The following is a 72,089-nucleotide window of genomic DNA, read 5'->3' as shown; positions in this document are numbered from 1 at the left end:
AGGTGTTCAGCGCAACGAACCAGGCAATCGGACTATAATGCTTTATCACTCTCACTTAGCCATAGAATTCTACAATTTTAAATTTTGGCGAAGCCCCTAGTATTCAGACGGCCGAATTTGGGGCGCTATACGCGCCTAAGCCGGACAAGGCCGACTCCTCGCCCGAAGCGGAAAAAGTCTTTAAGGACTTGAGACCTCTCAAATAACAATGTCAGTGGGAACGACACCTATGGGATCACAAGAATCCCTACTACGGTTGCGGGGCGCGGGGTCATGAGAAGAGCGGATCAAGCAGATAGCACACGGTTCGTTTATCCAGGTTCGGGCCGCGAGGATGCGTAAAACCCTACTCCTGCTTTGGTGGATTGTATATCTGTGTTCTTGAGCTAGCTATGAGGCGTGCGGAGCTCCAAAAAGCCGAATCCTCCTCCTGGTCGCCTCGGGCCTCCTTTTATAGGAAAGGGGTTGCCACAGTGGCACACAGGAGGTGGAAAGGGTACAGTGATGTGAGGTTATCCCTCGCATTACATGACAAGGCGCATTTAATGCGTCTTGCCCAGGTGTCCTTGCTTTATCGGGGATGAGGGAGAGCCCTATCTCGTCCGTCGCTGCTCCCTCTCGTGTCGACACGCGCCCTGGCCAGCGGTGCCCGCGGTGCCATGTAGGCAGGCAGGCAGCTGAGGTGGCACAGCGGTGGGTCTCCACGAAGGTCCGCATGCCGCCACGCAGGTGCCTGCCCAGCTGGTTGGGTCGGCAGCTGCATGCGAACGGCGGTGGAGGTTTGACTGGCGTGGGCCTGATGGTGGCCATACGGGTGTTCTTGGCAAGGGCCTTGCCGGGGCCCCGGCAAGGGTCTTGCCGTGGCACCTGCTGTTATCCCCGGCAAGGCTCTTGCCAGGGGCCTAGTGTTCCTCCTTGGCCGGGATCCCGCCAAGGATCATCATCTTCTAAAGGGTGTATCTGATCTTGAATGTCTTCACAAAGATCTGGATGCCACCACGGGGATGTCTCCCGAATCCTTGCCCCATGGGGGCAGTGGACTCAAGGGTGACTCACTCCGTAGGTGTGGGGCGAGCTGCCACGGCAAGGGTCTTGCCAGGTTTGCTAAAACCGCCTCCCGGCAAGGATATTGCCGGGGGGGTCCGCTTCGTCGCCTTTGCTCTTTGTGGTCCTGGTCTTGGCGTCGTTCTGCTTCTCCTGAGCTTTGGCCTTACCTTGGCTCACCTCCCTTTCCTTGCTCAGTGTGGTGGTGCCCGTGGCTCAGACTGCCCGTGCACAGTTATAGGGGTACAACAAGTGTACCCCTCTCTTTGTACACCGACAGGAGCCCCCGGGCCTGGGCCACACGTAAGCGCAATCGCGTCGTTGGGCTAGGCCCAAAAACGGTGCGCGGGCAGGCGGGGCGGTTTTTACCGTGGTAAGTCTCTTCGCGCGCTGCGCTTCCCATGCTTCTCGTGCGTGGCGCGGCGTGGGAAGGCGTGTGTGACGTGGGCGGCATGCGTGGGGCTGAGCTCTGCATGCATGCGTCACGTCATAGTAAAGGGGGCGGTTCGCGCCTTCCCCATAAACGGAGGGAGGCGTGGAGGCGCGGCCCATTTACTAAACGGGGCCGAGGCGTGGTCTTCAAGGCGTCCACTCCCCACGATCACGGGGTGGGGAGAGATCGCCTCACCCGTCGCCTCGGTCCTGCACGCCCGCCACGTGGATCTCATGCGCTTGGGGTGGCGAACGGTGGAGGTGGGAAACCGGGCCGTCGCGGGCTGGGGCGGCGGGTCGGTCCTAGTTCCCTACGCCTTCCGCGTCTTGATTGGCTGAGCGGGGCGGCCGAGCCCCCACCCCGTTCCTTTATAACGAGCAGGAGGGGGATGGGTCCCGCATTCTTTTCATCTCCTCCTTCCTTCAGCTTGTGCTCCCCCCTTCCATCTTCCATGCAGAGAGGGAATCCTGGTCCTTCAACGGTGGCGGTGAGGGTCGCCGCTCGACAGCGCGTCCCTCCTTCTCCTGCACCCGCGGTGGCAGAGCCAGCCGCAAGGGGAAGGGGGAGGGGGCGAGGCCGTGGGCGAGGCCGAGGCGCTCGGGGAAGAGGAGGACGGGGCGGCGCGCCGGCCTCGCCTCCGCCAGTAGTTCCTCCCCCATGGAGGGCCACGTTGGGGATGACCCTTGCGAGTTCTTCGTCAGGCTGCGCCGGCCGCCTCGCCGTCGCCTTCGCCTCCCGACTCCATTCGCACGGGATATGGAGCTGGATTCGCCGGAGTCGCTGCAGCTGCACATGAGGGGCTGTGGGATCAGCGGCATGCGGGTCCGCGTTGACTTCCCCGCCCCTCACGTGATGTATCTTTGTCGGGGATGGAAGACGTTTGCTCATATCCACCGCTTGACGGAGGGGCTCACTCTCCATTTCAAGCTGATGGAGGGTGGCCTTCTCTCCGTCAAGGTCTTCGGGTGTTTTGGGACCCGTGCAAGGTGCTGCGTGGAGAGCTCTTCTGATAGTGAAGACTCCTCCTCGAGCGGGAGTGACGAGGAGGACAGCGGCAGCGACGACGAGTGTATTAGGCGGCAGGATGACGGGTCCGATTAGGTGTCGGGCGCCGCTGCGTGCGGCACTGGCGACCCTATCATCTGTGTCGCCGGCTCCCTGAACTTCTCGGGGTCGTCTCCTTGGGCGGCTGGTGTTGGGAGGCTGCGGAACAGGAAGAGGGTGGGCGGCAAGGCCATCAAATTGGAGTACGCGGGCACCGACGCCTTCGACGCGTGCTGACGTCCTGCCGCCTCGTCTTCGAGCTCTGCTTCCGGCGCTGCCATCACCATCCAGCCTTCGGACGGCCACCGAGATGTTCTCTTGTTGTCTTCTGCCACCCGTAGCTCGCCTAGGCGCCCCTTTTGCCCTTTTCGCCTCCTTGACCTGCCTCCTGAGGAGAGGGACAAGAAAGGGATTACGGGCACCTTATCTCTTTTTAGTTTGTAAGCCTTCGGGCCTTAGCTGAATTTAAAACTTGTAATCCCATCATTCATGTTTTTCATTCCCTATGGACTGTACCTGAGTGGAATGTTTTTTAATGAAAAAGGGATGCTTGCCGGGTCATTTGTTTGCGGGTGGAACCCACGACAAGGAGTAAATCCTTGATATCTTCAAGATAAACATTTCCTTTCCCGGCAACAGGCCTTGCCGTCTCCCCACTTCGCTCGACCTTCCTCACGCCTTTGGCGGAGGCAGGGATGAGGCGGGTTCTGGCTCCTTGTTTCATCCTTTCGCTGCCGCGACTACGACCAAACTTGACCCTAGGAACGAGCCCTAGGGCCTAGAGTTATGGGAGCACGGTAGCTTAGGGGAAAACGAGGTTTCACATACCTCAATCCATAATGGAATGCATGATAAGGGATGAAGAACTTATCTGAAGATGCAGCCCCCGGCAACCCTGGTTCGCCGTGGGTGAATCTTTGCTCTTGCAGCCCCCGGCAATGCTGGCTTGCCGGGGGCTAGATGCTGGTCTGTTCATCTTCTTTTCCTCCCCAAGTGGTTCGGCACGGATATCCGTGTGTCCTGTGAACCAAAGAAGACAAAAGAAAGACAAAGAGACGCACACTCGACCTCTAAGCTAGGGGTTAGTCGCCGCTAAGCACTATCAACCCTAACCAAGGACGAGACTTGACCTAGCATGCATGCTATAACTTAGGGCGCCAGCGCTTCATTCATTTATGCTCAGGGTCTGCCCCTGGCTTTGTACAAAGGGTTACATGAATCATCAACAATGCCTGTACAAAAGGTGGCTTGCCGGGGGGCCCGGCAAGCCGCGCCTCATGGGTAAAACTTGCGAAGATGCTCAATGTTCCAGGAGTTACTCACCAGAACGGCATCTTCGGTCTCCAGGCGGACTGCGCCGGGCCTGGTGACTCGTATTACCCGATAAGGGCCTTCCCACTTTGGCGTCAACTTGTTGGAATTCTTGGCCGATTGAACGCGCCGAAGGACAAGGTTGCCTCCCTCAAGGCTTCGGGCATGAACCTTGCGGCTATGGTAGCGGCGCAAGGCTTGCTGGTAGCGTGCTGCTCTCATAGCCGCCCAAAGACGATCTTCCTCAAGGAGCATTGCGTCATCTTGCCGCAATTGCTCTTGCTGAAGCTCACCATAAGCGAGCACTCGAGGTGACCCATATATGAGTTCAATGGGGAGAACTGCTTCTGCCCCGTATACTAGGGCAAAGGGTGTCTGGCCGGTGGCTCGATTTGGCGTCGTCCTGATCGACCAAAGAACCGTCGGCAACTCATCAATCCAGCGCCTCCCACTCTTGTGCAACCTATCAAAGGTCTTGGTCCTTAAGCCTCGCAGTACTTCAGCGTTTGCCCTCTCAGCTTGACCATTGCTTCGTGGGTGAGCAACGGAAGCGAAACAGACTTTGCTGCTGAGGTCTTGGATATATTGCATGAAGGTGCGGCTTGTGAATTGTGTTCCATTGTCGGTGATGACCCTGTTGGGTACACCAAAACGGCACACTAGTCCCTTGAAGAACTTGACGGCTGACTGAGCTGTGACCTTCCTCACCGCCTCCACCTCCGGCCACTTTGTGAACTTGTCGATTGCAACATACAAGTACTCAAAGCCCCCGACAGCGCGGGGGAAAGGGCCCAGTATGTCGAGCCCCCAGACCGAAGGGCCAGGAGAGAGGAATGGTTTGAAGGGCTTGAGCTGGCTGATGAAGCTTCTTTGAATGGAACTGACACGCTTCACACCTGGTGACTAGTGTTGTCGCATCCTGGAGGGCGGTGAGGCAGAAGAAGCCTTGCCGAAATGCCTTGCCGGCAAGGGCCCTTGACCCAATGTGGGATCCACATATGCCTCTGTGAATCTCCGCCAACAGCTCCAGTCCTTCCTCCCGAGGGATACACTTCAATTTCACACCGTCCGGCCTCTTTCTGTACAGGACGTCATCGACGAACTGGTACATGGTAGAGCGACGGGTTACTTTTTCCGCTTCTTCCTGCCCTTCAGGAAGTTCCCCTGTTTGGAGGAATCGGACGGTATGCTGTGCCCACGCTGGAGCCTGGGGCTCGACGGCGAGGACTAAAGGCATTTCCTCCGCTATAGGAGCAGCTGTCTCGACGGCAAGAGCTTGACGCTCCACCGGAGCTAGCCGTCCCGTGGCGGGCTCAGTGTCCCCGGCAACATCCTTGCCGGCGGCTCCGGGGAGCTCGGCGGGAAAGTACTTTCCGGGTCCTGATTTCGTCCTCTTGTTCTGCTCTGTTGATGGATCAACGGATGGCTAAGTTAGCTGGAGCACAAAGGTACCTGGTTCCACAGGTAGCTTGAGGGCAGCGCGTTTTGACAGGTAATCGGCGATATCGTTCTCCGCTCGGGGAACGTATTCAGCCTGTATACCGTCAAAACGCTCTTCCAGCTTTCTCACTTCATCGACGTAGGCCTTCATCAACGGGCTCTGGTAGTCCTTGTTGACTTGCTTGACGACGAGCTGCGAGTCGCCCCTGACGATGAGCTTCTTGATTCCGAGGTCTGCCGCAATCCTAAGACCGGCAAGCAGCCCTTCGTACTCTGCCGTATTGTTTGTTGACACCTCCCTGGGGAAGTGCATCTGGATCACGTACTTGAGGTGCTCTCCGGTGGGCGCGACAAGCAGTACGCCAGCCCCGGCGCCGTGTAAGGAGAAAGCTCCATCAAAGTACATGATCCAACTGCAACTTGCCTCCTTGCCGGGGAGAGCAGTCTCTTGGGCTTCTTTGTCAGGTGTTGCAGTCCATTCTGCAATGAACTCCGCCAGGACTTGGCTCTGAATCGTCGAAGTACTTTCAAACTTGAGGCCAAAGCTGGACAGCTCCAGTGCCCATTCCACAATTCTTCTCGTTGCATCTGGATTGTGCAATATCCGTTGCAGAGGGAGGTGAGTGACGACAGTGATCTCGTGTGCCTGGAAGTAGTGACGCAGCTTCCTCGAGGCCATAAGAAGGCCGAAGAGCAGTTTCTGCACGCCGGAGTACCTTGATCTAGCTCCCTGCAGGAGGGAACTAACAAAGTAGACCGGGTGCTGCATCATTTTGTTCTTCGGCGGCACTTCAACTGGCTGTGTCGTCTCTGCATTGGTGGTGTCGGGCTCTGTCGCTGCCATTACCTCGTCGTCAACCTCTCTCTGCGCCACTAGTGCGGCGCTGACCACCTGGTTCGTTGCCTCCAGGTATAGCAGCAACGGCTCCTGTGGCCTAGGCGCAACTAGTATTGGCGCGGAGGAGAGGTACTTCTTCAAATCTTGCAATGCTGCTTCGGCTTCTGGCGTCCACTCCATCGTGCCCGCCTTTTTGAGGATCTTGAAAAAGGGAAGGGTGCGCTCGGCAGACTTGGAAATGAATCTGCCCATGGCGGCGACGCAACCAGCAAGCCGACGCACATCCTTGATTCGCTTGGGTGCTTCAATCTGCTCTATAGCTTTGATCTTGTCCGGATTGGCCTCTATCCCACGCTGTGACACAAAGAACCTGAGAAGCTTGCCGGACGGGACACCAAAGACGCACTTCTCAGGGTTCAGCTTGAGATTGATCTTGCGCAGGTTCACAAACGTTTCTTGCAAATCCGGTATGAGGGTTTCCCTGTCCTTGGTTTTGACCACTATGTCATCCATATAAGCTTCCATATTTCTATGGAGATGGGGTTCAAAACCAATCTGGACCGCCCTTGCAAATGTCGAACCAGCACTCTTCAGCCCGAAAGGCATCCGCATGAAACAATACGTACCACATGGGGTGATGAATGATGTTTTCTTTTCGTCTTCTCTTGTCATGAAGATCTGGTGGTAGGCGGAGTAGGCATCGAGGAATGATAACAAATCACACCCAGCTGTGGAGTCAACAATCTGGTCGATGCGCGGCAACGGGAAGGGGTCCTTAGGACAAGCCTTATTGATATCTGTGTAATCAATACACAGCCTCCACTTCCCATTGGCCTTGTGCACTACGACCGGATTGGCCAACCACGTTGGATGGAGCACTCCTCTTACCAAACCCGCTGCTTCCAGTTTCCGGATCTCCTCTATGATGAACTCTTGTCGTTCCAAAGCTTGCTTTCTGACCTTCTTCTTGACGGGCCGCGCATGAGGATAGACAGCAAGGTGGTGCTCAATCACCTCCCTGGGAACACCGGGGATGTTGGAAGCTTGCCATGCAAACACATCGACATTCGCCCGCAGGAAGGTGATGAGCACGTCTTCCTATTTGTCGTCAAGGGTGGAGCTTATGGTGAAAGCCCCTCCCGTGCCGTCCTCATTGACAGAAACCTTCTTGGTTCCCGGCGGTATGGCCCTGGGCTTCTTGTTTCCGCCGGTGGAGCTCTCTGGCACGTCCTCGATGGGAGCGCTACACTCCGGAGAGGTGCGCTTGCCGGAGTGGGTGTCCGAGGTCTCACCGGTCTTCTTCTTCTTCCCTCCCGGGGTCCCAGCGGCAGGAGCAAGTGCCCTAGTGGCGGCGGCTGCTGCAACTGCTTGCTGGTATAGTTGGTTAGCGCAAATCAGTGCATCTTTCTTATCGGAGGGGATGGTGATGATCGTCACAGGTCCTGGCATCTTCAGGGTGTTGTAGGCATAGTGTGACGCCGCCATGAACTTAGCCAGTGCTGGGCGGCCAAGGATCCCGTTGTAGGGCAAGGGGATCTTGGCAACATCAAACACGATCCTCTCCGTCCTGTAGTTTAGATCGCTTCCAAAAGTTGCGGGCAGCGTGACCTTTCCCTTAGGTTGGCTTCTTCCCGGGTTGACCCCCTGAAACGTGCCCGTCTCTTCGAGGTCTCCATCAGGAATCTGCAGTTTCTCGATCACGGCAGGTGAGATCAAGTTCAGACCGGGCCCGCCATCGACTAGCATCTTTGTCACCTTGAGGTTGCGTATTGTTGGTGAAACCAACAATGGCAAGCACCCGACCGCAGTAGTGCGATCAGGGTGATCCTCGGTGTCAAAAATGATAGGTGTGCTGGACCACTTCAGCGGCCTTTGGGCATCAAACGACGGCTCTGCTGTTGTAATCTCTCGCGCCCACTGTTTAAGCTGGCGGTGAGAAGTATGCAGCGAGGCGCCGCCGTCGATGCACATGGCCTCTGTAGCTTTCTGAAACTCTTGGTCGCCGGATTCGTCGTCCTCTTCGTGATCGTCGTCTTCTGGCTTTTTGTCACGTCCCCGGGCGGGCCTCTCCTGTTGTTTATCCTTGCCGCGACGGCCCGCCTGGTCGTCACGCTTCTTGCCAGACCCCTTAGCACCGTCTTGGCCCTTCTCCTTGTCCCGCCTCTCATATTCAGCCCTCTGCTTCTCAGCGAGGAGCTCAACCTGTCGGCAGTCTTGGAGAGCATGGCCTTTGGTGCGATGGATCTTGCAGTATTGCTTGTCGGAGTTTCCTGGCTTCTCGGCAACCGCCAAGGCCCGGCAGGCGACACATCTGGCAATTTCCTTGCCGGGGTCATCTGCCTTGGTTTTCTTGGTGGAGCCGGTGTCATCATATCCCTCGACGGCAAGCACGGCTTTACCTTTGCGCTTCCTGTTGCGGCGCCAGCCCTTCTTCGCCGGGGCGGCAGTATCTTCATCTGAGGAGTCGGTTTCCATGCCGGCGTCTTCGCCGGGGTACTTCCTTCCCTCTTCAGCCCGGGCACATCTGTCAGCAAGAACATAGAGTTCTGCTACATCTTTCACCTTGTTCATTGCCAGCTCTTCGCGCATCTTGCGGTTACGCACGTTCTGATGGAACGCGTTGATGATGGCGGTAGGGTGAACATCAGGGATATTGTACTGTATCCGGCTGAACCTTTGTATATACTTGCGGAGACTCTCGCCTCCCTTCTGGGGAATGACGTGCAGGTCGCTCGCTTGGCCATGGGCTTGGTGGCCTCCAGTAAAGGCGCCCACAAACTCATGGCACAAATCCGGCTAGGAGGAAATAGAGTCTACCGGTAAGTGCATCAACCATGACATGGCATTGGGTTTAAGGGCCAACGGAAAGTAATTCGCAAGCACCTTATCGTCGCGGGCTCCGGCAGCTTCCATCGCAATGGTGTAGATGCTGAGGAACTCGAACGGGTGGGTCTTGCCGCTGTACTTTTCGCCCACGTCAGGTTTGAAGGTGCGGTGAGTGGGCCACTGGAACTGCCGCAGGTCACGGGTAAAAGTCGGACAGCCTACCTCGTAAGGTAGGCCTCCAGGGCTCTCCGGTGCTGGGTGGTTCACAGCAGGCCCTGCTCGCCTGTCTGACAGGTGGCGCGCTCCGCGCCGGCGCTCGATAGTGGTTCGAGCGTCTTCATGTTCTCGTTCCCGAAGGACTTGGCGCTGGTCACAGTGGGTCCGCGGGTCGGACGACGCTATGGAGATTTTGTCGCCCGCAACGTCGCGGCGGGCTGGCGTCCGCGGTACCAGGCGAGGAGGAGGCGAGTGCACCATGGTCGCGGCGCCGCCGGCTTTCCTGCCACTGGTGCGTGGGACTCCGTCGGAGCATCGACCCGGGGGCTCCACTGGACTCGGTTCGTCTTTGTTGGCCACCGCAACAAGGCTTCGGATAGTGGCTCTCCATTCGTCGAGTTTCCCCGTAGTGGGAGGAAAATCGAGGAGCAACTGCGCGTGCGCCAGGGCTTCTGCTGGCGTTGGTGGCAGCGAAACCTGCACGGATCGCGACGTGCTTTGACTTCTGACCATGTCAGAAGGAGCTCTATCACGACCCCGCGGTCGCATGCCATCTTGACCAGTGCCTCGGCGAGCGGGCAGGTCTTCTACCTCCCGAGAGTGGCGCTCGGGGCTCTTCCCGCGGCGACGCCCGGGGTCTTCAGCGTGATTGCGCCATTCGTCGCGTGCCGCTTGAGAGGAGCGCGCTGTCAGCGCCGGCGTGGGAGTCTTGGAGGCCCTCGCATCGCCTTCGGGCGGGGTGGTAGCGATCTTGGAAGGCCCCGCGCCACCCGTGGAGGGCCTGGCTCCGTCTTTGGATTTGGCGGCGTGCGGCCCATTACCAGGCGCACGAACATCGCCGCCTCCCAAACTCCGGCTGCTGGGACAGTGTTGGTGTTCGCGAACGGCGCCCCGGGTCCTTTCTGCGACCGGTCCGCTGCTCGCCCACGTCGGGACGGGATGTCCGGCTTCCGACGGGCCAACCGCCACCGTCGTCTTCTTCTTGGGCGCCATGACGATGAAGAAGCGTCGAACTAACTGCTAAGGCTGATTCTCACAACTGCGCCCCCTACCTGGCATGCCAAAGATGTCGGTGGGAATGACACCTATGGGATCACAAGAATACCTACTACGGTTGCGGGGCGCGGGGTCGTGAGAAGAGCGTATCAAACATATAGCACAAGGTTCGTTTATCCAGGTTCGGGCCGCGAGGATGCGTAAAACCCTACTCCTGCTTTGGTGGATTGTATATCTGTGTTCTTGAGCTAGCTATGGGGCGTGAGGAGCTCCAAAAAGCCGAATCTGCCTCCTGGTCGCCTCGGGCCTCCTTTTATAGGAAAGGGGTTGCCAAGTGGCACACAGGAGGTGGAAAGGGTACAGTGATGTGAGGTTATCCCTCGCATTACATGACAAGGCGTATTTAATGCGTCTTGCCCAGGTGTCCTTGCTTTATCGGGGACGGGGGAGAGCCCTGTCTCATCCGTCGCCGCTCCCTCTCGTGTCGACACGCGCCCTGGCCAGCGGTGCCCACGGTGCCATGTAGGCAAGCAGGGAGCTGAGGTGGCGTAGCGGTGGGTCTCCACGAAGATCCGCATGCCGCCACGCAGGTGCCTGCCCAGCTGGTTGGGTTGGCAGCTGCATGCGAACGGCGGTGGAGGTTTGACTGGAGTGGGCCTGATGGTGGCCATACGGGTGTTCTTGGCAAGGGTCTTGCCGTGGCGCCTGCTGTTATCCCCGGCAAGGCTCTTGCCGGGGGCCTAGTGGTCCTCCTTGGCTGGGATCCCGCCAAGGATCATCATCTTCTAAAGGGTGTATCTGATCTTGAATGTCTTCACAAAGATCCGCATGCCACCACGGGGACGTCTCCCGAATCCTTGCCCCATGGGGGCAGTGGACTTAAGGGTGACTCACTCCGTAGGTGTGGGGCGAGCTGCCACGGCAAGGGTCTTGCCGGGTTTGCTAAAACCGCCTCCAGGCAAGGATCTTGCCGGGGGGGGGGGGTCCGCTTCGTCCCCTTTGTGCTTTGTGGTCTTGGTCTTGGCGTCGTTCTACTTCTCCTGAGCTTCGGCCTTACCTTGGCTCACCTCCCTTGCCTTGCTCAGTGTGGTGGTGCCCGTGGCTCAGACTGCCCGTGCTAAGTTATAGGGGTACAAAAAGTGTACCCCTCTTTTTGTACACCGACAAGCGACCAGTCTCTCGCCTTATCATGACAGTCAGTTTTCGGCTTTCTCTACTAAGGTGCTCGTCCGGAAGAACCGGGACACAATCGTAGTAGTTCTCCCACCGCTACCTTAGCCGATATAACGGAACGTAAGGTACCAAAGCATGGGAGCCGGGCAAACCCAACATTTGACCAAAGACATGATTTGGAGCTGATGCATATAATGCTATAAGTTCGGGGTGCCGCACTGTCGAAAGTGTTCAGACTTCTTGCGCCATATTATGGGGTAAACAAGAACCCCTGGCGTACTTACCGCACCCGAACGTACGGGTGTGGATTGTCGTAAATGGACATATAAGAGAGAAAAGAAGAAAAACTTAAATAATGCAATGATAGACTATCGATATGCATTGTTATTTAAATAATATGTCGAAGCATACTGGTACAAGTAGTGCAATAAGCAGAAAGCAGGAAAATTTGAAATGTCCTATCCCAAGGCGAGCTGCGCATAGATTAGTAAAAAAACGGGTATATCAATTATCATTAGAGACCACCTGGGGGTTCCCGTGTTCATCTTAGCATCTTGCCGCCTTGGTTGTCGCTTCCAGAATGTGTCCGACAATCGTACTACCGGAAAGGGCTTCCAGAGAGTTAGGCCCTGAAAGAGAAAATGAATGATAAAGGTATACAACCCCTAGGGCGGTTAAGCCACATTGCGGGGCGTGTCCTGATCGTGCCCCCGCCTATGTCCATGGTATTTTCAGTGCATAGTTATGTACGCACGGCACGGATTTTGTCGCTTGACTGGGACTCGGACGGGGGCCGAATTTCTAGGCGAGCTCTGATCGTGCCAGGAGATCCTGTTGCAGCTTGTTCTGGACTCGCTTGAAGGTGTCCGGGGGCTGTGATGCCCAATGAGTGGTCTGCCTTAAAAGGCTGCTTTGTGCTTCTGCTGCAAGGGCCGCAGTGTGCTCTTCCATGCGGAGCGAGCGTTCTGTGTTTCCATTTACTATTATGACCCCCCTAGGTCCTGGCATCTTGAGCTTAAGGTATGCATAATGCGGCACTGCATTAAATTTTGCGAATGCTGTCCATCCGAGCAGTGCATGATAGCCACTGCGAAACGGGACGATATCGAAGATTAACTCTTCGCTTCAGAAGTTGTCCGGTGATCCGAATACCACTTCCAGTGTGATTGAGCTTGTGTAATGGGCCTCTACACCTGGGATGACGCCTTTAAAGGTGGTTTTGCTGGGTTTGATCCCCGAGGGATCGATACCCATTTTTCGCACTGTGTCCTGATAGAGCAGGTTCAGGCTGCTGCCGCCGTCCATAAGAACTCGAGTGAGGTGAAATCCGTCAATGATGGGGTCTAGGACCAGTGCGGTGGATCCGCCATGACGGATGCTAGTGGGGTGGTCCCTATGATCGAAGGTGATCGGGCAAGCAGACCATGGGTTGAACTTTGGGGCGACGGGCTCCATCGCATAGACGTCCCTTAGTGCACGCTTCCTCTCCCTCTTGGGAGTTTGGGTTGCGTATATCATGTTCACTGTCTTCACTTGTGGGGGAAACCCCTTCCGTCCTCCTGTGTTCGGCGGCCGGGGCTCTTCTTCGTCATCACTATGCAGCCCCTTGTCCTTGTTTTCGGCATTTAAATGCCGGCCTGCTTGAACACCCAACATTCTCTGTTGGTGTGATTGGCTAGCTTGTCGGGGGTGCCGTGGATTTGACACGAGCAATATAGTATGCGATCCAAACTGGACGGAGCCGGAGTATTTCTTCTAAATGGCTTTTTCCGCTGACCGGATCTAGAGCCTTTGAATCCGGCTTTGACTGCCGTATCTTCGGTGTTATCTCCGTTATTGCGGCGCTTTAGTCTGTTACGATGTTGCCTACTGTTAACATCTTTGGTATGCGAGGTGTGCAGATTCCTCGATGTGTTGTTGTTGCGAGCCAGCCAGCTATCCTCGGCCACGCAAAAGCGGGTCATGAGTGTTCTGAGGGCTGCCATAGATTTTGACTTCTCCTGGCCGAGGTGGCGGGCGAGCCACTCGTCACAGATGTTATGCTTGAATGCTGTCAGGGCCTCTGCGTCCAGACAGTCTACAATTTGGTTTTTCTTAGTCAGGAACCGAGTCCAGAATTGTCTGGCCGATTCTCCTGGCTACTGGGTTATATGGCTCAAGTCATTAGCATCCGGTGGCCGCACATAAGTGCCCTGGAAGTTGTCAAGAAATGCGTCTTCCAGATCCTCCCAACTGCCGACGGAATCTGCTGGCAAGCTGTTCAGCCAATGCCGAGCTGGCCCTTTGAGTTTTAGTGGGAGGTACTTGATGGCGTGTAGATCATCACCGCGAGCCATGTGGATGTGAAGGAGGAAATCCTCAATCCATACAGCAAGATCTATTGTGCCATCATATGATTCGATATTTACGGGTTTGAAACCCTCTGGGAATTCGTGAATCATAACTCCATCAGTGAAGCCTAGGGGGTGTGCGGCGCCTCTGTGCCGGGCTATATCCCGACGCAGTTCATACGAATCTTGTCTGCTGTATTCGGCCCGGCCAGATTTACTCTTGGTGTATCCGACGCGACGATCATCGTCCCGTGTTGGCGCGCGTGTCCGTGACCCGTATATTGACCTTGCGATTTTTGCCTTACTGTCCAATACGTCTCGCAGGTCCCTTGTGTTGTCCCGGGCCTTAGTATTTTTGATTGAGTGGCGGCGGGGTGCAGGCTGAACTTCAGGCTGAAACGCCTCTCTGGCTCGGCCACACGGTGGCCGGTCAGCCACATCATACACTGGTGATTGAAGTTTCAATGCTTCCTCCTCGAGGTGAGGTAGCAACGTGCGTTTGGGTAACTCTTGGAGGGGCGCTCGAGTTCATACTCCTCAAACGCAAGGACTTCGGGCCACCTGTCTGCTAGCAAGTCTTGATCAGCTTGAAGCTGTTGCTGCTTTTTCTTCAGGCTATTTGCCGTGGCCATAAGCCGGCGCTTGAAGTGCTCTTGCTCGACGGGGTCCTCAGGCATGATAAATTCTTCGTCGCCGAGGCTCGCCTCATCTTCGGAGAGAGGCATGTAATTATCCTCCTCCGGTTCTCCATCTGCTGCCCGCTTTGGGGGGCTAGCTTGTTCGTCCTCCGGCTCTACATTGCGCTGGAGGGGATTGTTGTTGTCTTCGGCACTATCCGGAGTGTTAGTATCTCCTGTGCCGGTATCACTGCTCTTGTTGTGGCGGGACTTAGAGCGGCGCCGCTGACGTCGGCGTTTGGGTTGCTTCTTGGAGGGGTCATCCTCTATTGTCTCGTCGCCATTGCCTTCTTTGGGGGTGTCCACCATGTATATATCATAAGCTGAGGTGGCGGTCCAGCGCCCTGTGGGCGGTGGTTCCTGTTCGTCTCCGGCGTCGTCGTCCATACCGTCGAAGTCCTCCGAGTCGAAGTCGAGCATGCCGGTTAAGTCGTCGACAGTGGCTACTAAGTGGGTGGTGGGTGGGCAGTGAATTTCTTCATCGTCCGCATCCCATTCTAGCCGGACATAGTTCAGCCAAGGTTCTCCTGATAGGGAGAGAGACCTTAATGAATTTAGCACATCGCCGAAGGGCGAGTGCTGAGAGATATCCGCGGAGGTGAACTCCATGATCGGCGCCCAGTCAGATTCGACGGGTACAGATGTAAGCGGCTCGGAGTCCGTGGCCGGAGATGAATCCAGTGGTTCGGTGACACGGCTCTCGTAAGGGGTGAAGTCAGTATCCGGCTCTATCGCCACTAAGAGTGCGGCCTCCATGGAAGGGTCCATCCCTCCTCTCTTGGATGGCGTGACATGCTCCGGATTAATGGCCGGAGTAGTTGCAGATGCGATCTCCCGAACATTGTCCGACGGCAGGATTATGTCATGCTCGTCGCGACTGTGCGACGCGTCCGACATGGGCTCGAATCCGTCGAAGATCAAGTCTCTGCGAATGTCGGCCGTGTAATTCAAGTTTCCAAATCTGACCTGATGGCTAGGGGCGTAGCTCTCGATCTGCTCCAGATGGCCAAGCGAATTGGCCCGCAGTGCGAAGCTGCCGAATACGAAGATCTGTCCGGGGAGGAAAACCTCACCCTGGACCGCATCGTTACTGATGATCGAAGGATCCATTGAGCCTTATGGTGACGGCATAGTGGAACTCTCAATGAAAGCACCAATGTCGGTGTCAAAACCGGCGGATCTCGGGTAGGGGGTCCCGAACTTTGCGTCTAAGGCGGATGGTAACAGGAGGCAGGGGACATGATGTTTACCCATGTTCGGGCCCTCTTGATGGAGGTAATACCCTACTTCCTGCTTGATTGTTCTCGATGATATGAGTATTACAAGAGTTGATCTACCACGAGATCATAGAGGCTAAACCCTAGAAGCTAGCCTATGGTATGATTGTATGTTGTCCTACGGACTAAACCCTCCGGTTTATATAGACACCGGAGGGGGCTAGGGTTACACAAGGTCGGTTACAAGGGAGGAGATATACATATCCGTATTGCCTAGCTTGCCTTCCACGCCAAGTAGAGTCCCATCCAGACACGAGATGAAGTTTTCAATCTTGTATCTTCATAGTCCAACAGTCCGGCCAAAGGATATAGTCCGACTGTCCGGAGACCCCCTAATCCACGACTCCCTCACCTTCTATCATAGATCCGAAGGCAAGATATTCGTTGCTAAGAATGGATCCTTTCTAGAGAATTTTCTCTCAAAACAAGTGATTAGGAGGAATGTAAAACTTGATGAGGTAATTATACCTTCTCCCGAATTGGAAAGTAGTTCATCACCGAAATTAGTTCTAGTGATTCCTACACCAATTAGTGAGGAAGTTAATGATGATGATCATGAAACTTCATATCAAGTTACTACCGAACCTCGTAGGTCAACCAGAATACGTTCCGCGCAGAGTGGTACAGTAATCCTGTTCTGGAGGTCATGTTACTTGACCATGACGACCCTACGAACTATGTGGAAGCGATGATGAGCCCAGATTCCGTGAAATGGCTTGAAGCCATGAAACCTGAGATGAGATCCATGTATTAGAAGAAAGTATGGACTTTGATTGACTTGCCCGTTGATCGGTGATCCATTAAGAATAAATGGATTTTCAAGAGGATGACAGACACTGATAGTAGTGTTACTATATACAAAGCTCAAGTTGTCGCATAAGGTTTTCGACAAGTTAAAGATGTTGACTACGATGAGATTTACTCACTCGTAGTGATGCTTAAGTCTGTCCGAATCATGTTAGCAATTGCCACATTTTATGAAATCTGGCAAATGGATGTCAAAACTGCATTCCTTAATGGATTTCTTAAAGAAGAGTTGTATATGATGCAACAAGAAGGTTTTATAAATCCTAAAGGTGCTAACAAAGTGTGCAAGCTCCAACGATCCATCTATGGACTGGTGCAAGCATCCCGGAGTTGGAATATATACTTTGATAAAGTGATCAAAGCATATGGTTTTATACAGACTTGTGGTGAAGCCTATATTTATAAGAAAGTGAGTGGAGCACTACAGCATTTCTGATAAGTATATGTGAATGGCATATTGTTGATCAGAAATAATGTAGAATTTTCTGGAAAGCATAAAGGAGTGTTTGAAAAGAGTTTTTCAAAGAAAGACCTCAATATGAAGCTACTTACATATTGAGCATCAAGATCTATAGAGATAGATCAAGACACTTGATATATTTTCAATGAGTACATACCTTGACAAGATTTTGAAGTAGTTCAAAATGGAAAAGTCAAAGGGGGAGTTTTTGCCTGTGTTGCAAGGTGTGAAGTTAAGTAAAGACTCAAAACCCGACCACGGCAGAAAATAGAAAGAGAATGAAAAGTCATTCCCTATACCTCAGTCATAGGTTCTATAAAGTATGATATGTTATGTACCAGACCTATTGTGTACCTCACCATAAGTTTGGCAAGAGGGTACAATAGTGATCCAAGAGTGGATCACTGGACAGCAGTCAAAAATATCCTTAGTGGAATCAGTAAATGTTTCTCGGTTATGGAGGTGACAAAGAGTTCATCGTAAAGAGTTACGTCGATGCAAGCTTTGACACCGATCTGGATGACTCTAAGTCTCGATATAGATACATATCGAAAGTGGGAGCAATTAGCTAGAGTACCTCCGTGCAAAGCATTGTAGACATAGAAAATTTGCAAAATACATACGGCTCTGAATGTGGCAGACCCGTTGACTAAGTTTCTCTCACAAGCAAAAGATGACCACTCTTTGGGTGTTAATCACATAGCGATGTGAACTAGATTATTGACTCTAGTAAACCCTTTGGGTGTTAGTCACATGGAGATGTGAACTAATCACATAAAGATGTGAACTATTGGTGTTAAATCACATGACGATGTGAACTAGATTATTGACTCTAGTGCAAGTGGGAGACTGAAGGAAATATGCCCTAGAGGCAATAATAAAGTTGTTATTTATATTTCCTTATATCATGATAAATTTTTATTATTCATGATAGAATTTTATTAACCGCAAACTTAGTACATGTGTGAATACATAGACAAATAGAGTGTCACTAGTTTGCCGCTACTTGACTAGCTCGTTGAATCAATGATGGTTATGTTTCCTAACCATAGACCTGAGTTGTCATTTGATTAACGGGATCACATCATTAGAGAATAATGTGATTGACTTGACCCATCCGTTAGCTTAGCACGATGATCGTTTAGTTTGTTGCTATTGCTTTCTCCATAACTTATACATGTTCCTGTGACTATGAGATCATGCAACTCCCGAATACCGGAGGAACACTTTGTGTGCTACCAGACGTCACAACGTAACTGGGTGATTCTAAAGGTGCTCTATAGGTGTCTCCAATGGTGTTTGTTGAGTTGGCATAGATCGAGATTAGGATTTGTCACTCCGAGTATCGGAGAGGTATCTCTGGGCCCTCTCGGTAATGCACACCACTATAAGCCTTGCAAGCATTGTGACTAATGAGTTAGTTGTAGGATGATGCATTACAAAACGAGTAAAGAGACTTGCCGATAACGAGATTGAACTAGGTATTGAGATACCGATGATCAAATCTCGGGCAAGTAACATACCGATGACAAAGGGAACAACGTATGTTGTTATGCGGTTTGACCGATAAAGATCTTTGTAGAATATGTAGGAACCAATACGAGCATCTAGGTTTCGCTATTGGTTATTGATCGGAAGTGAGTCTCGGTCATGTCTACATAGTTCTCGAACCCGTAGGGTCCGCACGCTTAACGTTCGGTGATGATCGGTATTATGAGTTTATAAGTTTTGTTGTACCGAAGGTAGTTCGGAGTCCCGGATATGATCACGGACATGACAAGGAGTCTCGAAATGGTCGAGACATAAAGATCGATATGTCGGACGGCTATATTCGGACACCGGAAGTGTTTCGGGTGATTTTGGAGAAAACCAGAGTGCTGGAGGGGTTACCGGAACCCCCAGGGAAGTATTGGGCCTTAGTGGGCCTTAGGGGAGAGAGAGGGCAGCAGCCCAGGAGGTGGCGCCCCCCTAAGGGGAGTCCGAATAGGACTAGGGGAGGGGGCGCAGCCCCTCTTTCCCTCTCCCTCTCCCTTTCCTTCCTTCCCCATTCCCCCTTCCTAGTAGTACTAGGAAAGGATGAATCCTACTCCTACAAGGAGGAGGATTCCTCCTCTCCTTGGGCGCACCAAGGGCCGTTCGGCCTCCCCCTTGCTCCTTTATATACGGGGGCAGGGGGCACCCTAGAACACACAAGTTGATTGTTCCAAGCCGTGTGCAGTGTCCCCCTCCACCATATTCCACCTCGGTCATATCATTGTAGTGCTTAGGCGAAGCCCTGCGCTGGTAACTTCATCATCACCGTCATCATGCCGTCGTGCTGACGAAGCTCTCCCTCGAAGCTCTACTGGAGCGTGAGTTTGTGGGACGTCACTGAGCCAAACGTGTACAGATCGCGGAGGTGTCGTACGTTCGGTACTAGGATCGGTCGATCGTGAAGACGTACGACTACATAAACCGCTTTTTCATAACGCTTCCTCTTACGGTCTACGAGGGTATGTGGACAACACTCTCCCCTCTTGTTGCTATGCATCACCATAATCTTGCGTGTGCGTAGGAATTTTTTTAAATTACTACGTTCCCCAACATCCTTGTGAAAGGCATGAGAATTTACTAAATAGCACGATCATGGTTTTCCAGACCGTTCTTGTGCTCCTTTTCATGCACCGATTGTTTGAATTTGAATTATGTGCATTAAGACCTAGAAAATTCACATAATCCCCTACATATTATAAATGAACCCGGAAAAGTGCCAAATTTGAACACGGTGATTTGCAGGGTTTATGTTCATCGTAGAAAAAACTCATGGACAAAGTGTTGGGGAACGTAGTAATTTCAAAAAAAATTCCTACGCACACGCAAGATCATGGTGATGCATAGCAACGAGAGGGGAGAGTGTTGCCTACGTACCCTCGTAGACCGACAGCGGAAGCGTTAGCACAACGCGGTTGATGTAGTCGTACGTCTTCACGGCCCGACCGATCAAGCACGGAAACTACGGCACCTCCGAGTTCTAGCACACGTTCAGCTCGATGACGATCCCCAGACTCCGATCCAACAAAGTGTCGAGGAAGAGTTCCGTCAGCACGACGGCGTGATGACGATCTTGATGTACTACCGTCGCAGGGCTTCGCCTAAGCACCGCTACAATATTATCGAGGATTATGGTGGAAGGGGGCACCACACACGGCTATGAATATGATCACGTGGGTCAACTTGTGTGTCTAGAGGTGCCCCCGTATATAAAGGAGCAAGGGGGGAGGAGGCCGGCCCTAGGAGAGGCGCGCCAGGTGTGGAGTCCTACTCCCACCGGGAGTCGGATTCCCCCCCTTTCCTAGTTGGAATAGGATTCGGGAAGGGGGGAAGAGGAGAGAGAGAAGGAAGGGGGGCGCCGCCCCCCTCTCCTTGTCCTATTCGGACTAGGGGGGAGGGGCGCGCGGCCCAGCCCTGGCCACCTCTCCTCTCTTCCACTAAAGCCCACTAAGGCCCATATACCTCCCGGGGGGTTTCGTTAACCTCCCGGTACTCCGGTAAAATCCCGATTTCGCCCGGAACACTTCCGATATCCAAATACAGGCTTTCATTATATCAATATTTATGTCACGACCATTTCGAGACTCCTCATCATGTCCGTGATCACATCCGGGACTCCGAACAAACTTCGGTACATCAAAAAGCATAAACTCATAATATAACTGTCATCGAAACCTTAAGCGTGCGGACCCTACGGGTTCGAGACCAATGTAGACATGACCGAGACACGTCTCCGGTCAATAACCAATAGCGGAACCTAGATGCTCATATTGGCTCCCACATATTCTACGAAGATCTTTATCGGTCAGACCGCATAACAACATACGTTGTTCCCTTTGTCATCGGTATGTTACTTGCCCGAGATTCGATTGTCGGTATCTCAATACCTAGTTCAATCTCGTTACCGGCAAGTCTCATACTCGTTCCGTAATACATCATCCTACAACTAACTCATTAGTTGCAATGCTTGCAAGGCTTAAGTGATGTGCTTTACCGAGAGGGCCCAGAGATACCTCTCCGACAATCGGAGTGACAAATCCTAATCTTGAAATACGCCAATGCAACATGTACCTTTGGAGACACCTGTAGTGCTCCTTTATAATCACCCAGTTACGTTGTGACGTTTGGTAGCACACAAAGTGTTCCTCCGGCAAACGGGAGTTGCATAATCTCATAGTCATAGGAACATGTATAAGTCATGAAGAAAGCAATAGCAACGTACTAAATGATCGGGTGCTAAGCTAATGGAATGGGTCATGTCAATCACATCATTCTTCTAATGATGTGATCCCGTTAATCAAATAACAACTCTTTTTTTTCTGGTTAGGAAACATAACCATCTTCGATTAACGAGCTAGTGAAGTAGAGGCATACTAGTGACACTCTGTTTGTCTATGTATTCACACATGTATTATGTTTCCGGTTAATACAATTCTAGCATGAATAATAAACATTTATCATGATATAAGGAAATAAATAATAACTTTATTATTTCCTCTAGGGCATATTTCCTTCAGTCTCCCACTTGCACTAGAGTCAATAATCTAGTTCACATCGCCATGTCATTCAACACTAATAGTTCACATCACCATGTGATTAACACCCATAGTTCACATCGTCATGTGACCTATACCCAAAGGGTTTACTAGAGTTAGTAATCTAGTTCACATTGTTTATGTGATTAACACCCAAAGAGTACTAAGGTGTGATCATGTTTTGCTTGTGAGATAATTTTAGTCAACGGGTCTGTCACATACAGATCCATAAGTATTTTGCAAATTCTATGTCTACAATGCTCTGCACGGAGCTACTCTAGCTAATTGCTCCCACTTTCAATATGTATCTAGATTGAGACTTAGAGTCATCCAGATCTGTCTCAAAACTTGCATCGACGTAACTTTTTACGACGAACCTTTTGTCACCTCCATAATTGAGAAATATTTCCTTATTCCACTAAGGATAATTTTGACCGCTGTCCAGTGATCTACTCTTAGATCACTATTGTACTCCCTTGCTTAACACAGTGTAGGGTATACAATAGATCTGGTACACAGCATGGCATACTTTATAGAACCTATGGCTGAGGCATAGGGAATGACTTTCATTCTCTTTCTATCTTCTGCCGTGGTCAGGCTTTGAGTCTTACTCAATTTCACACCTTGTAACACAGCCAAGAACTCTTTCTTTGACTGTTCCATTTTTGAACTACTTCAAAATATTGTCAAGGTATGTACTCATTTAAAAAATTTATCAAGCGTCTTGATCTATCTCTATAGATCTTGATGCTTAATATGTAAGCAGCTTCACCGAGGTCTTTCTTTGAAAAACTTCTTTGAAAACACTCCTTTATGCTTTGCAGAATAATTCTACATTATTTCCGATCAACAATATGTCATTCACATATACTTATCAGAAATGTTGTAGTGCTCCCACTCACTTTCTTGTAAATACAGGCTTCACCGCAAGTCCGTATAAAACTATATGCTTTGATCATCTCATCAAAGCGCATATTCCAACTCCGAGATGCTTGCACTAGTCCATAGATGGATCGCTGGAGCTTGCACATTTTGTTAGCACCTTTAGGATTGACAAAACCTTCTGGTTGTATCATATACAACTCTTCTTTAATAAATCCATTAAGGAATGCAGTTTTGTTTATCCATTTGCCGGATTTCATAAAATGCGGCAATTGCTAACATGATTCGGACAGATTTAAGCATAGATACGAGTGAGAAACTCTCATCGTAGTCAACACCTTGAACTTGTCGAAAACCTTTTTGCGACAATTCTAGCTTTGTAGACAGTAACACTACTATCAGCGTCCGTCTTCCTTTTGAAGATCCATTTAATCTCAATGGCTCGCCGATCATTGGGCAAGTCAATCAAAGTCCATACATTGTTCTCATACATGGATCTCATCTCAGATTTCATGGCCTCAAGCCATTTCGCGGAATCTAGGCTCATCATCGCTTCCTCATAGTTCGTAGGCTCGTCATGGTCAAGTAACATGACCTCCAGAACTGGATTACCGTACCACTCTGGTGCGGATCTCACTCTGGTTTACCTACGAGGTTCGGTAGTAACTTGATCTGAAGTTACATGATCATCATCATTAGCTTCCTCACTAATCGGACTAGTAGTCACAGGAACCGATTTCTGTGATGAACTACTTTCCAATAAGGGAGTAGGTACAGTTACCTCATCAAGTTCTACTTTCCTCCCACTCACTTCTTTCGAGAGAAACTCCTTCTCTAGAAAGGATCCATTCTCAGCAATGAATAATTAGCCTTTGGATCTGTGATAGAAGGTGTACCCAATAGTCTCCTTTGGGTATCCTATGAAGACATATTTCTCCGATTTGGGTTTGAGCTTATCAGGATGAAACTTTTTCATATAAGCATCACAACCCCAAACTTTAAGAAACGGAAACTTTGGTTTCTTGCCAAACCACAATTCAGATTGTGTCATCTCAACAGACTTAAATGGTGCCCTTTTAAACGTGAATGCAGCTGTCTTTAATGCATAACCCCAAAACGATAGTGGTAGATCGGTAAGAGACATCATAGATCGCACCATATCTAATAAAGTATGGTTATGATGTTCGGACACACCATTATGCTGTGGTGTTCTAGGTGGCATGAGTAGTGAAACTATTTCACATTGTTTTAACTGAAGGCCAAACTCGTAACTCAAATATTTTACCTCTGCGATCATATCGTAGAAACTTTTATTTTCTTGTTACGATGATTCTCCACTCTGAAATTCTTTGAACTTTTCAAATATTTCAGACTTGTGTTTCATTAAGTAGACATACCCATATCTGCTCAAATCATGTGTGAAGGTCAGAAAATAATGATACCCGCCATGAGCCTTAACACTCATCGGATCTCATACATCAGTATGTATTATTTCCAATAAGTCAGTTGCTCGCTCCATAGTTCCGGAGAATGGCGTTTTAGTCATCTTGCCCATGAGGCATGGTTCGCAAGCATCAACTGATTCATAATCAAGTGATTCCAAAAACCCATCAGCATGGAGTTTCTTCATGCGCTTTACACCAATATGACCTAAACGGCAGTGCCAAAAATAAGTTGCACTATCATTATTAACTTTGCATCTTTTGGTTTCAATATTATGATTATGTGTATCACTACGATCGAGATCCAACGAACTATTTTCATTGGGTGTGTAACCATCTAAGGTTTTATTCATGTAAACAGAACAACAATTTATTCTCTTACTTAAATGAATAACGTATTACAATAAACATGATCAAATCATATTCATGCTCAACGCAAACACCAAATAACACTTATTCAGGTTCAACACTAATCCCGAAAGTATAGGGAGTGTGCGATGATGATCATATCAATCTTGGAACCACTTCCGACACACATCATCACTTCACCCTTAACTAGTCTCTGTTTATTCTCCAACTCCCGTTTCGAGTTACTAATCTTAGCAACTGAACTAGTATCAAATACCGAGGGGTTGCTATAAACACTAGTAAAGTACACATCAATAACATGTATATCAAATATACTTATGTTCACTTTGCCATCCTTCTTATCTGCCAATCACTTGGGGTAGTTCCGCTTCCATTGACCAGTCCCTTTGCAGTAGAAACACTTAGTCTCAGGCTTAGGACCAGACTTGGGCTTCTTCACTTGAGCAGAAAATTGCTTGTTCTTCTTCTTGAAGTTCCCCTTCTTCCCTCTGCCCTTTTCTTGAAACTAGTGGTCTTGTCTACCATCAACACTTGATGTTTTTCTCGATTTCTACCTTCGTCAATTTCCGCATTACGAAGAGCTTGGGAATCGTTTCCGTTATCCCTTGCATATCATAGTTCATCACGAAGTTCTACTAACTTGGTGATGGTGACTAGAGAATTCTGTCAATCACTATCTTATCTGGAAGATTAACTCCCACTTGATTCAAGCGATTGTAGTACTCAGACAATCTGAGCACATGCTCACTAGTTGAGCGATTCTCCTCCATCTTTTTATCTATAGAACTTGTTGGAGACTTCATATCTCTCAACTCGGGTATTTGCTTGAAATATTAACTTCAACTCCTGGAACATCTCATATGGTCCATGACGTTCAAAACGTCTTTGAAGTCCCGATTCTAAGACGTTAATAATGGTGCACTAAACTATCAAGTAGTCATCATATTGAGCTAGCCAAACGTTCATAATGTCTGCATCTACTCCTGCAATAGGTCCGTCACCTAGCGGTGCATCAAGGACATAATTCTTCTGTGCAGCAATGAGGATAAACCTCAGATCACGGATCCAATCCGCATCATTGCTACTAACATCTTTCAACACAATTTTCTCTAGGAACATATCAAAATAAACATATGAAAACAACAACGCGAGCTATTGATCTACAACATAGATATGCTAATACTACCAGGACTAAGTTCATGATAAATTAAAGTTCAATTAATCATATTACTTAAGAACTCCCACTTAGATAGACATCCCTCTAATCCTCTAAGTGATTACGTGATCCAAATCAACTAAACCATGTCCGATCATCACGTGAGATGGAGTAGCTTCATTGGTGAACATCACTATGTTGATCATATCTACTATATGATTCACGCTCGACCTTTCGGTCTCCGTGTTCCGAGGCCATATCTGTATATGCTTGGCTCGTCAAGTATAACCTGAGTATTCCGCGTGTGCAACTGTTTTGCACCCGTTGTATTTGAACATAGAGCCTATCACACCCGATCATCACGTGGTGTCTCAGCACGAAGAACTTTCACAATGGTGCATACTCACGGAGAACACTTCTTGATAACTAGCGAGAGATCATCTTAAAATGCTACCGTCAATCAAAGAAAGATAAGATGCATAAAAGATAAACATCACATGCAATCAAAATATGTGACATGATATGGCCATCATCATCTTGTGCCTTTGATCTCTAACTCCAAAGTATCGTCATGATTTCCATCGTCACTGGCATGACACCATGATCTCCATCATCTTGATCTATATCAATGTGTTGTCACATGGTCGTCTCGCCAACTACTGCTCTTGCAACTATTGCTATCGCATAGCAATAAAGTAAAGCAATTATTTGGCGCTTGCATCTTATGCAATAAAGAGACAACCATAAGGCTTCTGCCAGTTGCCGATAACTTCAACAAAACATGATCATCTTATACAACAACTTATATCTCATCATGTCTTGACCATATCACATCACAACATGCCCTGCAAAAACAAGTTAGACGTCCTCTACTCTGTTGTTGCAAGTTTTACGTGGCTGCTACGGGCTTAAGCAAGGACCAATCTTACCTACGCATCAAAACCACAACGATAGTTTGTCAAGTTGGTGCTATTTTAAACTTCACAAGGAATGGGCATAGCCACACTCGGTTCAACTAAAGTTGGAGAAACTGTCACCCGCAAGCCACCTATGTGCAAAGCACGTCGGGAGAACCGGTCTCGCATAAGCGTACGCGTAATGTCGGTCCGGGCCGCTTCGTCCAACAATACCGCCGAACCAAAGTATGACATGCTGGTAAGCAGTATGACTTATATCGCCCACAACTCACTTGTGTTCTACTCGTGCAAATAACATCAACACATAAAACCTAGGCTCGGATGCCACTGTTGGGGAACGTAGTAATTTCAAAAAAAATTCCTACGCACACGCAAGATCATGGTGATGCATAGCAACGAGAGGGGAGAGTGTTGCCTATGTACCCTCGTAGACCGACAGCGGAAGCGTTAGCACAATGCGGTTGATGTAGTCGTACGTCTTCACGGCCCGACTGATCAAGCACCGAAACTACGGCACCTCCGAGTTCTAGCACACGTTCAGCTCGATGACGATCCCCGGACTCCGATCCAGCAAAGTGTCGGGGAAGAGTTCCGTCAGCACGACGACATGATGATGATCTTGATGTTGTACCGTCGCAGGGCTTCGCCTAAGCACCGCTACAATATTATCGAGGATTATGGTGGAAGGGGCACCGCGCACGGCTAAGAATATGATCACGTGGGTCAACTTGTGTGTCTAGAGGTGCCCCCCTGCCCCCGTATATAAAGGAGCAAGGGGGGAGGAGGCCAGCCCTAGGAGAGGCGCGCCAGGTGTGGAGTCCTACTCCCACCGGGAGTAGGATTCCCCCCTTTCCTAGTTGGAATAGGATTCGGGAAGGGGGAAATAGGAGAGAGAGAATGAAGGGGGGGCGCCGCCCCCTCTCCTTGTCCTATTCGGACTAGGGGGGGGAGGGGCGCGCGGCCCAGCCCTGGCCACCTCTCCTCTCTTCCACTAAAGCCCACTAAGGCCCATATACCTCCCGGGGGGTTTCGGTAACCTCCCGGTACTCCGGTAAAATCCCGATTTCTCCCGGAACACTTTCGATATCCAAATATAGGCTTCCAATATATCAATCTTTATGTCTCGACCATTTCGAGCCTCCTCGTCATGTCCGTGATCACATCCGGGTCTCCGAACAAACTTCGGTACATCAAAAAGCATAAACTCATAATATAACTGTCATCGAAACCTTAAGCGTGCGGACCCTACGGGTTCGAGAACAATGTAGACATGACTGAGACACGTCTTCGGTCAATAACCAATAGCGGAACCTGGATGCTCATATTGGCTCCCACATATTCTACGAAGATCTTTATCGGTCAGACCGCATAACAACATACGTTGTTCCCTTTGTCATCGGTATGTTACTTGCCTGAGATTCGATCGTCGGTATCTCAATACCTAGTTCAATCTCGTTACCGGCAAGTCTCTTTACTCGTTCCGTAATACATCATCCTACAACTAACTCATTAGTTGCAATGCTTGCAAGGCTTAAGTGATGTGCATTACCGAGAGGGCCCAGAGATACCTCTCCGACAATCGGAGTGACAAATCCTAATCTCAAAATACGCCAACCCAACATGTACCTTTGGAGACACCTGTAGAGCTCCTTTATAATCACCCAGTTACATTGTGACGTTTGGTAGCACACAAAGTGTACCTCCGGAAAACGGGAGTTGCATAATCTCATAGTCATAGGAACATGTATAAGTCATGAAGAAAGAAATAGCAACGTACTAAACGATCGTGTGCTAAGCTAATGGAATGGGTCATGTCAATCACATCATTCTTCTAATGATGTGATCCCGTTAATCAAATAACAACTCTTTTGTTTATGGTTAGGAAACATAACCATCTTCGATTAACGAGCTAGTCAAGTAGAGGCATACTAGTGACACTCTGTTTATCTATGTATTCACACATGTATTATGTTTCCGGTTAATACAATTCTAGCATGAATAATAAAAATTTATCATGATATAAGGAAATAAATAATAACTTTATTATTGCCTCTAAGGCATATTTCCTTCACAAAGGACAAAGGAAATTTGGATTCCCCTTCAATCTCAGTGATTTACTATCGCACACGATTCATCTCCGTCGCCTTTGCGAACTATGTGTGTTCACCCACACATACAAAAGGAAAAAAGAAAACCCTCGCCCAATTCGTCCCCACCCACTCGCCGCGGACTCCTCCGCAACTATGCACCTCTTCAACTTCTATCGCGGCGGCCACCCTAAGGTCGATGGCTGTCGTCAGCGGCGGAGGTCGCGCTCCCAACGGCACGGGATATCGCCCCTACCGCTTTTCGCCGCCTATCTGCACCGACATTCTAGGCTTTGGTTGATTGGGGTTTTCTGCGGGATTGGGTCAGGGATTTTTCTCATGGAGAAGGTAATCAAGTTAGAGAAATATTCACTCATATCTTATCATAATCCGTCCGTCGTTGTAAATCAACCAGCAAAAATTGCCTTGGATTCATTTTTCTTCTAGCTGATTCGAGGGTTTTTATTCATGTGTCCATAGTGCGAGCACAAATTTGGCAAGTGTGGTCACGGCCAATCGGAAACGAAGTTCTATCTCACCATTCCGGATGACTTCAGGGAGCGCTCGGTATGTTCAATCTCAACCTATCACGGTCCACATGGCCTAAATTTGTGAACATATACCGTCTGTTGCTACATTTGGATAAAAGGTATAGTGCCACATGCAGCGATGTCGAAGCCGATTTTCCCCCCTATATTAGGCAAATATAAGATGTATTATTCATTCAGTTACTCTCATATTTGCATCAAATCTTTGTTACATTATCTATTTTTAATTATATATTTTTGTACTTTGCTTTCATCTATATATTAATCTATTCTATCAGTTACTCCCATATTTGCATATTGCTCTGTTATTTCAATATATCTAATTTACGATCTTAATTTTCATTTCAAACGGTACATCCCTTGCTTTACAAGAACATGAGTAGAAGGAAATCTTGGGCTTTACTTTGTTGATGACTCCATGGATGTCATATTGACAACGCAACATGGATTTATAATGGCGGTTAGCACAAAACTTGAAAAAGATGGTCAGTCCTATTTTGATGCGGACCTTTGGAAAAAATGTCTAAGTGTTATGAACTGAAAGCTGGCAATAAAATTCTAGTGCGTGCACCACAACCTGGTCTAATTAACATGGATGTTTACTTCCCCAACGTCATCAGCCGATCAAAGTCTGATCGAGGTTAGGGTCCTTTGAACTTTCTCCATGTTGGCATATTACTTAGCAAAATTGGTGTATTTGTTCTAACTAATTGATCACTATTTAAGCAACCAATTGTAATTTCATTTTCTAACTCTATTCCTAGGCAGTAACAAATTATATTTACCAATTTATGCGCACTATATATTCTTCTACCATGCTCTGAATAAATAATACCTTTCCACCTTTAAGCAGGATATGTTGGATGCATAGTGAACGATCTGTATGTTACTAAGCGTACCAAATTTCACTAGAAGGACTTGAAGCATGTCATAAGCTTTGTCGATAATCTGACAGAGATAGCACAGCGTATGAACGCTGGATTTTGGATGGGATTAATTATACCTATGGTGCACACATTGAACAAGACCAATTGTGTGCACAAAACGCTGGTACGAAGTCTTATTTTTATGTTGATGCTCATAAACTATATATATCTTCAACGATATGTTACAATTAGTTTTTATTCTACATTTCAATAGAAATTGCCCGTTGTAGCAGTTCCTGGATTGATTTCCCGGAGTGGTCGAATTATACTCGTGCCTGCTAATAACACCAAAGTGATTGCAAGGTACTGCATTTTCCGCAGAAATGGAACCATTCAAATTAACAAATTCTCGCTTGTCGTGGCAATGCATCCATATTGGAAAATTGGAGACACTGTTCTACTCATGCTCTACCAAGGCACAAGAGGCTCTTCCTTTTCATTGACGAAATGTCGAGTCGTCGTGATCAAGCTGCTTCCAGTGGATAGTTGTGGTTGTTGGCCCTCAGCCTCTTAAAATGTGCTAGCTGTTACTATGTGAAGTATGTAGATATGGACCATATGGTTGTTGGCCCTCAGCCTCTTAAAATATGATAGTTGTTACTATGTTAAGTATGTAGATATTGACCATATGGTTGTCAAAACCGTGTTACCAAGATCCCTCTTTTGTCAAACAGTGTAACCACTATATATATGTTACTCAAATGTTGTTAGCCAAGTTCTTAAATTTTCATGGAAAGTATTAGTATCGTACACAGTTCATTGAGTTTAAGTGTGTGCCCGATGTCCAGAAGGCATTTGCATATTAACTGTCCATATTGCAAATTCACACACGTGTTAACATAAGGAAACGTATGTGTAACTTACTAATCATCGCACACGGGTACTCGCAGAGGCATCGTGTGCGATACTCCTAGCCACCGCAAGCAACTAGTTTGCAATTTTCAAAGTTTTTTGTACACACAGAATCGCACACGAATTAACTGTAGTAACCGTCTGTGTTGTAATTTCTCATCGCAAACAGTTCATCCGAGTCGGTTGTTTGACGCGTATCACACACATCTTGTTTACACGACTCGTTTGTGTTCTTTTGGCTCATCGCAAACAGTTCATCTATGTGAACTGTATGCCGCATATCACACACATCTTGTTAAGTTGAACCATTTTTGTTGTGTTCCCTAATCGAAAACTGATTTTCCTAGTGAACCGTATGATGTATATCACACACACCTTGATCTAGCTAACCGTTTCCGTTGCACTCCCTAATAGCAAACAGTTCATCTGAGTGAACTTTATGGCGTATATCGCACACACCTTGATATGGCTGCCTGTTTCTTTGTTCTGTCTCATCGCAAACAGTTCGGATGGATCAACCGTGTGCCCTGCATCGCACACACAACTAAAATCAGAACCGTGTTTGATGTCTCTGCCATCGCAAACGTTTTGCATCTTTTTGACGTTTTTACATCATCGTTTGCGATTAATGCATCGCACATAGTTTCGTCAAAGGGTCTCTGATTGTAGTGTCGCGTTAGCAGCATCCTGCAGTAGTGAATCTCTGAATGGGCCAGGTTGATCAATGCCCCCGAAGAAGGAGAAAATGATCTTGATGTGTATGGAAACCGTCGGAAGGATCACAAATCCATGGCTAATATGTACAAGCCTATTCCAGATAAAGCCTTCTAGACTCACATGCTTGGATCTATCTACTATCTGCTCTCTGGCTTGACCACAATGAACACTATATTGAGGCACACTATATTGCCCAAGTTAGGAGATCATAGGATGATTAGTGGTCACTCCATCAACTTGCTTCACTTATTTGATGTGCCAAAGAAATTCAAGATGATGAGCTTGATTGTAGAAACTGTGAAGAGAACCGTTGCAGACCAGAAGAGATCTTGTGGATATGCCCCTCACATTCAAGTGTTGATCAACTCCAAGATGGGGACTGAGACATATCTACTGGATAAAGAGCATCTTCCCCTGAGCCCAGACTTTGAGGACAACGAGGTTGTCATGGATGCTTCACATCCTACTTGTGCAGATGCGCAGGAGAAGATAGAGAAAGCACAGGCTGCAAAAGCAGCAAAGGCAGCAAGTGCCCCAGAAGCTTCAGTTACAAATCTCAAGACCAAGCAAGATCAAATCATTTATCTACTTGTGGCCACCGTGAGAATTGAGAAGAGCTTGGCCACCTTAACTCAAAAGAAGGAGAGCCTTGAGAGGATCATTGAGACTAAGTTCCATGACCTAGATGTGAAGGTCACTAAGATTCGAACCACTGTGGAGAAGCTTCAAGAGGATGCTGAGGACAGGGATGATAGACGCACGACAAACACATTCCAGAGAGTGCCAAGGGCAAAAAGATCATCGGTTGTGCCAGTTGCCAGAGACTCCAGAACTACTCTTTTAGCACCTTCAGCCACTGCCATAGTTGTATCTCCAGTGTCAACTCCTCCAGCTCCACATACTTTTTCAGAGGCATTTGCAGATGCCCTCCTCTCCACGCCATCTACGCACACTGGAGCAACATGCCAGAAGACCCCTTCAGCAGCTCCCGGAGATTGTGCTTAGAGTGTCGTATAGCGCTGTATGTTTTCAAGATTTTTGGTAACTTGTTGCCAAAGGGGGAGAAAATGTATAGATCATAGGCTGAGAGAGAGAGAGTGTGTGTGTCTTGCTTTTTTGTTGGTTTTATTTACTACTTGCTACTTTGGTTGTTTGATTCCTATGCTACAATTTGTGCTATGCTCGTGAGATACTTATGTGATCGTGTGTTTGATCATACTATGCTTAATGTGTGCTTGCATGTCTATCTCTATGATTATATGTGTATGATCAATCACTTGTATCTTGGTGATGAGTGCATGTTATTCAACTCTTATGTGCTCCACCAAGATGTATGTGACATGGAAGAGTGACCCATGATCCTAATCTATTGTGCATTTGCATTCAAAAGCAAATTCTAAATAATGCATAAATTTAGGGGGAGCTCTTGCTTATCACATACTTCTCAAAGAAAAATTGTATTTCATTCATGTTATCATTTGTCGAAGCTTTGATCTATATGTTGTCATTAATTACCAAAAAGGGGGAGATTAAAAGTGCAACTAATCCCCGGGTGGTTTTAGTAATTCATAACAACATATAGCTCATTGAACTAATGATCATTCCAGTTGATTATTTCAGAGAGTTCAATGATTGGCATGGCATGGACTAGAGATGTGGACCCCTAAAAATGCTAAGGACACATATTGGCAGAAGCTCAAGACTCTTAATTTCAATTTCAGTGATCCAAGATCACATTGAGTCCATAGGAGAAGTCAATACTATTAAAAGGGGATGAGGTGTTGCTTAATGGTCTACTTGCTCAAAGTGCTTAGTGATATTTCTCCAAAGCCCTCAACCACTTTGTCATTTCCAAATATGTCCAAAACTCAAAGTCAAACTCGGCCCCACTGAAATGATCCAGCCGGCGCCACCGACTTCATTTGACATAGCCATTACCAGAAACCCTAACTCCTCGGTCGCACCGATATGGATCTCGGTCTCACTGAGATGGACCTGTAAACTCTTTGTTGCCTGTTGCAGTATTTCGGTCTCACTGAAATATGCAATCGGTCCCATTGAGTTTTCTTGACCAACTCTCTGTTTGCTCTTTGCTGAAACCGGCCTCACTGAGTTCAAGCAATCCGCTTCACCGAGATGAGGTTCTGCCCTAGCCCTAGCACATCGGTCCTACCGAGTTGTTCCAGTCGGTCCCACCGAGATTCCTAACGTACACATTTTGAACTGAATCGGTCTCACCTAGTTCTTCTATTCGGTTTGACCGAGTTGGGTCAAATGTGTGCAACGGTTAGATTTTGTGTGGAGGCTATATATATACCCCTCCACCCCCTTCTTCATTTGTTAGAGAGCCATCAGAACATGCCTACACTTTCACTACACATTTTCTGAGAGAGAACCACATACTCATGTGTTGAGATCAATACATTCCAATCCAACCACAAGAATCTTGATTTCTAGCCTTGCCCAAGTTGATTTCCACTCAAATCTTCTTTCCACCATATCTAAAATCTGTGAGAGTGAGTTGAGCGTTGGGGAGACTATCATTTGAAGCACAAGGGCAAGGAGTTCATCATCAACACACCATCTATTACCTTTTGGAGAGTGGTGTCTCCTAGATTGGTTACATGTCGCTTGGGAGCCTCCGACAAAGATGTGGAGTTGAACCAAGAAGTTTGTAAGGGCAAGTAGATTGCCTACTTCGTGAATATCTACCCGAGTGAGGCAAGTCCTTCATGGGCGATGGCCATGGTGGGATAGACAAGGTTGCTTCTTCGTGGACCCTTCGTAGGTGGAGCCCTCCACGGACTCGCGCAACCGTTACCCTTTGTGGGTTGAAGTCTCCATCAACGTGGATGTACGATAGCACCACCTATCGGAACCACACCAAAAATCTCCATGTCTACATTGTGTTTTCCTTCTCCAAACCCTTCCCTTTTACCTTCATACGCAATGTTTTACTTTCCGCTACTACACTCTTAGAATTGCATGTGTAGGTTGATTGCTTGACTTGTGCTAATTTGCTAAAATCTTCCCACAACTAAAATTGGGAAAAGGTTAGATTTTTATTCGATCAAGTAGTCTAATCACCCCCCTCTAGACCTACTTTCGATCCTACAGACCCTTTTTATTCGCCTTGGTTTTTCGTCGCGTTCTTTCGAATTTGTCGCTCGCTTCTCTTCCTTGTTTATGGATGTTTCTCATCTTTATGGTTCATATTGGGAAACAAAAATACGATGACTCGGCGTGGCAGCAGCGGCCATGGTGGTGACGATGTTCCTGTGCATCGTTCCGCAAGACAATAGGGCATTCCCCAAACGTTATCATCCACCACCTTCTCCTCCGCCGCATCCACCTACCACCGAGTAGATTATGCGCATGTTCAAAGAAAGGAGAAACCAAGATTTGCTTGAACTACTGAAGAGTGTATAGACTATGGTGGGTCAGAATAACTATCAGAATGGCAATCACTCCAAGTTATTAGATTTTCAGAGGACCAAGCCTCCCAGCTTCAACCAAGTTGTTGATCCTATGGAAGCCAACAATTTGCTACAAACCATTGAGAAGAAGCTAGAGATTGCTCGCACCAAAGAAGTTGATAAGGTTCCATTCGCTACTCATTATCTCGACGGAGCCGCTACTATATGGTGGGATAATACTAAAGCCATGTGGCCAGCGGACGACGAGATCACCTAGGATAAATTCATGGAAAAGTTCCTCGAGTACCACATTCCTGCCAGCATCATGAAGGTCAAGCAGCGTGAGTTTCTATCTCTCACCCAAGGGAACCTGATAGTAAGTCAATATTTAAACAAGTTCAATCACTTGGCTCATTATTCCCTTTATGATGTGGCGACCGAAGAAAGGAAGATAGACCGATTCCTTGGAGAACTCAACCAGCACCTTCGATGCACACTCAACATGCTCGACTTTCCAGACTTCCAGAATTTGGTGAACAAGGCCCTTATCACAGAAAGGGAACATAAGCTCGTCCATGGTAACTAGCCAGCTTATGAAGACCGCAAGCAAAAATTCGAGCCCAAGAAAGACATACAACCCGTTCAGAAAGCTCGTTCCTGGCAGCAACCTTATTTTGAGTTCAAGCCAACTTGGCGGCTGAATACCAACAAGACCGACAACCGAGTCAAGAATATTGCGACCAACCCTGTGCGAGAAGACTATTAGCGTAGCAACGCATGCTTCACCTACACTCAAACCGGGCACTATGCAAGGCAGTTTCCCAAGAACGGAAAGTCCAACACCCCGCTCAACCCACAAGTCAACAACATGGGATCTTTCCCCGCACAGAAGCTTATCCAAGGGCAAGTGCATCACCTCTTCGCCGAAGAAGCTGAAGAACACCCCGAAGTGGTCATTGGTATGTTCACTATTAATAACATACATGCACCAATTTTATTTGACTCTGGGGCTTCCCATTCTTTTATCTCACGGAGTTTTGTTGCCCAAAACTAGCTTTCTAGCTCTCTTCTTGAGAAATTCACGGTGATACAATCCCCAAGATCCCTACTCAAAATAAATGTGGTATACTGTGGCTTGGAGATAAATATCCATGGAGTTATCTTCCCTGCCACCTTGGTATCGATTGAATCAGCAAAGTTGGATGTCATACTTGGAATGGATTGGCTAACAAGGCATCAATTATGTATCAATTGTGCGACCAGAGAAGTCACTTTAATAAATCCGACAGGACAGACAGCGCAGTTCGTGGCTTGCAGAACCATGCCTAAAAAGGATATGATCTTCACAGTTGTAACCTCAGGTATGGAATTAATCCCAGTGGTCAGTGAGTTTCCTGACGTATTCCCGGAAGAATTGCCAGGAATGCCACCCGATCGCGAGCTCAAGTTTGCTATCGATCTTGTGCCAGGGACATCACCCATATACAAGAAATATTACCATATGCCTTCATCTGAGTTAGTTGAGCTAAAGAAGCAGCTGGATGAGATGATCAAGAAAGGGTACATCCGCCCCAGTTCTTCACCAATGGGATCACCTGCCATATTTGTGGACAAGAAAGATGGTAGTCTTCGAATGTGTCTAGACTACCGCCAGCTCAATGATATCACTGTCAAAAACAAGTATCCACTCCCCAGGATTGATGATTTGTTTGATCAACTGAAAGCTCAAATATTTTCCAAGATTGATTTAAGAACCGGGTACCATCAGCTCAAGATCAAGAAGGAAGATATTCCTAAGGCCGCATTCACCACTTGATACGGTCTGTATGAATACATAGTCATGTCTTTCAGTCTGACAAATGCCCCTGCCTTTTTCATGCATACAATGAACAAAGTGTTCATGGACGTCTTGGACAAGTTTGTGCTGGTCTTTATCGACGATATTCTTATATATTCTAAAGGAAAAGAAGAGGATAAACAACATCTCCGAGTAGTATTGCAAAGGCTCTGTGATCAGCAGTTATATGCAAAATTCAGTAAGTGCGAATTCTGGCTTAACCAAGTAGGATTCTTGGGGCATATTCTCTCAGCAGAAGGAATAGCTGCGGATCCAAGTAAAGTCAAGGATGTGCTAAAATGGCCAGCACACACGACCATGATCGAGATCCGGAGTTTTCTGGGGCTTGCTGGTTATTACCGTCGATTCATTGAAGGCTTTTCCAAGATCACTAAACCAATGATAGAGCTGCTCAAGAAGGACCAAAAGTTTGTATGGTCTGAAGACTGTGAGAAGAGCTTTGATGAATTGAAGACGTGTTTAACCTCAGCACCCGTGTTGACGCTTCCAGACATTTATCGAAGCTTTGATGTATATTATGACGCATCTAGGAGAGGTATTGGGTGTGTGCTCTATTGGAGATATGCCCTAGAGGCGATCATGTATGATGATATTTCCTATGTGTTTATGAATAAAGATAGTCATCGGACATTATCAATGATGTGTATCAGCAAGTACATGACTTGCTTGTGGGACTATGCATTGTATGATGAACGTCCTAAAAGGTCCCTAGTCGAAAGGGCTGTGTGGACGTGCAGCCGACTAGACTAGCATGTGACACAGTCGATGACTTGGTCTCACTAGCCATGGAGCATTGGATGCTAATCGGATAATATGGACTCGAAGGATCTGGTCGGATTCGATGTAGCCGGATTCGAGTTGAGATAAGGTCCGAATCAGACAAACCCAACTATGAGACGCGGCGATATGTCATATGTGAGTCTCTAGTACAACATACGTTCTATGCCCTAAGACCTGAGCTGGCACATGTACTCGGGATGGTGACAGACTTGCTTTGGGCCAAACAAACGCTACTCCGTGACTGGGTAGTTACAAAGGTAGGTTTCGGGCTTGTCCAGACGCATGCTGCGAGACATGGTTGAGCAAGATGGGATTTGCCCCTCCGATCAGGAAAGATATACTCTGGGCCCCTCGTGTGATCCGACCAAGATAAGCATGGCCATGCGATTAGGATTATGAGATAATCCGGTTTGTGGTTGACCTCACTGGAACGAGAAAGAGGTCGGTCTAGCACAAGGATGACATACTTGCCTTGAGCCCGAGAATATATATCGTGTGGCAAAGGGAACAGATGTGTGATGTACGGGTTCACCTAACCAGCTTCATCAGACACTTGGAGTCAGCACGCTTTGCTAGAGGCCGCTGCCGACTAGCCGAGTCGGATGTGATATGACTCACAACCAAGTGAACGAGAACCTAAGGGGTCACGCGCTTAAGGGAAGGAACCTGTGAGGCCCAGTCAGACTCCACGAGTCAGAAGTGATCCTACTCGGACTCTGATCCAGGCCGAACAGATTTTGGGCTTTAGGGTCCGTGCGAGGCCCAAGTGTTGAGCCCACGACGGACGCCTATATAAAGTAGGGGTGCGGCACACTCATGCGATTGATCGCTTCGGTGCTGACTAGAGTTTGCATGTGTTACAAATAGCCACCTCCACTCGACCGCCAACTGTGTGATCAGACCTAGTAGTCCACCGCATGGTGTTCCTCCTGCACGCGCGGATACCGTTAGAGGCGGTGCACTTGCGCTGCTCAAGCGAACCTGTACGTGAGAACCGACGACCGGCTGTTCGAGGGAGATCACACGGGGAGGAGATGATCCATGTGGATGCGCTGCCCAACTCTTCTTCCGCTGCACGGCACTGCGCGTCTAGTGGTAACGATATGTGATCCATCTCCCATAGCATGTTCTTGGTTGTTCTGCGCGTAGGAAAATTTTAATTTGTAGTCGACGCACCCTACCATAGAACCCAACAGTGGTATCAGAGCCTCTGCTATAGGATTTGAATTCGGATTGGATGCATATTAGATATGTGGAGGCGATAGATGAGATCTGTTGTCGTTGATGAGATCGGCTGTGTGCACGGTTGATGAGATCAATTGCACATGGGGATCGATGTGGCTATGTTTTCTGATGATCGAAGTCGATGAGGTCGTGACACAACCTCCCCCTACCGGTCGGTATCCGCCATCGGGGTTAACAGTGAAACGTAAATCTGAATTGGACTCGTGATGATCGATAAGATCGGTTAGATCGGAAAATTTGGCATGATCGGAGTTCAGATGTGATCTGTGATTTCCGAAAATGTCGGGCGCTTTTATGAGTGCGGTGATCGAGAAGGTTCAGTCCGCCAAAAACGGACTAACCGAAGCTTGTGCTAGCCTCCTAATAGGCTTTGAGGTAAGTAATGAAAATATAGGAAAAATATTACCGCACAGACAGTAGCCCCTGATGCTCTATTTGGCGTTCGAGAAGAAAGGCCGAATAGAGGATCAAATGATAACTCAGGAGTCTAATCTAAATATGTCTATGTGCATGTGCATGGTTCACTGCTGGTCGCTTCCGCACATACTACGGAGGTCTCTGTACTGAAGCAGGACCTGGAGCGGTCCGAGGACAAGCTCAGTACGGTCAGTTCACCGGGAGGATCGCCCTCCCAATTCGAAGTTTTTTCCTGGAAGTTTCAACCGTCGTTGACTATAACAACAGTCGCGACCGACTATTAAGATCCTCGCGACTATGGCTGGGCGGTACGCTCTGCTCTCTCGCGACCTCCACTCTAATCAAAAGACTAAAGGCCCCTACGGAAGATGAAAAAGGCGAGGACTGAAATGAGAAAGGAAGGAGTTCGGCAAGACGACTTCGGTTCACACGTGAAAGCTCACCAAGAGGCAGCTTGAGGAGAGCAAAGGTAAGTAATACCTCTATCTATATATTAAAAAGAAGTTCGGGTGTAAAGTAATAGGATCATCATGGATTTTCCAGGGGCCACGACCGAGGTGGCGACCCTGAAGAAGGCGCTGTCCGAGGCCGAAGACAAAGCGGCCAAGGAGCGCATTGAGAGGGAGAAGCAAGAAGCCCGAGTAGGCGAGGTGCAGCAAGAGCTCGAGGCTCTCGCCAAGAAGCACGAGTCCTTGGAGCTTGACTCTAAGACGCGAGAGTCTGAGCTCACGCAGGCGCTTGAAAGCGCCCGGAGCGCCAAGGCTGAAGCCCACAAGGCCCTCTAGGAGATTGATGCGGTGAAGAAGATAGCGGCGGGTAAGGCATTCATTATGCAAAGCAAGCATGTGGAGGAAACTTTCCTTTTACTGACCCGAGTTCGGAGCTCTCCAGGAGCGTTCGCAGATCTTCCCCACAGTGTACTGGATGCCGCGGAGTTTTATTGAGCTGAAGAGGGAAGCTCGACGGAGAAGTTTTTCTGTTCTCAGTATACTGGGACCGAACACCTGGTGCCCTTGAGCGACCTGTTGAAGCAAATGTCGAGCTTCACAAGGCGGCCGAACAGGCCATGAAGGGCCTTATAGTCCGGATGTGGCCCGGCGAGCCCCTACCCAGCAACTACTTTGGTCTGGTGAGGCGGCTTGTGGATGCCTACCCACGACTAGAAGTCATAAAGCGGTCCTTCTGCATCGAGGGTGCGTGCAGGGCTTTTTCCCGGGCGAAGGTGCACTGGGCGAAGCTAGACGCCATGAAGCTTGTGAAGGAGGGGCCGCCGGAGGGCAAGGAGCATCGCTGCCCCGAAAATTATTATGAGAGTGTCCTAAAGGGTTCTCGCCTAGTGGCGGATGAATGTGCCAAGGATGTAATTTTTGAATGAACATGTTCATGTGATCCTGTAATGTGAAACGAGTTCACTTGCGCTAAACAATGCTTTTTTAATTTAGAATATTACCTTCTGTGTGGCCGTTTATAAAATCTGAGAGTTGGCCAATCGTCGGCTTCCGCCCCCATGTAACTAGTACTGGGGTGTTCGGGATAAACCTGAGCACTCTTTATCCCAATTTTGGGTCCGTCGAGGGAGGTGTTCAGCGCAACGAACCAGGCAATCGAACTATAGGGCTTTATCACTCTCACTTAGCCATAGAAGTCTACAATTTTAAATTTTGGCGAAGCCCCTAGTATTCGGAAGGCCAAATTTGGGGCGCTATACACGCCTAAGTCGGGCAAGGCCGACTCCTTGCCTGAAGTGGCAAAAGTCGTTAAGGACTTGAGACCTCTCGAACAGCAACCAGCTCTCGCCTTATCACGACAGTCAGTTTTCGGCTTTCTCTACTGAGGTGTTCGTCCGGAAGAACCGAGACACAATCGCAGTAGTTCTCCCACCGCTACCTTAGCCGATATAGCGGAACGTAAGGTACCAATGCATGGGATCTGGGCAAACCCAACATTTGACCAAAGACATGATTCGGAGCTAATATATAATGCTATAAGTTCAGGGTGCCGCACTGTCGAAAGTGTTCGGACTTCTCACACCGTATTATGGGGAAGCGAAAGCCCTTGGCGTACTGGCCGTACCAGAGTGTACAGGTGCTAATTGTCGAAAAATGATCATATATAAAAAAGGATGAATAACGCAATAATAGGCTAATGCTATGCATTGTTATTTAAGTAATATGTTGAAGCGTATTGGTACAAGTAGTGCAATAAGCAGAAAGTAGGACTATTTGACATGTCCTATCCAAGGGCAAGCTGTGTATAGTAGAAAGCGGGTATATCGATTATTATTAGAGACCACCTGAGGGTTCCCGTGTACATCTTAGCTTGTTGCCTCCTTGGTTTTTCCTTCTTGTAGTGTGTCCGGCTATCGTACTGCCGGACATGGCTTCCAGAGAGTTATATCCTGAAAGAGAAAAAATGATAAAGGTATATAGCCCCTAGGGCGATTAAGCCGCATTGTGGGACGTGCCCTAATTGTGCACCCGCCTATGTCCATGGTATTTTCAGTGCTTAATTATGTACGCACGGTATGGATTTCATCGCTTGACTGGGACTGGGACGGGGGCCGAATTGCTAGGCGAGCTCTGAACGTGCTAGGCGATCCTGTTGCACTTTACTCCGGAATCGCTTGAAGGTGTCCGGGCGTTGTATCACCGAATTAGTGGTTTGCCTTAAAAGGCTGCTTTGTGCTTCTACTGTGAGGGCCGCAGTGTGCTCTTCCATGCGAAGCGAGCGTTCTGTGTTTCCATTCACTGTTATGACCCCCTAGGTCCTGGCATCTTGAGCTTGAGGTATGCCTAATGCGGTACTGCATTGAATTTTGCAAATGCAGTTCGTTCGAGCAGTGCGTGATTGCCACTAAGAAACGGGATGATGTCGAAGATTAACTCCTCGCTTCCGAAGTTGTACGGAGATCCGAAGACCACTTCCAGTGTGATTGAGCCCGTGCAATGGGCCTCTACACCTAGGCTGACGCCCTTAAAGGTGGTTTTGGTGGGTTTGATCCTCGAGGGATCTATACCCATTTTTAGCACTGTATCCTGATAAAGCAGGTTCAGGCTGCTGCCGCCGTCCATAAGGACTCGAGTGAGGTGAAATCCGTCGATGATGGGGTCTAGGACCAGTGCGGAGGATCCTCCATGATGGATACTTGTGGGGTGGTCCATGCTATCAAAGGTGATCGGGCAAGCGGACCATGGGTTGAACTTTGGGGTGACAGGCTCTATCGCATAGACGTCCCTTAGTGCACGCTTCCGCTCCCTTTTGGGAATGTGGGTTGCGTATATCATGTTCACCGTCTTCACTTGTGGGGGGAACCCCTTCTGTCCTCCCATGTTCGGTGGACGGGGCTCCTCCTCGTCATCACTATGCAGCCCCTTATCCTTGTTTTCGGCATTTAACTTGCTGGCCTGCTTGAACACTGATCATTCTCTGTTGATGTGATTGGATGGCTTGTCGGGGGTGCCATGGATCTGACACGAGCGGTCCAGTATGCGGTCCAAACTGGACGGAGCCAGAGTATTTCTTTTGAATGGCTTTTTCCGCTGACCAGATCTAGAGCCTCTAAATCCGGCATTGACTGTCGTATCCTCAGTATTGTCGCTATTGTTACGGCGCTTTGGTCTATTACGACGTGGTCTGCCGTTGGCATCTTTGGTATCCGAAGTGCCCGGGTCCTTTGGTGTGTTGTTGCTGCGAGCCAGCCAGCTATCCTCGCCCGCGCAAAAGCGGGTCATGAGTGTTGTGAGGGATGCCATAGACTTCTGCTTCTCTTGGCCGAGGTGGCGGGCAAGCCACTCATTACGGATGTTGTGCTTGAATGCCGCTAGGGGCCTAGGGCTTCTGCGTCTAAATAGTCGACAATTTGGCTTTTTCTTAGTCAGGAATCACGTCCAGAATTGTCTGGCCGATTCCCCTGGCTGCTGAGTTATATGGCTCAAGTCATCAGCATCCGGTGGTCGCACATAAGTGCCTTGGAAGTTGTCAAGGAATGCATCTTCCAAATCCTCCCAACTGCCGACGGAGTCTGCTGGCAAGCTATTCAGCCAATGCCAAGCTGGTCCTTTGAGTTTTAATGGGAGGTACTTGATGGCATGTAGATCATCGCCGCGAGCCATGAGGATGTGAAGGAGGACATCCTCAATCCATACCGCGGGATCTGTTGTACCATCATATGATTCGATATTTACGGGTTTAAAACCCTCCAGGAATTCATGATCCATAACTTCATCAGTGAAGCATAGGGGGTGTGCGGCACCTCTGTGTCGGGCTATGTCGTGACGCAGTTCATATGAGTCTTGTCTGCTGTATTCGGCCCGGACGGATTTACTTTTAGTGTGTCCGGCGTGACGGTCATCGTCACGCGTTGGCGCACGCCCCCGTGACCCGTATATCGACCTTGCATGTTTTGCCCTGCTTTCCAATACGTCTCGCAGGTCCCGCGTGTTGCCCTTGGCCTTGGTATTTTTATTTGATTGGCCGTGGAGTGCAGGTTGGACTTCGGGCTGGAATGCCTCTCTGTCTCAGCCACGAGGTGGCCGGTCAGCCGTATCGTACACTGGTGATGTGGGTTTCAATGCTTCCTTCTCGATGTGAGGTAGCAACCTGCATTTTGGGTAACTCTTGGAGGGGCACTTGAGTTCGAATTCCTCGGCCGCAAGGACTTCGGTCCATCTGTCTGCTAGCAAATCTTGATCAGCTTGAAGCTGTTGTTGTTTTTTCCTCAGGCTATTTGCTGTGGCCATAAGCCGGCCCTTGAAGCGCTCCTGCTCGACGAGATTCTCAGGCACGATAAATTCTTCGTCGCCGAGGCTTGCCTCATCCCCGGAGAGAGGCATGTAGTTGTCCTCCTCCGGTTCTCCATCTGCTGCCTGTTCTGGAGGGCTAGCTTGTTCGTCCTCCGGCTCTACATCGTGCTGGAGGGGATTGTGGTTGTCTTCGGCACTATCCGGAGTGTTATTGTCTCCTGTGCCGGTATCACTACTTTTGCTGTGGCAGGACTTAGAGTGGCGCCACTGATGTCGGCGCTTGGGTTGCTTCTTGGAGGGGTCATCCTCTGCTGTCTCATCGCCATTGGCTTCTTTGGGGGTTTCCACCATGTATATATATATCATATGATGAGGTAGCGTTCCAGCGCCCTGTGGGCGGTGGTTCCTGCTCGTCTCCTGCATCGTTGTCCATACCGTCGATGTCTTCAGAGTCGAAGTCGAGCATGTTGGTTAAATCATCAATAGTGGCTACTAAGTGGGTGGTGGGTGGGCAGCGAATTTCTTCGTCGTCCGCATCCCATTCTAGCCGGACATAGTTCGGCCAAGGTTCTCCTGACAGGGAGAGAGACCTTAATGATTTAGCATGTCGCCGAAAGGCGAGTGCTGAAATATAATCGCGGAGGTGAACTGCATGATCGGTGCCAGTCGGATTCGACGGGCGTGGATGCAAGCGGCTCGAAGTCCGTGGCCGGAGATGAATCATGTAGTTCGGCGACACGGCTCTCGTAAGGGGTGAAGTCAGTATCCGGCTCCATCGCCGCTGAGAGTGCAGCCTCTATGGCGGGATCAATCCCTCCGTCTTCGGATGGCGCGATTTGTTCCGGATTGACGGCCGGAGTAGTTGCAGATGCGATCTCCCGAACACTGTCCGACGACAGAGTTACATCATGCTCTTCATGACTGTGCGGCGCACCCGACATGGGCTCGAATCCGTCGAAGATCAAGTCTCCGCAGATGTCGTTAGTGTAGTTTAAGTTTCCCAACCTGACCCGATGGCCAGGGGCGTAGCTCTTGATCTTCTCCAGATGGCCAAGCGAATTGGCCCCCAGTGCGAAGCCGTCGAAGACGAAGATTTGTCCGGGGAGGAAAACCTCACCCTGGACCATATCGTTACCGATGATCGAAGGAGCCATCAAGCCTTACGGTGATGGCACAGTGGAACTCTCAATGAAAGCACCAATGACCGTGTCAAAACCGGCGGATCTCGGGTAGGGAGTCCCGAACTGTGCGTCTAAGGCGGATGGTAACAGGAGGCAGGGGACACGATGTTTACCCAGGTTCGGGCCCTCTTGATGGAGGTAATACCCTACATCCTGCTTGATTGTTCTTGATGATATGAGTATTACAAGAGTTGATCTACCACGAGATCATAGAGGCTAAACCCTAGAACCTAGCCTATGGTATGATTGTCTGTTGTCCTACGGACTAAACCCTCCAGTTTATATAGACACCGGAGGAGGCTAGGGTTACACAGAGTCGGATACAAGGGAGGAGATCTACATATTCGTATTTCCTAGCTTGCCTTCCACGCCAAGGAGAGTCCCATCCGGACACGGGATGAAGTCTTCAATCTTGTATATTCATAGTCCAACAGTCCGGCCAAAGGATATAGTCCGGCTGTCCGGAGACCCCCTAATCCAGGACTCCCTCAGCCACTTCACACAAATACAAGTTAAACATACATCATCCAAATTACAAACAAGGTCCGAGTATGGAACCAAAATAAAAGAAGACAACCCCAAATGCTAGATCCCCGATCGTCCCAACTAGGCTCCACTACTGATCAACCGGAGAAGACATAAAACAATGAACAAGATCTTCATCGAGCTCCCACTCGAGCTCGGTTGCGTCATCTGCACTTGTATCATCGGCACCTGCAACTGTTTGGAAGTATCTGTGAGTCACGAGGACTTAGCAATCTCACACCCGCGAGATCAAGACTATTTAAGCTTATGGGTAGGAAAGGGTAGTGAGGTGGAGCTGCAGCAAGCACTAAGCATATATGATGGCTAACATACGCAAATGAGAGAGAGAAGAGAAGCAATGCAACGGTCGTGAACTAGAAGTGATCAGGAAGTGATCCTGAAACTACTTACGTTCAAGCATAACACCATAACCGTGTCACCTCCCGGACTCCACCGAGAAAGGACCATCACGGCTACACACGCGGTTGATCCATTTTAATTAAGTCAAGTGTCAAGTTCTCTACAACCGGACATTAACAAATTCCCGTCTGCCACATAACCACGGGCACGGCTTTTGAAAGTTCAAACCCTGCAGGGGTGTCCCAACTTAGCCCATCACAAGCTCTCACGGTCAACGAAGTATATTCCTTCTCCTAGGAAGACCCGATCAGTCTCGGAATCTCGGTTACAAGACATTTCGACAATGGTAAAACAAGACCAGCAAGACCGCCCGATGCGCCGACATCCCGATAGGAGCTGCACATATCTCGTTCTCAGGGCAACACCGGATGAGCACTCCGTACAACTAAAACCAGCCCTCAAGTTTCCCTGAGGTGGCGCTGCAAAGGACTCTAGTTTCGACCAACACTTAGAGAAGCACTAGCCCGGGAGGTTAAAATAAAGATGACCCTCGGGATCGCGACTCCCAAGGGGAAAGTAGGTGGTGGTGAGGCAAATGGTAAAACCAAGGTTGGGCCTTGCTGGAGGAGTTTTATTCAAAGCTAACTATCAAGGGGTCCCCATAACATCCAACCGTGTAAGGAACACAAAAATCAAGGAACATAACACCGGTATGACGGAAACTAGGGCGGCAAGAGTGGAACAAAACACCAGGCATAAGGTCGAGCCTTCCACCCTTTACCAAGTATATAGATGTATTAATTAAATAAGAGATAATAATGATATCCCAACAATATCCATGTTCCGACATGGAACAAACTTCAACTTCACCTGCAACTAGCAACACTATAAGAGGGGCTGAGCAAAGCGGTAACATAGCCAAACAACGGTTTGCTAGGAAAGGAGGGTTAGAAGCTTGACATGGCAATATGGGAGGCATGATATAGCAAGTGGTAGGTAGCGTGGCATAGCAATAGAGCGATCAACTAGCAAGCAAAGATAGAAGTGATTTCGAGGGTATGGTCATCTTGCCTGAGATCCCGCAAGGAAGAAGAACGAGTCCATGAAGAAGACAAACAGACGTAGTCGAACGGATCCTCACAAACGCGATGTTATCGGAACTAACCCAAAGAAGCAACACCGTAAAGAAGCAAACAACATGGTAAACAACCATCACATAAACATGGCAAGATGCACAACCAAGTATGATGCATGTCCGGATTAATGAGGCATGGCATGGCAAAGTGCACAAACAAAACTACAAGTTAAGTGGAGCTCAATATGCAACGAGTTGCATATTGACAGAACACCACATGACTTATTTAGTTCTCTCCCGTTTATGTACTCAACAATATTAAATGTTGGTTAGCATGGCAAGGGGTGAAGCATATGAAAACTACCTATCTAGGCAAGTTTAAATGAGGCCAGAACAACAAGCAACATCTCTGGAAAATCCTCATGTGCATATTTATGGATTTGGTACTGTTCTGCCCTAAACACTATTTTAGAGTTATTAAACATGCAAAGTAATGTCATCATGTTAAACTAGGCATTTTTCTACCCCAATTACATATAAAGTTTGTTAAGTTTGGAGCTACGGTTATTTAGTTATGAATTAAAGCATTTTAGCATGGCAAGAGGCAAAATATAAGGAAACATCATTTTAAACATTTTTAACATGGATGAAAGTTGCAAATTATTGATCTACACAAAACTCTAAGCATTTTACATATAAAGTTTATTGGGTTCCGATGCACGGGTGAAAAGTTATTATATGCATGATGTTGGAGGGCTTTTTTGTAAAACCGCAGTCTCTGGAAAATAGGAAAAATGTTCTATGGAAAAAACACGAAATGGGCCGAAACAGGGGCCGGCCGAACATTGCACAGGGACGGGGGCTGCTCACCAGGCCTCTTGGGCCGGACGGTGGAAGAAGGAGTTGGGCCGTGGATCTGGGTAGGCTGCGGGGACCATCCAGGGAGGTGGCGGCACTCGCCGTCTCTCACACACAAGAGGTCGATCGAGGCCATGGCGATGCCGACGACGACTCCGGTGACGGGGAGGCCGGGACTGGCTCCGGGGATGGACGCAGGGGACGGCTCTGGGTGTGGGTGGCTCGATCCGGTGGAGGGTAGCGCCGGAGGAGGTCGGTGGAGGCGGACCAGGCCGGTGCTTTGCCGGATCTGGACAATGGTGACGGTTGCCGGGACGCCCAGTGCGGCGGCAGAGCTTCCATGGCAGAGAGAGGTAGAAAGGTTAGAGAGAAAAACGAAGGAGGCAGGAGAAGGAAGGAGCACGGGGGCGGCGACCTGTGGGGTGCCGGCGACAAAGGCGGAGCATGACGGCGGCGAGGATCCGGCGAAGACGACGACCGGCGACGAGGTTGGGGCAGCGCTGGAGTAGGTAGCGCGGTTCAGGAGCTCAAGGAGGAGCCAGGGGAGAGGCGGTGGAGCGCTCGGGCCCCGATGGGTTTCCTAGGGCCCGATCCAGGTCCTGGCGGGCCCGCGGGCTTCACGACGGCGCAGGGAGACCAGGGGGTGACGTGGAGGCGTGGGAGTGGCCCTGGGCGGCGGCGCAGGTGGCGGCCGGCCCTGTGGGACGGTACCAAGTGGCGAGGAGGGGCTGGAGTGGCGCGAAAATTGAGGGGGAGGGGGCTAGGTAGGTGGAGGGCTAGGGATGCCCAAAAATGGCAAGGGGACTTGTCGGTGTCAAAACCGGCGGATCTCGGGTAGGGGGTCCCGAACTGTGCGTCTAAGGTGGAAGGTAACAGGAAGATGGGGACACGATGTTTTACCCAGGTTCGGGCCCTCTTGATGGAGGTAAAACCCTACGTCCTGCTTGATTTATTCTTGATGATATGAGTAGTACAAGAGTTGATCTACCACAAGATCAGAGAGGCTAAACCCTAGAAGCTAGCCTATGGTATGATTATATCTTGGCCTATGGACTAAAACCCTCCAGTTTATATAGACACCGGAGAGGGCTAGGGTTACACAAGGTCGGTTACAAAGGAGGAGATATCCATATCCGTATTGCCTAGCTTGCCTTCCATGCTAAGTAGAGTCCCATCCGGACACGAGACGAAGTCTTCAATCTTATATCTTCATAGTCCAACAGTCCGGCCAAAGGATATAGTCCGGCTGTCCGGAGACCCCCTAATCCAGGACTCCCTCAGTAGCCCCTGAACCAGGCTTCAATGACGATGAGTCCGGCATGCAGTGTTGTCTTCGGCATTACAAGGCGGGTTCCTCTTCCGAATACACCACAGAAGTGTTTGAATACAAGGATAGTGTCCGACCCTGCAAAATAAGTTCCACATACCACCGTAGAGAGAATAATATTTCCACAAATCTAATCTGCTAACACGTTTCGGCTGCATGACATCATGCCCTGGCCCGGTAATTATTCGAACCGTTTCTCTTTAACCAACCCCGCACATAAGGCGAGGAGGTTTGACATGTCTTGTCAAAGCAGAGATCGTGTCCCCCTTATTACGGGATTCTCATCAATACAGGCGTGGGTAACCCAACCGCGCCACCAAATACGTCGCTTGGGGGATAAGCGAGTTTTACCAGGCTAGTGGGGGCGCATAGTTTCGTCCGCCCTTATAAAGGGATAAGGTTTAACCTTCTTCTACCCCCGCCTTCTTCCTCCTTGCTCATCCATTCTCGCGCACTCGAGCTCCAACGCCCAAGTCCACATCCTCAACCTTCTCCAAACATGTCCAGAGCGGGAGGCAAGTGGATGGCTTCCTCCGTTACGGAGGGACACATCAAAAATCTGCGCGGAGCCGGATACTTAGCTGCGGATATCGCGCATCGGCTCCCTGCTGCGGGGCAGATCGTCCCTACCCCGGAACCTCACGAGAGGGTAGTTTTCCTCCACCACTTCCTCCGCGGACTGGGGTTTCCCATCCATCCATTCGTCCGCGGTCTTGTTCTACTACGGGCTGGACTTTCATGATCTGGCCCCGAATTTCATCCTCAACATCTCGACGTTCATTGTCGTGTGCGAGGCTTTCCTCCGCATCCGGCCCCACTTCGGTCTGTGGCTGAAGACCTTCAATATCAAGCCGAAGGTGGTGGACAGCCAACAAGCAGAATGCGGCGGAGCCATGGTGGGCAAGATGCCCAATGTAATATGGCTCGAAGGCTCCTTTATGGAGACCATAAAGGGGTGGCAATCGGCGTGGTTCTACATCACCGAGCCACGCGACACCATCTGGGTGGCAGCCCCCGAGTTTTGATCCGGAATCCCCACGCGGCTCACTTCCAGGAAAGAGAAGGGCTTGTCCTGGGGTTCATCGATGGAGCTGGATGGACTCCAGAAATGTATCCTGAATATGACAAGCAAGAAGCTTAAGCTTGTCAACATAGTGCAGCTCATGCTCTTCCGCCGGATCCTCCCGTGTCAACAACGGGATTTCAACTTGTGGGAGTTCGACTCGGCCTAGCACCAGACTCTAAGCGAGCTCTTCGACACGACGCACAAAGACGTCTGGAGGGTGCTGTTCAAGGGTGCCGAGGTCCCTCCCTCTCTCATCGAGGACCGCGGGCTAAGCGCGAAGCGCCCTGCGAATCCGGTAAGTTCTGTACATCTGGTAGGATATTTACTTCCCATAGCTTAACCACGTGCGGGGTCTGAGCTCCCATGCCTTTGACAGGATTGGGTGGAGGCATTGGAGCACATCGACTGTCTGGCCCCTCTACCTGAAGACACTGCGGACGCTCTCCTGACGGAGATGCTGACTCCGGCTCCTTACAAGGTGCTGGAGAAGACCAAGAAGAAGGCCAAGGGAACCCGAAAGAGTTCCCGGTGCCAGGTGGTATCAGACTCATCGTCCGATGACTCCACAACACACTCCTCCCACGAAGACGAGGAGGAAGATGAAGATGCTCCCCCTCCAGTCGAGGGAGACAAGAAAAGGAAGGCCGCCCCAACCGGGGGGGGGGGGGAAGGGTCCAAGAAGGGAAGGACTCTTCTTCCGGACTGCTCCACCACCGCCGCCAAAGGCGAAGACGAGTGGCTGCTCAGGGCCAAGCCCCTGGCGAAGTCATAAGTATTAGGATACCAGAGTAACTCATAGCATACCTTTGCCGCAGTGCTTCTCCTAACGCCGAATATTATTATGCAGCCCGCCCCAAGCCCGTATCGACGTATCCTCGTCGGACGGCTCCTTGGACTCGTCGGATATGGATAGCGATCCACTTCCAACTGCCTCCTTCCCTTGCCTTACGGACAATGCCGAGGTATTGTCTCAAGAGGCCTCGGGTCGAGGGGAGACGGTCCCGGAGGCGCCTCAAGGCGACCTTCCGGACTGCGGGAGCAAAGGGAGTAAGGCTCCCGAGGGCTCCGAGTTCGGCCCTCAGCCGAACACCGAGTCGGAACCTCCAGTGGTTCCGGACTCGGGCAGGCGGCCTCCTTCCAAAAGGGGCAAGACGCCCGTGCCGGTGACCTCTGTCCATCCAGAGGCACCGGACAACCTGCTGGGAGCGCTTCGCGGCGCTTCCATCGACGAAGAGCACCACACTATTATGAGTGCGGTGATCAAGAAGGTTCAGTCCGCCAAGAGAGGACTGACTGAAGCATGTGCCAGCCTTCTAACAGGCTTTGAGGTAAGTATTTAAAATATAGGAAAAATATTACCACATAGAAAGTAGCCCCTGATCCTCTGTTTGGTGTTCATAGAGAAAAGCCGAATAGAGGATCGAATAATATCTGCAGGAGTCTAATACTAGTATGTTTGTATGCGTATGCAGGCTTCGTTGTTGACCTCTGCCGCACTGACTGCGGAGGTCGCCACACTGAAGCAGGACCTCGAGGGGTCCGAGAAAGAGCTCGGCCTTGCTAAGAGGCAGCTCGAGGAGAACAAAGGTAAGTAATACCTAGTCTGTATATATATAAAAGATACGATGGCAATATGACAGGATCATCATGATTTTGCCAGGGGCCACGACCGAAGTGGCGACCCTGAGGCAAGCGCTATCCGAGGCCGAAAACAAAGCGGCCCGGGAGCACACCGAGCGGGAAAAGCAAGATGCTCGGGTGGGCGAGGTGCAACAAGAGCTCCAAGCTCTCGTGACGAAGCATGAGGCGTTGGAGCTTGACTCGAAGATGCGAGAGTCTGAGCTTGCCACGGCCCTTGAGAGCACAAAGAATACCAAGGCTGAAGCCCAAAAGGCCCTCCAGGAGATTGATGCGATGAGGAAGATAGCGGCGGGTAAGGCATTCAATATGCAAAGCAAGCATGTGAAAGTAAATTACTTGTTACTTACCCGAATCCAGATCTCTCCAGGAGCATTCGCAGATTTGCCCCGCAGCGTGTCGGATGCCGCAAGGTTTTACCAGGCCGAGGAGGGAAGCTCAATGGTGAAGATGTTCTGGTCTCAGTATACTAGGACCAAACACCCGATGCCTCCGAGTGACCAGCTGAAGCAACTGGTCGAGCTGCAAAGGCGGCCGAATAGGCCATGAAGGGCTTTATAGTCCGGATGTGGCCTGGCGACACCCTTCCAACAGCTACTTCGGCCTGGTGAGGCGGCTTGTGGATGCCTGCCCACGGCTGGAAGTCATCAAGCGGTCCGTCTGCATCGAGGGTGCACGCCGGGCTTTCGCCCGTGCGAAGGTGCACTGGGCCAAGATGGATACCGTGAAGCTGGTGAAGGAGGGGCCGCTGCAGGGCAAGGAGCATCGCAACCCCGAGATGTATTATGAGGGTGTCCTGAAGGGTGCCCGTCTTGTAGCAAACGAGTGCACAAAAGATGTAATATTTGAATAAATTTGCTCGTGTGATCCTATATTGTGAAAACTTGTTTCATATGCGCTATGCAACGCTTGTTTGAATTTAAAATATTACCTTCTGTTCGGCTGTTTATCCAATCTGAGAGATGGCTAGTCGTCGAATTCTGCCCCCATGCCACGAGTGCTGGGGTGTTCGGGATAAACCTGAGCACTCTTGTTCCCATTTTTGGGTTCTTCGAGGGAGGTGCTCAGCACGACGAACAAGGCAATCAGACTATAATGCTTTATCACTTTCACTTAGCCATAGAATTCTATAATTTTAAATTTTGGCGAAGCCCCTAGTATTCGGAAGGCCGAATTCGGGGTGCTATACACGCCTTAAGCCGGACAGAGCCGACTCCTCACTCTAAGCGGCATAAGTCTTTAGGGACTCGAAACCTCTCGAACAGCGACCAGTCTCTCGCCTTATCATGACAGTCAGTTTTAGCTTTCTCTACTGAGGTGCTTAGCCCAGCAGAACCGGGGCACAATCGCAGTAGTTCTCCTAGTGCTACCTTAGCCAATATAGCGGAACGTAAGGTACCAAAACATGGGAGCCGGTCAAACCCAACTATTGACCCAAGATATGATTCGGAGCTGATGCGTATAATGCTATAAGTTCGGGGTGCCGCACTATCGAAAGTGTTCGGAATTCTCACGCGCGTATTATGGGGTATGCTTAAGCCCCTAGCGTATTGGCCGTACCAGAGTGTACGGGTGCTAGATGTCATGAATGGACATATACATATAAAAGAAGAATGCAATAATAGTCTTTGTGCTATGCATTGTTTATTCAAAAAGGTGCGTTAAAGCAGAATGATACAAGTAGTGTGATAAGAAAAAAGTAGGACTATTTGACATGTTGTAACGCCCTCGATGCGGCTATATCTCCCACGTGTCGAAGCACGACTTAGAGGCATAACCGCATTGAAAGCAATGTCGCAAGTGAGGTAATCTTCACACAGCCCATGTAATACATAAGGGAAAGAGATACATATATGGCTTACAATCGCCACTTCACACAATGCATGAATAAAGCATTACATCATCCAGATACAATCAAAGGTCCGACTACGGAACCAAAATGAAAGAAGACTACCCAAATGCTACACAGATCCCCGATCGAACCCAACTGGGCTCCACTACTGATCAACTAAAAAACAGAACAACATAACGAACAAGGTCTTCATCGAGCTCCTCCTTGAGCTAGGTTGCGTCACCTGCACGGTATCATCGGCACCTGCAAACTGGTTTTGGAAGTAATTTGTGAGTCACGGGGACTCAGCAATCTCACACCCTCGCGATCAAGACTATTTAAGCTTATGGGTAGGGAAAAGGTATGAGGTGGAGCTGCAGCAAGCGACTAGCATATATGGTGGCTAACATACGCAAATGAGAGCGAGAAGAGAAGGCAATGCACGGTAGAGAAACTATGATCAACAAGTGATCCTAGAGCAACCTACGTCAAGCATAACTCCAACACCGTGTTCACTTCCCGGACTCTGCCGGAAACAGACCATCATGGTTACACACGCGGTTGATGTATTTCAATTAAGATCAACTTCAGGTTTTCTACAACCGGACATTAACAAATTCCCATCTGCCCATAACCGTGGGCACGGCTTTTGAAAGTTCAAATCCCTGCAGGGGTGTCCCAACTTAGCCCATCACAAGCTTTCACGGTCAACGAAGGATATTCCTTCTCCCAAGACAATCCGATCAGACTCGGCATCCCGGTTACAAGACATCCTTAACAATGGTAAAACAAGTCCAGCAAGACCACCCGTTGTGCCGACAAATCCCGATAGGAGCTGCACATATCTCGTTCTCAGGGCACACCGGATAAGCTAAGCGTACGGGAGCCAACGTAACCCAAGTTGCCAAGGGACGGCCCTGCACGGTGCTCTGGGTTGAACCAACACTTAGAGAAGCACTGGCCCGGGGGTTTAAATAAAGATGACCCTTGAGCCGGCCGACCCAAGGGAAAGAAAAAGGCTAGGTGGCAAATGGTAGAACCAATGTTGGGCCTTGTTGGAGGAGTTTTATTCAAGGCGAACTGTCAAGGGGTTCCCATTATAACCCAACTGCGTAAGAAATGCAAAATCCGGGAACATAACACCGATATGACGGAAACTAGGGCGGCAAGAGTGGAACAAAACACTAGGCATAAGGCCGAGCCTTCCACCCTTTACCAAGTATATAGATGCATTAATTAAATAAGAGATATTGTGATATCCCATCAAAAAAAATCCATGTTCCAACATGGAACAAGCTCCAATCTTCACCTGCAACTAACAACGCTATAAGAGGGACTGAGCAAAGCGGTAACATAGCCAAACAATGGTTTGCTAGGCCAAGGTGGGTTAGAGGCTTGGTTCAACAATATGGGAGGCATAATAAGCAAGTGGTAGGTATTGCAGCATAGGCATAGCAAAAGAGCGAGCAACTAGCAAGCAAAGATAGAAGTGATTTCGAGGGTATGGTCATCTTGCCTGAAATCCCACAAGGAAGAAGAACGAGTCCATGAAGAAGACAAACGGACGTAGTCGAACGGGTCCTCACAACACGACGTTATCGGAACTAACCCAAAGAAGCAACACCGGAAAGAAGCAAACAACATAGTAAACAACCACCACATAAGCATGGCACGATGCGCAAACAAGTATGACGCATGTCCGGTTTAAATATGCATGACATGGCAAAGTGCAACAACCAAAACTACAAATTAAGTGGAGCTCAATATGCAACGGGTTGCATATTGACAGAACACCACATCAATTATTTAGTTCGATCTCGTTTATGTACCCAACAATGTTAAATGTTGTTAAGCATGTCAAGAGGTGAAACATAAAGGAATTATCTATCTAACCAATTTTAAATGGGGCCGGATATAACAAACAACGAATCCGGTAAATCCCCATATGCATTTAGAAATTTAATGCAACAACAATTTTAAACATTTTAATTGTTGTTATCATGATGCGGATGACATGAACAAATTTATGAAAGGTTTTATGACAAAGTTAACTAGAGCATATTATGAAGCATTTGTCATCGTGGCGGAAACGGAAGGGGTGCCACGACAATGATAACGAAAGCGGTGCCACGACAATGATAACATAAGCGGTGCCACGGCAATGTCCCGGTTCTGGTAACTCGATTGAGATACCGATGCAAAGGGGAAGTGTGCGGAACATGACATGCAAGGATGGTGGGGTGAACTCGGATACCGAGTTCCCACATGTCGGTGGCAAGGCAAAAAGAGGGGTGACGTGCACCGACAATTCAAGCATGGACAAAGCACGAGCATCTCATACAACACACAACATTTGTTCACGGGCGTCGTCTCGAGGGTTATACCTTCGAAGGGTGCATTCTCGGAGCGGTCCTGGGTTCGGTGCAAAGTAGAGAAAGTATATGTTCTCGCGACGGTGGTTGTACACGGTCATCGTGGAAGTAGTTGTTCATGGGTCGTTGTGGGAAGTTGTCCTTCTTGCGAACTTGTCGGATCCACGGCGACTGTAGTTGTTCCCGACGCTTGTGACCCACGGTTCTTCGGGCAACGGTGGTCGTACACGTCCGTAGATGTTCGGGTCATCACCGTTCGTAGCCAAAGAAGTTGAACTTGACGAAACCCTCGGCGATAGTAGTAGTGGATGTCGTCGGTATCGTGGTACTTGGCGATATCCGTGTGTAGAGGTACTTTGCAGTCTCGACGACGGTCATACATGTTTTCGTAGATGAACTTGACTGATCCGAGGGATCTGGGTGTCGCGGTACTTGGTGAAAAAAACACGTCGAAGGTACTTGTACTCGCATCATCGTGGAAGTAGTCGTTCAGGATCCCGTGTGGACTTGCCAGTCTTGGTCTCCGTGGCATAGTTGTACAAAAACATCGTTGGAACTTGGAAGAATCCAGAGGCGTGCACGGATCGTAGAGGAACTTGACGCATCCAAACGAAGCAACAAAATAGGCCTCGGTTCTTGGTGGTCAACGAAGGGAGGCGGCCAACAAAGTAGCAGCAGGGTGCGCACACTGGCAGCGGCATCCACGAGCAGAGGCACAACGCTGGTCGTGGGCACCGGTGGCGACCGGACGCGGGAGGCAGCAGAACGGAATAGCGAAGGAGCAGCTGCAGCAAGGCAGCGGTGCGGTGGCTTGCTGGACTTGGACGGCGACGGCGCACGGGAGAAGAGCTCCAGTGGAGAAGCGGAGCGGTGCTGCTCGGGGTCGAGCCTGGTGCAGGGCTCCGGCGGCAGGAGCAGGGAGCTTGGTGCGGCGACGGCAGAAGCGCGGTGCTCCGGTTGAGACTTGGCGCGCAGCGGCGTCGGGCGAAGCAGGACGCAGCAATGGGGCGTTGAACGGGCGGCGTAAGGTGGTGGCTCGGCGGCCATGGAGGTGGCTCGGCACAGAGGAGGAGGACGAGAGGGACAGAGCGGGACTCCTCTCTGGTGGCGGGTCGAGGAGGTGGGTAGCAGGCCAGGGGTGGAGGAAGGCCATGGAGGAGGTGCATGGTGCGAGCTAGGAGACGAGAGGGAGAGGGTCGACGGGAGGAGGAAAGGGATCGGGCACGGGGTTCTCGTGGCGGCGCAGCGAGGGGAAACGAGGAAAGGGATCGAGGGAGAGAACGAGCGGCGCAGATTCTCTAACTTGCTTATAGCAAGTCAGAGGCAGCCCAGCGCACGCCAGATGCCGCTCGTTCTCGATCGGTCGGTTGCTTCTTTCAATCCCTCACTCAGCCTAAAATAAGCAGCCCAGCCCAGATTTCATAGCCCACCTAAAGGCCTACTTCCACACAGTGGAGGGAAAACAAAACTTCAGGCGGGAGCACGAGAGAATTTTGGCGGGGAAACATGTGCTGCGCTGCTCTGTCGCGCGCTGTCTCAGCTTTGGGCGATCGCTGCGGCAACTCCAAGGAAATCAGCTGGCCGATCGAGGAAAACTTCTGGCGATCGATTCCAGCCATCGTTCCTCCTCCTCCTCCTCCTTCCAGATTACAGGTAGCAACCACAAATCTCCCCTCTTTGTCTTGTATTTTCTTCACAAATTGGAAATTTTCTTACTTGTATTTGTTCATGATTCCTGCAGTAATTATTGAGTTCATGTCTTCAAATTAAGAGATAATGGTAGAAACCAACAAGTAAGTTAGGCTTACACTGGAATTCCTTTGCTGACATCTAGATCTTTAGAAAGTTAGGCTTACACTGGAATTACCTATATATTTATTTTGGTGCAGGGAGAATGTGATTCGTACGTCCTTACCTCAAGTTGGTCAGAAATTCACAGACTTGGCTGAGGCATGGTCATTTTGGGTTAACTATGGAGGCCGGGCAGGTTTTGAGGTCAAAAAAAGGTCAAGTTGGAAAAGTAAAATTGATGGAGTGGTAACTTCATGTAGATATATGTGTGCAAAGGAGGGTCGTCGAGTACAAGACAAGAGGGATCATCTCACAAAGAACCCTAGAGCTGAAACAAGAACAGATTGTGATGTCCATATGTGTCTTTCATTAGATCGAGTGGCAGGACATTATGAAGTGGTGGAGGTAGTGCTTGCTCACAATCATGGTGTCTACTTACCACAAACTTTCCATTTGATGTCATCACAACAAAGGATTTCAGAATTGCAAGCCGTTGAAATTGAGGCTGCCGATGACTCTGGAATTAGACCAAGGCATGCACATGACTTGGCTAGTCGCCTTGTTGGGGGCCAATGAATCTCAGCTACACGCCTCGTGATCACAAAAATCACTTGCAGAGCAGGCGCCAAAGAGAGTTAGCATATGGTCAGGCGGGAAGCATGTTGAAGTATTTTCAACAAAAGCAGGCTGAGAATCCGTCTTTCCAGTATACTTTACAATTGGATTCCAAAGAACAAATAAGTACTATATTCTGGGCTGATGCAAAGATGTGCATTGGTTATGCAGACTTTGGAGATGTTATCGCCTTTGACACTACTTTTGGCACAAACAAAGAATATAGGCCTTTTGGTGTTTTCGTCGGATTCAATCATTTTAGAGAGACCGTTATTTTTGGTGCTGCTCTTTTGTTTGATGAAACACGTGGCTCTTTCAAATTGTTATTTGAGGCTTTTGTAGAGGCACACAACGGAAAGCAACCTAGAGCTATATTTACCGATCAAGACACGGCAATGGGATTGGCTGTTGGGGATGTTTTCACCCAAGCATGGCATGGCTTGTGCACCTACCACATCATGGAAAATGCCGTCAAGCACTTGTGCAATAGCAAAGTTGAAGATAAAGAGGAAGATGAAGAACCTCATATCCTCTTAGATTTCAGCGCTTGTATGTATAATATTGAGGACAAGGCAGCCTTTGAAGAGGCATTTGACATCATGAGAGATAAGGTGGATAAGAAGAAGGCCTCATGGCTAGATAGCATCTACAAGTTAAAAGAAAAGTGGACTGAATGTTACATGAGGGATGTTTTCACATTGGGAATGAGAAGCACACAATTAAGTGAGAGTTTCAATAGTGATTTGAAAAAACTTCTCAAATCAGATTTTGACATCATTCGCTTCTAAAAACATTTTGAAAGGGCTGTGCAAGGAAAAAGTTACAAGGATGCAGAATTTGAAGCTACTAAAAAACTGCCTAGAATAGGGATGGAGACTCCTATGTTGTTGCAAACAAGCGAAGCTTACACACCGACCATATTTGAAGCATTCAAATCTGAATATAGAAGATCCATGGCTGCATGTAGTAGAGCATTGGATGGAGATAATACATATGTTGTTACAATTGTGAGGGCTAATGGTGATTTGAGTTCCTAACTAGAGCGCATAGTTGTCGGTGATCCTTTGGAGCAAACGGCTTCTTGTAGCTGTTTTCAGTTTAAAAGGACCGGAGTATTGTGTGCGCATGCTTTAAAAGTTCTTGACTTGATGAATATCAAGTTATTGCCAAACCATTATATTTTAAAGAGATGGACCCGAGAAGCAAAATCTGGAACTATACAAGATACCAAAGGAAGGGATATAATTGAAGATCCAAAATTGGATGCTATGTTGCGGTACAAGTTTGTTTCTCACAAATTTCATGACTTTGCAAGTGAAGCCGCAAGCGATCCGGAATGTATCTTGTTGGTGGACAATGCATTGGACATCCTTGCCAAGCAAGTACGGGAAAAACTAAGGATATCTAGAAGTATTTTGAGTGAATCCTCTAATGTGCAGCCTAATGTTCAACAAGATGAGGGTTTGCTTAGTTCTACACGCCTCAAGAAAAAAGAGGTTCAACCGAAAAGTTCAAAGAGACATAAACCTTGGATCGAGAAGACATGCAAGTACAAAAAGAAAGACCCAAAGGAATCTAGTGTATCTTGCTGAAAATTCTTGCAATTTAGTGTACTTATTTATTACTACATCATATATAAATTTGTTGGGTTTCTTTGTGCAGCAGCAAGAGAAAGAGAATCAAGTTGGTGGAGAAACTCAAGCAACAACTGAAAATGCTAATAATGCCAGCAATGCATTCAGGAGCTACACAGACTTGCTAATGGTACTTTAAATGTTGTTGTATCTTCTCGAAACTACTATTCTATTCTAACGTTTCATTTTGATCCTCTTTCTTTGCAGGGTTCTAATGGAATTGATGATATGGATTTTGGAGATCTTCTTTAGGTTCCTATTTCATGACAAGAAGAAGATAGTCCATCTTCTTCTTTTGGCCTGAATATGTTCAGCTTGAAGAAATTTGTGAAAAACACTACAAAATGGTGTTCTTTTGTGTAGAACCTGCAGCTCTAGTACTATATTTTGTTGGAGGTTATTATGGTTATTTGTATCATGACTACTGTTTGTATTCTGGTTGATTTTGGTTGAATTCTGGTTGAAAACGGAGTATTTTTATAGGTTTCTATCCAATCTGAATATGTTCTGTTCTATTCTGCTGTTTACATTCAGTTAACTGTCCATAGATGCACTTGTCGCTGCAGCTGGGCTGTTTGCTCCCGAATGGGCCTCCCTTGTCGCTTATGTGGGCTGGCCTGGCTGAACTGTGTTGTGTGAGGGAAGGAAACATGAAACAGAGCAGGGGACACACGGTGGAAAAGAAACGGCATCCAGCTGCCTCAAGGCTGCCTCTGACTTGCTATAAGCAAGTTAGAGAATCTGCGCCGGAGAACGAGGGGATCGGGGAGATGGAATCGGGCAGAGGAGGGTCGAGAGCGGTTCCCTGTTTCTGGAGGCGCGAGGTGGATCGGGGGGGGGGGGGGGAGGGAGCGAACGCCTAGGGTTAGAGCAGTGGGCTGCGAGAGATGGCCTTGGAGCCGGCGGCTGGTTGGGCCTAGGCATGGGCCCTAGAGAGGAGTGGGGAAGCAGGCCGGCCTGGCAGACCTCTCCCTCCCCCTCATATTTCTTTAGCAGCAAAAAACATTAGTGAAAAAAGAAGAAGGGAGGGTTAGGGACAGAATTGGAGCATGGGGATATTTCCCCGGATTCACAAAAATGTGCTCTTTCCGCGAAAACAGAAATGGCCAAGATTGAAAGATTAAATTCAAATGTATTTGAATTTAATTCAACTCGTTTGAAAGGAGTAGGGATCCGAAGTTCCCAAAAATGTTGAACATTTAGGAAGAGCCTCGATAAAACGATAAAAGAATATGAGGACAAGTCGGAGATCAAAAATTGAGATAACAAAGGCATTGGGATTTATTTGCAAAGCGTGTCAATGGTTAATTCCAAAAGAACGGAATATTTAATAATAGCTCCATAATTATTAGGAGGATATGTTATATAGAGAAATCACCAGGTGAACTCCCTCGGTTTAAATGGACTGAAAAATCCATACGATTTAATTATTTGGTTTGAGATGCAAAGATTAAAGACATGATGACATGATGACATGATGCAAATGCACATGATGCAAATATGAAAACGATGAACCAAACAAAACACACGACGAAACCCGGAAACATGGAAGGCATCTGAAGCTCCGGTCTTGGGGCGTTACACATGTCCCCTCCAAGGGTAAGCTGAGGAATGGTATTAAAGCAAGTATTTCACTCGTTATCGTAATCCACCTAGGAATTCCATGATGCGACGTAGCTTTCTGCCTCCGTGGTTGTTGTATCGTGTGTCCGGCGAACATACTGCCGGACGGTGTTTCCAGAGAGTGAAGTCCTGAACGAGAGAAAAAAAATAATAAGGCGGGAAGCCCCTAGTGCGGTTGAGCCGCGTCTTGGGGCGTGCCGCAATCGTGCCCCCTCCCCACCTGTGCCCATGGTATTTTCAATGCGTAATTATGTACGCGGGGCACAGATTTAACCGTTTGGCTAGGACTGGGGTGGGGGCCGCATTGCTATGCGAGCTTGGAACGTGCCAGGCGGTCTTGTTGCCGATTACTCCGGGCGCGCTTGAAGGTGTCTGGGTCTTGAATCGCCGAACTGATGGATTTCCTTAAGAGGCTGCTTTGCGCTTCTGCTGCGAGGGCCGTAGTGTGCTCCTCCGTGTGGAGAGAGCGCTCTGTGTTTCCATTGACTGTGATGACCCCCCGAGGTCCTGGCATCTTGAGCTTGAGATATGCATAATGCAGTACCACATTGAATCTCGCAAATGCGGTTCGCCCGAGCAGTGCATGATAGCCACTGCGGAACGGGACTATATCGAAGATTATCTCTTCGCTTAGGAAGTTATCCGGGGATCCGAAGACCACTTCCAATGTGACTGAGCCTGTGTAATGGGCCTCTACACCTGGTATGACGCCTTTAAAGGTCGTTTTTGTGGGTTTGATCCTTGAGGGGTCTATACCCATTTTGCGCACTGTGTCCTGATAAAGTAGGTTCAGGCTACTGCCGCCATCCATAAGGACTCGAGTGAGGTGAAATCCATCAATGATTGGGTCTAGGACCAGTGCGGTGAATCCGCCATGACGAATACTAGTGGGGTGGTCCCTGCGATCGAAGGTGATTGGACATGAGGACCATCGGTTGAACTTTGGGGCGACTGGCTCCAACGCATGTACGTCCCTGAGCGCACGCTTCCGCTCCCTCTTGGGGATGTGGGTTGCGTATATCATGTTCACCATCTGCACTTGTGAGGGGGACCTCTTCTGTCCTCCGGTGTTCGGCTGCCGGTGCTCCTCCTCGTCATCGCTATGAGACCCCTTATCTTTGTTTTCGGCATTTAACTTGCCGGCCTGCTTTAACACCCAACAATCCCTGTTGGTGTGGTTGGCTGGCTTGTCGGGGGTGCTGAAAGGATTGAGAAGAGGTGTCTAGAGGGGGGTGATTAGAAACTAAGTGCCAAAAGTTGCAGTTTTTAATATTCTTAAGTTTAAGTGGAGTTTAAGAACAAGTTTAACAAACACAATACATATCAAGCAAGCATGCAATGAGTATATGAGCAGCGGAAAGTAAAGCATGCAACTTGCAAGAATGTAAAGAGAAGGGTTTGGAGTATTCAAACGCAATTGGAGACACGGATGTTTTTGTCGTGGTTCCGATAGGTGGTGCTATGGTACATCCATGCTGATGGAGACTTCAATCCACGGAGTGTAACGGTTGCGCGAGTCCACGGAGGGCTCCACCCACGAAGGGTCCATGAAGAAGCAACCTTGTCTATTCCATCATGGCCGTCGCCCACGAAGGACTTGCCTGACTAGCGGTAGATCTTCACGAAGTAGGCGATCTCCTTGCCCTTACAAACTCCTTGGTTCAACTCCACAATCTTGTCGGAGGCTCCCAAGTGACACCTAGCCAATCTAGGAGACACTACTCTCCAAGAGGTAACAAATGGTGTGTTGATGATGAACCCCTTGCTCTTCTGCTTCAAATGATAGTCTCCCCAACACTCAACTCTCTCTCACAGGATTTGGATTTGGTGGAAAGAAGATTTGAGTGGAAAGCAACTTGGGAAAGGCTAGAGATCAAGATTCATATGGTTGGAATGGAATATCTTGACCTCAACACAAGTGTAGGTGGTTCTCTCTCAGAAAATGTGTATTGGAAGTGTAGGTATGTTTTGATGGATCTCTCCACGAATGAAGAGTGGGTGGAGGGGTATATATAGCCTCCACGCAAAATCTAACCGTTACACACAGTTTTCCAAACTCGGTGGGACCGAATGGTTAAACTCGGTCGGACCGATTCAGCGAACTTAGTGACCGTTAGGATTTTCGGTGGGACTGAGATGCAACTCGGTAGGACCGATATGGTTAGGGTTAGGGCATAACGTAATCTCGGTGTGACCGATTACACAAACTCGGTGGGACCGATTTTGGTAATAAGCTAACCAGAGAGTTGGTCAGGCAAACTCGGTGAGACCGATTACACAAACTCGGTGGGACCGATTTTGGTAATAAGCTAACCAGAGGGTTTGCATTGTAATCTCGGTAGTATCGATTGCTCAAACCCAGTGAGACCGATTTTGGTAATGGACATACACAGAGAGATTACAATCCCATCTTCGTGAGACCGAGATCCCTATCGGTGAAACCGATTTTCTAGGGTTTGTGGCAGTGGCTATGACATCTGAAACTCGGTGGCGCCGGATAGATAGAATCGGTGGGCCGAGTTTGACTTTTGGTTTAGGTCATATGTGGATGTGGGAAGGTAGTTGAGGGTTTTGGAGCATATCACTAAGCACTTTGAGCAAGCAAGCCATTAAGCAACACCTCATCCCCTCTTGATAGTATTGGCTTTACCTATAGACTCAATGTGATCTTGGATCACTAAAATAGAAAATGTAGAGTCTTGATCTTGAAGCTTGAGCCAATCCTTTGTCCTTAGCATCTTGAAGGGGTTCCACATCCTCTAGTCCATGCCACTCCATTGTTGAACTTATCTGAAACATACTAGGTAAAAGTGTTAGTCCAACAAGAGATATGTTGACATTAATTACCAAAACCACCCAGGGAGCACTTGTTCTTTCAATCTCCCCCTTTTTGGTAATTGATGACAACATACATCAAAGCTTTATATAAAGATATAGAGAATAGCAAGTAAAGCTTTGGAAAGACATGTAACATGCATAGGCTCCCCCTACATGTATGCAATCATGTGAATATTGAATATAGGAGCATGTGAATGCGTAAACATGACAGAGTAAGCAATGTGTTACATGTATCTTGGCTATATGCATCAGAGCAAATGATGTGAATGTGAGAAATGTACCTTCATGCTCATGAGTCCTTCTTGCAAATAGTATGTACATCAGCAAGAACTTCTCATTCACATGACTGTGATGCATATACTTACCTTGTGGTCTTGAGTTGGCTTAGGATGGCATGAACCTGCGAAAACAAGGTTAAATAACACAGATACACCTACTGACCAGAGCAAGCAAGAGAACCAAGACTGGGATGACATGTAGAGTGAGTACTAAGTACCACATTGGATATAGACATGTCCCCAAAGGTAAAGATATGCAATGAAATCAGAGATTTCCTTCCCTTAGATGTCTTGCTCCACCTGAATCTGCATGGGATATTGGGAGAAGATAGGGAACAGAAAATCAGAGCAACAAAAAGGAAACAACAGAGCTTAAGCTAAAGCAAGCAACCAAACATGTCTTTCCCCTCTTAAAGACATGTGACATCTCTCCTCTTGAACACCAAGCATCTGGGGTCTGTGATGATATTACTTTCTCCTAGTTGAGAAACTCTTCTCCCCCTGAGTATTCTCTCTTTCTCCCCCTATAGGAACGATTAAGCTTTGATGTGATCTCTCTCTCCCCCTTTGACATCAATTTCCAAGAAGGGCTCTTCTGGATATGTGATACAAATGGGTTGGTCCTCGAGTCACAGAGCAAAGCAGCATGTCTAATATGATGCTGGTAGAGGACAAGAATCATTGAGTGGAGCTGGAGCAAGCAGAAATCGGGAATAAGTGGCAAGTTGGTTTTCCTGTGATGGAATCGGTGACTCCGAGTTATGTGCTTCGGTTGCACCGAAAGATTTCGGTTGGGCCAAATAGAACAAACCGGTGTGACCGAGTTCATCAGAGTGAAACCACTTGTCACCTCAACTCACTAGACAAGTAAGATCTCACAAGGATATGCAAGGAATTTACTGAAAGATTTGCAATGAATTGGATGCAGAAAATGCAGAACAAAAAGGAAAGAAAAGGAACTAAAAGTTCTAGATGAAGTTTTTTTTGAAAGGGGAAACAAATATGCAAGAGACAAAAGCACTGAGAGACACACGAGAACTTCATCTAGAAATGGTCGGCGACAAAAGTCACCTATGTTAGAGTATATTGACTTAGGAGTCAAGTGAGAGCACTTGATCATAGGTCATACTCATCGTTTAAGCTCAAAATGGGGTTACCATTTTTGTTTAAGCCTTTTGATGTCTTCACATCTTGCCGAGTTGCTTTGACTCATGACTTGGAGTAAAGCTTCTCTAAGATGGAATAACATACCTTGGGCGGTGGTGTTGATCTTGCTCATGTAGTTGAACTTGTGTGGGTTGCTCAAGGTTGATGTAGTTCATCAAGGGTTGGGAGCACCACTTGGAGTTTGAGTTCATCTACCTACATGGGTTAGCTTTGCAAGGAAGAGCACGTGTGTATCCAAAATGACAATCATGAGACTCAACATAGAATTTGCCAAAGGATATGTTTGAATGGTTTCGTGCTTCCTTGTCTTCAACCACCATTGTGTAGAGACTTGGTGATGTGGAGATTGCTCAAGATGTGAGTGTGTGGCAATCTCATAGATTTAGATTCATCCAAGTACCTACACGGGTTAGATAACATGCAAGGTACAAATATATCCAAGACATATGAATAGCATCATAAGAGAAATATCGAGGATTAGTCATAGGCTCATGCCCCGCATGTATCAAATGGAGTTCCTACTCCAAGTTTGAAGCATCAATGATGTTCAATTCACCTCTCAACCTGCAAAACACTTTCTCATCAAGTGGTTTAGTGAATATATCCGCCAATTGCTTATCGGTGCGAACATGCTTAAGGTTAATGTCCCCTTTTGCAACATGATCTCGAATGAAATGATGACGAACTTCAATATGCTTAGTTCGAGAATGTTGCACGGGATTATGAGCAATCTTAATAGCACTTTCATTGTCACATAGCAATGGAACATGTTTCACATATATCCCATAATCTTTAAGAGTTTGGGCCATCCAAAGTAATTGAGCACAACATGAACCAGCGGCAATGTATTCCGCTTCGGCGGTGGATAAGGATACCGAGTTTTTTTTCTTGGAAGACCAAGACAAAAGAGATCTACCAAGGAATTGACAAGTACCCGAAGTGGATTTTCTATCAACCTTGTCTCTGACATAGTCCGAATCGGAGTAGCCAACAAGATCAAAAGAGGACCTCTTAGGATACCAAATGCCAAAATTTGGTGTATGGATTAGGTATCTCACTATCCTTTTCACAGCCTTAAGATGACACTCTTTAGGAGCAGCTTGATATCATGCACACATGCACACACTTAGCATAATATCGGGATGAGAGGCACATAGATATAACAATGAACCAATCATAGAGTGATAAACCTTTTGATCAACCGGTTCACCATCTTTGGTCAAATCAAGATGTCCACTAGTAGGCATGGGTGTAGTCATACCTTTGCATTCTTGCATATTGAACTTCTTGAATAAGTCCTTGGTGTACTTCATTTGAGAGACAAAGGTACCTTCCTTAGTTTGCTTGATTTGCAAACCGAGAAAGAATTTGAGTTCACTCATCATAGACATCTCAAACTTCTCCGACATTATCTTTCCAAACATCTCACTAAAATGAGGGTTAGTTGAACCAAATATGATATCATCAACATAAATTTGGCACACAAATAGTTCTCCATTAACCCTTTTAGTAAAAAGAGTAGAATCAATTTTACCAATTTCAAAGCCTTTTTCAATAAGGAACTTGGTCAAGCATTTATACCATGCTCTAGGAGCTTGTTTAAGACCATAAAGGGCTTTGTGAAGTTTGTAAACATGATTTGGTTTCTTAGGATTGACAAAGCCGGGAGGTTGCTTAACATAAACTTCTTCCTCAATTTTGCCATTTATAAAAGCACTTTTAATGTCCATTTGGTACAAGGTGATATCATGGTGATTAGCATAAGCAAGTAAGATGCGAATGGACTCAAGTCTAGCAACGGGAGCATATGTCTCACCATAGTCCATACCTTCAACTTGTGTGTAGCCTTGGGCGACGAGACGTGCTTTGTTGCGAACCACTTGTCCATCTTCATCTTGCTTGTTGCGAAACACACATTTGGTACCAATGATGTTGTGGTTGTTGTCGGGCTTCTCGACCAATGTCCACAATTGATTTCTCTCAAAGTTGTGTAGCGCTTCATGCATAGCGTTTATCTAGTCCGGATCCTCCAATGCTTCTTCAACCTTCATAGGTTCAATGCTAGAGATGAATGAGTAATGTTCACAAAAGTTAGCTAAACGAGTTTTAGAGCGAGTGATTCTCCCGGTTTGGATATCATTGTAGATTTGCTCGACGGGATGATCCTTAGCAATTCTTGCTCGAACTGGTGAAAGCTTTTGCTTGGGTCGGGGTGGAACATCCTCTTCATCTTGTGCTTCTTCTTGGCTTTCTTCATTGTTGACGTTGTCGTTCTCTTGTCGTGGTGGAGAAGGAGGTTGTTGATGTTCATCTTGGTGCGCTTCCTCGTTTTCTTCATCTTGGCATGTCCCACTTGTGGATGCTTCTGTATCAACTCTTGGTTTATCTTGTCGTGAGGTAGAAGCTTCCACTTGGACGGACGAGGCACTCTCCTTCACTTCCGTTGGACGAATCTTGCCAATGGACAACTCTTGAATTGCTTCTGAAGGGTCTTTGTCTCCTACATCAATTCCAATTGCTCTACTTGCGAGCCGTTAGATTCATCAAACTTCACATCTACCGTCTCTTCAAACTTTCGGATGAAATTGTAGTAGACACGGTAAGTGTGAGAGTTTGAGCCATAACCAAGTAGGAAACCTTCATGAGATTTAGGAGCAAATTTAGAACGACGATGCTTATCAAGAATGTAGCACTTTGAGCCGAATACTCGAAAGTATCCAACTTGGGGTTTGTTACCGGTGAGGAGCTCGTATGCTGTCTTGCCGAGTAGCTTGTGAAGATACAAGCGATTTGTTGCATGACAAGCTGTCTCAACCGCTTCCGCCAAAAAGTGCTTTGGCGTTTTGTACTCATCAAGCATCGTTCTTGCCATCTCGATAAGAGTCCGGTTCTTCCTTTCAACAACTCCATTTTGTTGAGGTGTGTACGTAGCCGAGAACTCGTGTAAATCCCTTCTTCGTTAAGAAAGGTGTGCACATTTGCGTTCTTGAACTCCGTTCCGTTGTTGCTCCGGACCTTCTTGATCTTCACGTCAAACTGATTTTGGGCCTTCCTAGCGAAGTTTTTGAAGATCTTTTGGACCTGTGATTTGTCATCAAGAAATAACACCCACGTAAATCTTGAAAAATCATCAACTATGACTAGACCAAATGAGTTACCATCGAGACTCTTGTAGGCATTTGGACCAAAGAGATCCATGTGAAGCAGCTCGAGTGGTCTTCTTGTGGTCATAATGTTCTTCGCGCGGTGACTTCATCCAACTTGTTTCCGTGCTTGACAAGCACTACAAAGTCTATCCTTGTCAAATATGACATCTTTTATTCCAAGGATGTGATCACCTTTAATAAGCTTATCAAGATTTCGCATACCAACATGACCTAGTCTTCTATGCCACAACCAGCCTTTAGAAGATTTGGTAATTAAGCAAGTTCTAGGTTGAGCCCTTTTAGTGAAATCAACAATGTAAAGATCTCCTCTACGTGTATCGGTAAAGACCATTTTATGATTGTCTCTACGAAACACTTGGCAATCTACTTCAGTGAATAAGACATTGAAACCGAAATCCGCGAGTCTAGAAACTGAAAGTAAATTGTATTCAAGGGATTCAACGAGCATGACATTTTGTATGGAGCTATCATGTGAGATGGCCACCTTACCAAGGCCAACCACCTTACCCTTTGAATTATCACCAAAAGTGACATATTTTCGAGGGCCGTCGTTTTTAGCAAGCTCACGGAACATATCTTTATCTCCGGTCATATGATCAATACATCCACTATCAAGGGCCCATTCCTTTCCTCCAGCCATGTAGCCGTGAAGATTTGCCATAAGACCAAAATACCTCATTGCATCATCAAGATCATATTCACTATCATCATCTTCATCATAGTATCCATGTTCAACATCATCTTGTGATTGATCAATTCCTAGAGAGGGTAATTCATTAGATAAATGATCATCACAATGGTTACCTTTATGAATTCTAATAGCTTCAGATATGATATCGCTAATGATTCCAACATTTCCTTTAGCACGCATGAGATTGGTAAGCTCAAATAGACAATCACCAAAGCTAGGATCACTAGAGTTCATCTTACTCAAGGAAATAGACTTATGGAGAATTTCGTCTAAATTTTTCAAGGAATAATCTAGAAATCGTTCCTCAAGAAATCTCCGTATGGTGTAGGCACACTTGAGAGTAGGCAAACATCTAATCAAGTTCTAGGCAAGCCTCTAATGATGAGCTCAACAGTTCTAAGATTGTGAATCATGTCAATATCTTCATCTAGGGTAGGGTGCAAAGGATCAACATGTGGTGCACAAGGGCTAGTAATGTACTTGTTCAAATGATATTCATTGAAAATCTCAAGCATTTCATTTTTCCACTCATGAAAATACTCTCCATCAAGAATAGGCATTCTATGTATAAGACACCCCAAAGTAGACACATCCATCTTCCTCCAATGGTGTTTAAACCAAGGCAATGGAGACCAATGCTCGGATACCAATTGAAAGGATCGAGAAGAGGTGTCTAGAGGGGGGTGATTCGAAACTAAGTGCCAAAAGTTGCAGTTTTTAATATTCTTAAGTTTAAGTGGAGTTTAAGAACAAGTTTAACAAACACAATACATATCAAGGAAGCATGCAATGAGTATATGAGCAGCGGAAACTAAACCATGCAACTTGCAAGAATGTAAAGAGAAGGGCTTGGAGTATTCAAATGCAATTGGAGACACATATGTTTTTGTCGTGGTTCCGATAGGTGGTGCTATCGTACATCCACGTTGATGGAGACTTCAACCCACAGAGGGTAACGTTTGCGCGAGTCCATGGAGGGCTCCACCCACGAAGGGTCCACGAAGAAGCAACCTTGTCTATTCCATCACGGCCGTCGCCCACGAAGGACTTGCCTGACTAGCGGTAGATCTTCACGAAGTAGGCGATCTCCTTGCCCTTACAAACTCCTTGGTTCAACTCCACAATCTTGTCGGAGGCTCCCAAGTGACACCTAGCCAATCTAGGAGACACTACTCTCCAAGAGGTAACAAATGGTGTGTTGATGATGAACCCCTTGCTCTTGTGCTTCAAATGATAGTCTCCTCAACACTCAACTCTCTCTCACAGGATTTGGATTTGGTGGAAAGAAGATTTGAGTGGAAAGAAACTTGGGAAAGGCTAGAGATCAAGATTCATATGGTTGGAATGGAATATCTTGACCTCAACACAAGTGTAGGTGGTTCTCTCTCAGAAAATGTGTATTGGAAGTGTAGGTATGTTTTGATGGCTCTCTCCACGAATGAAGAGTGGGTGGAGGGGTATATATAGCCTCCACACAAAATCTAACCGTTACACACAGTCTGCCAAACTCGGTGGGACCGAATGGTTAAACTCGATCGGACCGATTCAGCGAACTTAGTGACCGTTAGGATTTTCGGTGGGACTGAGATTCAACTCGGTAGGACCGATATGGTTAGGGTTAGGGCATAACGTAATCTCGGTGTGACCGATTACACAAACTCGGTGGGACCGATTTTGGTAATAAGCTAACCAGAGAGTTGGTCAGGCAAACTCGGTGAGACCGATTACACAAACTCGGTGGGACCGTTTTTGGTAATAAGCTAACCAGAGGGTTTGCGTTGTAATCTCGGTAGTACCGATTGCTCAAACTCGGTGAGACCGATTTTGGTAATGGACATACACAGAGAGATTACAATCCCATCTCGGTGAGACCGAGATCCCTATCAGTGAAACCGATTTGCTAGGGTTTGTGGCAGTGGCTATGACATCTGAAACTCGGTGGCGCCGGATAGATAGAATCGGTGGGGCCGAGTTTGACTTTTGGTTTAGATCATATGTGGATGTGGGAAGGTAGTTGAGGGTTTTGGAGCATATCACTAAGCACTTTGAGCAAGCAAGCCATTAAGCAACACCTCATCCCCTGTTGATAGTATTGGCTTTTCCTATAGACTCAATGTGATCTTGGATCACTAAAATAGAAAATGTAGAATCTTGATCTTGAAGCTTGAGCCAATCCTTTATCCTTAGCATCTTGAAGGGGTTCCATATCCTCTAGTCCATGCCACTCCATTGTTGAACTTATCTGAAACATACTAGGTAAA

The 72,089-nt window shown here is 48.1% G+C and overlaps 1 pseudogene; it reads left to right on the top strand.

Moving 5' to 3' along the window:
• The first annotated feature begins 57,800 nt into the window (after positions 1-57,800).
• On the top strand, positions 57,801-60,316 carry LOC147974671 (protein FAR1-RELATED SEQUENCE 5-like; annotated as a pseudogene).
• The last annotated feature ends 11,773 nt before the right edge of the window (positions 60,317-72,089 follow it).

This window comes from Triticum urartu, chromosome 4A (assembly GCF_056163025.1).
Source record: "Triticum urartu cultivar PI428250 chromosome 4A, HENAU_Tu73, whole genome shotgun sequence".
In the NCBI taxonomy this organism is placed as follows: domain Eukaryota; kingdom Viridiplantae; phylum Streptophyta; class Magnoliopsida; order Poales; family Poaceae; genus Triticum; species Triticum urartu.
The sequence above is the reverse complement of the archived record's forward strand: the minus strand, read 5'-3'. Positions and strand labels throughout refer to the sequence as shown.